Raw genomic sequence first — 72089 nt, forward strand, 5'->3', positions numbered from 1 at the left:
CAAATTGTGACATATCTATAAAATGAAATACTATGCATGCTAAAAGGGAACGTAGTAGTGATATATACAGTGATGTGAATGAATCGCGAAAATGTTATGCTGAGTGGAAACCTGATTCAAAAGAATACTGACCCTAAGACGTTATTTTTATCACGTTCTAGAAAAGCTAAAGCTAATCAGTGTAACAAAAGACACATTAGAGGTTCCTAGGGCTAGAAGTGAGTATAGGAACTAGGGGAGAGGGAAGAGATGGACTACAGAGCAGGACAAAACTTTTGGGGTGATGGAAATAGTCTGTATTTTGATTGTGGTGTTAGTTACACAAGTGTGGACATAGTTCTAAATGCATTTAACTGTACATTTGAAAGGGGTATATTGTATTTATGTAAATTACATCACAGTACAGTTGATTTGAAACAAAGTAGGGCTGCAATAGGAGAAAGAAGGACAAACAAGGACAAACTTGATCCCTTCTAGCCAATCTATTCTCTACATGAGCCAGAGACCTTTGAAAAACATAAAAATTGTTTTATGTTTAAAACCCATCAATGATTCCTCGTTGACTTCAGGATCAAGTTCAAAATTTTTAACACAGAATACAAGGCCCTGGACTACCTGGTCTCCCTCTGTAGCACTCTAGTGTCATTTTTGGAAAATCCACTGATCTCACCCTAATTCTCCAGATTTATTTTCGTTCTTTAAATGCGCTAAGCACTGTTTTACTCCCAAGTCACTGTCCATGTTCTTTTACCCACCCAAACTCCTTTCCCCCTTTCAGGCCAAAGCTGAATATTAGTTTCTTCCCTCTTTGAGCACTGGGTGCCTGACCCACAGTAGGTTCTTAGATATGTTGAATAAATGAAAGTCTAGGTACAGGAATTTGGAGGTTGCTGAAAATGAACAGGCTGATTTTTGTCCCTGCCCCCTAAAAAATTTACTAGAAACATTATAAATTCCTGGCATGATTTTTAGCATGTCAACCTTTGCATTCAACCAGAAATACAGTATTCTGAAAAGTAAAGCCATTAATACTATAATCTCTGTTTTCTATCCAAGGTTTAGGAGCATTTTACAAGTATAATCCTATTTAGTGGGAAAAAGCATCAGAGCCCTGGCTTTTATGAATATCCTCACTTAGATATGAGCGATGCCCCTAGGAACAGACTTGGGATGTTCTTCTACCTGGGGTGGGGGCAGAAGAGCAAGGAGGTTTGCAACAGAATCTAGATAATTTTCAGGGCATTTTATGGTTTATGGAGATCTTTCACAGAGGTATCTTATTCAATAGTTACAAAACAGCATTATTATGTAGCTAGTCAAGCTTTAACCCATTTTTTGGGCAAGAGAACCCAAGGACCCTGGAAGGTTAAACAATTTTCCCTATATACATCCTGAAAGACTTAGCAATGGAATTCTGGTCTCCTGACTTTCCATAATTCCATTTTGCTAAGCATCACAGAGAAGGAATTCTATTAGTAAATTAGGGCAGACTCTTGTGTACTTCATGTGCCTCTGAACCACTTAGCATATAGTTTCTTGGGGAGAGATTGCCCAACTCTATTCTAAAAAAAGTTGAAAAGATAACATGCCCGGAGTGATGTACTCCTTGCTATTCCCTGGCTGGGTTGCCTTGGACAGGTAATTTATACTCCCCAAATAGGAAAAATATTAGCAGAGACGTCATAGAGTCACTGTGAGAATTCACGTGGATAATTCGTGTAAATCAACTATTAAAATACGCATTGCATAGTAACTGCTCAATTCAAGTTAGGTGTTTTCGTTGTAATCGCCTGGCGAGGAAGTCAGTTACAGGTCCCTCTATAGAACAATGGGGGTGAGATGAATCTGTGGAAAATAAGGATCGTTTTTGTTTGTTTTTCACATGAGAGCATTAAGGATATAGTCCTCGAAGCCTTGGCACTAAGTGTGATCAGTAGCTCTACATGATGGAATCTCAGTCAGATCGGGGAGCTGTAATGGAAGAAAGCGGGCCGGAAAATTCCCTCTGGATGCAGGAATGGAGTTCTGAAAAAAATAATCAAAACCCCAAACAATCAGAGCTTTTGCAACTGGCTTTTGCCATCCGTTTGCATATGGCTTCTGTTCCCACTCCTAAATGCCACCAAAGACTGTTGACATTTTATTGTTTTCTCTGTGACACTAGTAATGTATGGTCATTGTAGAAAAAGAAAATACAGGAAATCTCTTATTCTCTCCACCCATGTATAAAAATTAATATTCTTATTCTCTTGCTCACGTATTTCATAAATAGAGATTCCTTGGTGACTTCTTAGTCACTAAACTGCAGGACCTTTCCTTGTTCCTCCTCTCTCTAAAACACTGTGCCTTAGCACTCCCCTCAACCTTGATGCTTGCTCTCCCTTTGATTTAACACCTGGTGGTAAAGCTTCCTGATTCCCCAAACCTAAAACCAGTATGTCTTAAAATGAAATATTCAGCTTTTCTTTCAAAAGCTTTCCCCCGCCCCCCTGCTGTGTCCTTTTCTTCGGTTAAGAGCATCACCTTGTCCTTTTTCCCTTTCCATTGCCTACACCCACTTACCAGGTGTGGAGACATCCCCTACCTCGCCTCTCTTCTCCGTTTCAGTGTCGTTACCTCAGTTGAGGTCCTCCTTGCCAAATCCCCTGACCCTGGTAAGAAGATACTCTTTCTATTTCCAGACTGTCCTTATTCCAATCCAGCCTGAGCACCTCAGCTAAGTTCACCAGGTAAAACACAATTTTGATCACTTAATCTCTGCTTAAAACCTGCGATGGCCAAGGAGAGCCCCAGCTCTCTGGCATGGCGATACCAGGCCCGTACCATCTGGTCTCAGCTGACTTGGCTTCACTGCTTTCCATCAGTTTCCTTCACTTCCTTCACTTTATTCCCCACAAAGACCTGGCTCCAAGATACCACCTACCTGCCCGCCACATGGTCCTACTTTGAGCTTTCTTCTCATGTTTAATTTTTGCATTTAAATATTGGTTTACCCCATATCCACATGTTGAAATACTATCCACCATTCACAGCTCTAAGTACATGACATCTCTTTGAAGGACTCCATGATGCTCTCATTTACAGCACACTATCTTCCTTCTTTGTATTTCCATGGCGTAATCTTGCTAAATATCTATAGAACTTGTCCTTTTCTATGTTTCCTCACAAACAATTATCTACCTGAACACACTGAGGAAAGGGAAATTAGTTTACATGTGAACCTTCTACAATGTACAGTAACTTTTTCATGATCAAGACTCATTCAACGTTTGTTGAATGAATAAATGATCTCAGACAAGCCAATGTGGAGTTAATAAATGAACTATTTTGTGATTTTCATAATCAGAATGTCTTAATCTCTATATGCTTTATAATGAAAAAGGAGAAGTGCACATTTGAATGTTGGCCTTGTCTGCTCTGTCCAATAAGGAAATACATAACAGGTAGCAGAAAAGACGGTTAATACCAAGAGTCATGGGAGAAAAGATCTCTGCTCTATTTCACTGGGGATGCCAGAGGGAAATCATGCAAAGGGTGTATTGATGAGAATCAGTGTTCACAGTCTTATCTCCAAAGTAGTTCTACATCAATCTTGTAGAATTGTGTAAAGACTGTACCAGTTGTACAACCAGAAATGAGTCTCTTTGATAAAATAACATTCTTTACAAAGCATAGCCTGAGATACACTAGAAGGGCATTAGAGTAAAATTTCATTTGGAAGGATTTTTGTGGCCAACATGTTTTCAAATGTGAAGGTTCTGTGCTGTTCATATGTTGTACCCGATTTTCTCGGTTCTGAGTCAGACAAATGACCTCCCCAAAATGTAACCTAAACTTTGGAGTATAGACACATTTACCACAAGGATTATGCAAGCAATAATTAATAATCTCATTTAACACTGAAAAATACAAAAATCTGAAGTCATACTTTTTTTCAAATTTCCAAAGTAGTGAGCTGAGAATATAGAGTAGTAAAATAAGTGTTCTAATATCTGGCAATTCCTCTACCTGATTCCTTTATTACAACAAAGATTGATGAAATAACACATATTCTAACTGTTACTTCACTCCACTTTCCTCAGATCTGCAGGCTTTCTATACTGATGAAGTTGCTATGGAATCAACAGGGGTTCTGTGCATAGAGGACATGTCTGGGCTAGAAGAGGGAGAATTGTCCCAATATATATCACATTAAATAAAAAAATGTTTTTCTTGGGGAACTTTTCTAAGAATTCGATAGAAAAAACTACCATAGTCTAAAGTTAGTTTTGACAGGAATTTCCTTCTCTTTCCGTCCTTTAGTGTCTTTCCCTCATTTATATTACCCCAGGATTCCATATACTTTGATTGTGTCCAAAATGAACTTCTTAATAAAGAATTCCTTTGGCTATATTGGTTGACATTTTCTAAATCCTCATGAAATAGCATTTTAGTCAAACAAAGGTATAATAAACATTTAAATTTCTTTAAAGTTTCAGAATAGAAGTTAAGCATTTGGATTAGAATTATGCTGATAAAATTTTATGTCCTGAAAAAGTTTAAAAGCAAAAGCAATGTTATAAAGTAATCCAATATCTAATAATTTTGTGTCAATTTATTTTCATTTCTAGCAGCTTGGAGATTTGATTTTAATCAAAATGATGTTTATGAATGTTAGGAAAAGACACACAATAACAACACTCTGATATAATCATGATCACTTATATCTCCCAATAGCCCATCTGGCCAGAAAGAAAATAATGGCAGAATCTGTAAGGCAGTATGTAGGGCTGCTCCATGCTAAGCTTAGCACTGGTTGAACCTCTTAAAGGTCATAAGCCAAATAAATACAAAAGCTGATTGAAGACTCTTGTCTCAAACTGATTAAGATCAATCCTGTTAACATGCCAGTTTTTGAATGAATATCTCATAAAAGTTTAAAAGGTTCACATAGTCACTTGTAACCAAGAACATGTAAGGTAGAAGATAATGGTTTATTCACCAATAAGATGAAAAACAGTGAAAAAGAATCAAGATATTAATTTTAGCAAGAGTGTAGAAAGTGATATTCTTGTGTACCTTGGTGGGTGACTAAATTGATATGGCCCATTTGGAATAAAACAGTGTATAAAACAGTTGAAAAGTGTTCTCTGTCAGCAAGAAATTCCATTATCTATAACTTTATCTTATTGAAATGCGTGCTAAAACAATAGGATTAATAATACTTTATATCGATGGAGGGCTCCGTGCCTGTAATGTTCTCATGGCTTCTCTCAGAAGATTTCCATGTATTGGACATGGTCACAGAAGGCTACTCATAACAGCACTATTTGTAGTAGGAAAAAAATGGAACCAAGCTAATAGCTACCAATAGGAAAGTTATTAAAAGAGTTATAGAATATTTCCAACACTTACGCTAAGCTTGTATCAAACTTCCATCTGCAGCAAACCTATAGAAATACTCAAAATACTTAACAGCATTTTTTTTTTCTTTATGTGCCAAGGGTTGGGTTAATTTTAATTTGTCAGTCCTTGGCGCATATTATCATTGGTCCTCACAAGGCACAGTTCTTGTTTTGTTCCTTTGATTTCTTTTTAGTCATTCCGGTTTCTTCTTCCTTCTCAATGTGTCTGTTGTGTAGGCTGTCGTTGGTGTATTCTTGTAGATGAATTGTGTTTGTATGCGTATTTGAATGCACAGGAAAGAACTATGTCATGTGTCTTGTGGTGATTTCTACTTTATCTAGCAGTCTATTTTTAAGATCGATCCAAGTTGCCATGTGTGCATATATAATTAGTCTGTTGCTTCTGCGCATGTACTACATGGGGAACAGCAACATCTCTTCCCATTGACTTCTCTCGTGGTGGATGCTGCATTGGTGGCAATTTTCCGCCAACAAAAAGAGCACCGGGCTGAGCTTTCTTACACCTGTCTTCCTGTGGGTCTACTCAGCCATACACAGGAGTGGAATTGCTGGGTCTCACAAAGTAGGTGAAAACTTGTTGTAACTAAGCCCTGCCAGGCTATTCTGCAGAATGGCAGCACCAGTATTCACCTTTAGCAAAAACACATGAATATTCCTATGGCCCCATGTCCCGCCCACAGCTGGCATTATCAGTGTTCTCATTTTTCTCAGTTGAATAGAAGTGACAAGATACCTCATTATTTTAGTTTCATTCTAAAAATCAACTTAAACATATCCAACTTAAAAAGTAAAAACAGGAAATTGAGTGGTATAAAAACCAAAAATGGAACCCACAGTCAATGATGGCATTCTGTTGGCTCATCGTACATAAATTAGATGCATATGTATACAGTAGGCCCACTCCTGTACGGAGATATGACCTTGACGATCATGAGTTGGAATGGAGTTTCTTCCATAGATATAGAGCTGACACCCTGTGTCCTAGTTTGAATTCTTTAAGAAGCAGAATGTGAGACAAAAATTTAAGTACAATAATGTAAGTAATACTAGTAGGAGAAAGGAAAAGTGATTCAGAAGTGGAAGGTAGGCATTATAGGACGCTCTGTTTAGCTAGCTATTGTGGTGGACAACTGGAGATTAAATCTGCAGGAAAATACCTGTGTTAGAATGATCCCACCCAAAGGGCAGGGGAACTGGGAAACGTGCAGAAACTCCAGGGAATCACTGATTGAGAGCTGCTAATGGGGCGGTTAACTACTCCTCACTCTAGGCCAGCTATGTGACAGACATGGAGGTGCAGATACAGATACTGAAGTCACATAGAGCAAAAGAGCAGAGCTGCACAGAGCCCTGATACAATCTCCTGGCACCACTCTGATTCACTTGACCCAACATCCAGTTTACTCCGTCCTGTCATTACTTCTCCAAGATGCCATTGAGTTTCAATTTCTCAAAATAAATCTACAACAGGTTTAGTGGGAAAAGTTGCAGTTGGTGCTGAAGGCATCACCGATACACAGTATCTGCCTTTTCTTACATTCACTCGAGATTCCCCTAAGCCTTAGCCAGTCAAACTGTATAACCCAGACCTCCTTGCTTGAGTGGTTGAGAACACAGCTACTGTGTTCTTGTCAGGCCATAGTAACTGCAATTGCCCGTTTATGGTTAGTACTGGAAGGGGAAGCCCCAGAGAGAGGTTGAATTCCAGACCCACATTTGCCTTTTTGTTCCTTTTATGAGCAACAGCCATACTTCCTCGTGATTATCCAGGTTGATCACCTCTGCCAGGATGGCAGCTCCTTCCTTTTCCTGTTTGTCTGGTGTGATGAAGAGCCCAAAATGACAGGCAGGAGCTGTAACTTTAGTTTAGTGAAACCTTTACTATATCTTCTGGTACAAACATTCCTCTTCTGGGAACAAAGGCCCCGAGTAGAATGTAAACTTATGGAGAATGGGTAGGAAGCAAGATTCCAAGTGAGCAAGATTGCTTCTATGCCCATCTTTGGTTCCTAGGTCCATGTATTGGTATAGAGAGTAATATATAGTTACCATTGATTAAAAGTATAAACCATATCTTGATAAATTGAAGCTGGTTATACTCTATGACCAGTGATTCTAAGACTAGGTATTAAAAACCCTGGTATATGTTTACAAGGAGACGCAGGATATTCATTGCAGCATGGCTTCTATTAGTGAAAGATTGGAAATAATACGAAGAAAAATTGATGCAGAAGTATCATCACAGACCTTTCTAAACTTGATTTTCAATTTCTTCTTTTATTAGCAATTTCTGCCATAGAAGATTTATGGAAGAATTTGATGTATTGAGTCTCCAATGTGAAATGCCTGGCATAGTGCTTGGAGTACAGCAGGCACTTAATAAATAGCCATTTGTTTGGGTTTTTATTATTACCTAGAATAACAGTATATTCTGTGACTAAAAACAAACAAAAAACAGAGAAGTGAATTTAAAAAAAAATGAAGGAAATCAGAAATGTTATGTTCCTTGTGAGAATCTCTGTCTCCCTCCAGGAATTGTTTTTCTTTTATCATAAATTCAAGTGCAAGAATGAGATACAGGAAAAGCCTTCGATGATTAGATGTCCCCTACTTACTAAGGCTCAGTGTGATATTACATTGTACAGCCTGTGAAATTTAGAGTTGAAACTTATGTGATTGGGTTTGAACTTGGTTGATTATGGGGATGGTCTGGGTGGCTTTCTTTTAAGGCAAAGCTGAGAGAAAGGTTCCCATGTTCCTTCTGTTCACGGAGTCTGGAGTCTCCTGCCAGGAAAAACAGGGCAACACAAACGAGATTTCCAGCTGGTGCCACAAAAACAACCCGCGTGCAGATCCTCAGCAGGAGGCTTTACTGATGACTGAGGAGGGCGTATCTGAGACTGAGAAACGAGGCTCTGGAAACAGAAATTTGGGGAACCTTATTACAGCAGACTGAATCTGTGACTTGGCAGTTGATTGCTGACCTTCCTGGGGTGACTGAAACTGCCCTTTAAACGACCCTGATTTCTAATAAATCCCAAGGCAATTCCTTTTCCACCTCTAATGGCTACCCTGCTTTTAAAACCCCGCTCCTTTAAATCACTTTTCCAATGACCGCATCTCATTTATATTTTACTACAGACCGTATTCAGGATCATTCCTAACTAGCCACTAGTTTTAGTTGGTTAATGGACTCCAAAGTCAATCTGTGACTAAAAATAGCTCTCTCCTCCATGCAAGCTGGAGAAATGTTGAGTCTTTCTTCATTATGATAAGTCTTATAGAGACATTTATTTTTATTACCTCAAAATTGGTCTGTCCTCTCATGACAGTTCTTTAGCCACTGACACTAGCAAGATATAGAGGAAGGTGTTTCTCTGGAAGACGTACCCAAAGCCTGTGCTGTACACAAATAGGCCTGGATTAGAGGGGATGGGAAATACTTTTATTTTGCTTGCTTATCTACATTTCATTAGTTGAGCTCCCCAAAATAGCATTTTGAAAATATTTAAAAGATAAACTGCTTCTTTCCTTCCTAATTTAATTTATTATAAAATAAAGTGCAATCTCATATTTTTAAATGTAACTATTATTTTCAGATCCTACTTGGTTATGTTCAAAAGCAACAAAAGGTGGAATGTATTTCTTCAGCTATTATGTTTAATAGTCCAAATTTCTGACTTCTGGTTTTTCAGATGTGATGTTGATAAACACCAACCACATCTTACTATTTTAGCATGTCCACGATACAACAAAAGCCTGATGGATGCAAAATTTTCCACATAAAAAGATCAAATAATCTGTGAACTATCATTTATAAAACTCCCTTGGTGGTGAAATGTTGCACTGTCTAGTAATTATTTGGGTATTGTAGATATAGATCTATTCCTATGTCTTAGGGGGAAGAAATAGTATATAACAATCTAAGTAGATTACTATTGTTTTAATTTTTGAAGCTACCAATTAATATGGCAGTTTTCACCAACAAAGTGTGATCAAGTCTTCTATATACAATAAAAATTATTTATGGTGTTTTTCTCATGAAAGGACACTTTCGTATCCTGTTGTGACAATTATCTAAGGATATATATATATATATATATACCTGACAAAATAAAAACTACTAAATGGTAATTTTACTTTTCTGTATTTCTTTTTCTTTACCTCTTATTTATTTCCAAATACCCCTATCTTTTTGAAAGAAGAAAATGAAGAAATTTATTATGTTTCAAGGCCCCCAGAGGAGGAAAGCCTTCAATTGAAGCCAGAAAACTCATAGCAAATGTGCTCTAAATTATATGAGAAGGCACACCTACTATAGAGGCCCATGAGTACTCAAACGCAGAACTTGGTTCTCCTTGAGGGCATATCCCCTTGTCTGGAAAGAATTAAGACCTCAGCAATTTTCACCAGCTGCACGACAGTCACCCACGTTAAATTGAGACCCTTTAAATGTCCTCAGTCTGTGAAGCATTCACTACGGTGCCATTTCTACAGACATCCCTTACAAAGTGCATATTGATGGTGACAGTTACATTCGCTTTGTATAACAGCTGCAGACTAACATTAAGGCAACTAAAATGCATAGGTGACATTAGTCTTCGATAATACGATATTTTGTTAGTCACACAAATTATTCCGAGTTCAGAGCCTGCACCCAGGGCTCTTCCCGTAGTAGTGGGATTTGGTTTACATTATCTTTAGTAATTAATCCTAGGAGCACACGAGAGCTGCAATATCCAGGAGTCAAGATGTAAAGCTTTAGCAGCCCCACTGCAGAGACTCCGTCCCCGGTTAACGTTTGCTTTACTTTATTTCCTAGATGATTAATTCACACTATTCCAAGAATTGCTGCTGCAGCTCTAATATCTTCAGATCTATTTTTGATCATCATTTCATTGACTTTTTAACTGAAATGTTCTAAATCCCCATGACTGGGATCATACCATCTTTTCCTTAATCATGTCAATGTCTCATAAAAATTTTAAAAATCTCCCATTGATTGATTTGTCAGAATCATTGAAAATGGAAGGAGAAGAGAATAGAATTGACTCCAAAAGAAAGTGCAGTCTTTAGTGAAACACTAAGAATGGTTGGAATCCAAATCCAGTGCCTCTCCCACTTTGCTGTAAGGAATTAGGTGGGAATTTCATACACCTTGACATTGATGATGAATGAGAGAATCTAGAACTGGAGAGGCTTGTAAAACAGGTCTGTATACACATATACCTGTTGCACCTGCAACTTCCAGTTGCAATATGTGTAAATGGCTTATAAACTACAAAATCCATATAAATTCAAGATATAATCTTCAATACCACCTTCCTTCATATGAGACTGGTCCCAGGAGGAACAGAGAGTTTCTTTTTCTCCAAGTTTGATAAGCAATGATTTGGTCTCTTTTCTTGTGGAAGATGATTTTTAAAGTTGAGGTGCACTCATCACAAAAATTCCTCAGGATAGAAAAAACTTAAACAGGGATTTATTCTTTATGGACTAGCGTGTACATGAACAAAGTTAATATGATTAAAAATGGCAAAATCAGTACAGCTTTGAGTATAAATACCAATAATAATAGAGTTCCTTCTCTTTTGAACTGGTATTTGGTCTGATCTGTCTATCCTTCTCTTCCTGAGCATGTCATTTACAAATGGGTATTTTAAGTCAGGAGGTCAGAATGACTTCGAAAAGTAGAACAGAAAGATTGGAAATGCCTTTTTTTTTCATGTGTAGAAAACACTACAGTTCATAGTAATGGTGGATTCATTGTCTCATTCTGGTATACACAGGACTCTTACTTGTTTCCTTACCCTGTTAACATGCTGCTGTTATAAATGATCCCTCTTTTGTTCTGACAACTTGAAAGCTATTGTACCCATGTAAAGAGTTATGAGTCTTTCAGAGTTGAATTCCAGAGTGATTATAATGCTGCTGTTGTCATTGCCCCATATAAATCCTATGGTCATAAATAAAATCCTAGCATGGCAGCCTCTGGACATAGTCTTTGTCTTGGGGAATTGTTACCACTTAACATAGTTTGCAGGGAGGTTTACAAGATGAAACAGTGATGCTTTCCAACAGCAAAAACTACGCTGCTGTGAAATGCTGTTGTGTCCTTTGGTGCCTGTTAGTGTGTGTCCCGAATACCAGTCAGACCTCGCAGGCACCAGAAGTAAAGAAATCAACATTCATCTTTATTTAAGGATAAACAATAGAAGAATTATCTGCAAACTTCCTTTGCTTAGGCCTAGAGAAGATGGTGAGATCCAAACACACCTGAAGTCAGAAATAAAAATTTCCCAGAAATCCACACCCTCGTTGTAAAGCCATCCTTCATCCTGGTATGCTTCCTTGCCTTGCTCCTCTCCATTCCTAGCCTTTGATCTGATGAATCTTCTCCAATATTCTCTCCTTTATTTCCACAGTTTCTCTCTTAATTTTAGAACTAAAATGTAGATATGGTGGGAAACGGTGGGAGAGCTTGGAAAAGAACTCAAATATTGAGTCTGTAATTTGTGCCAGAACCTGTGCTAAGTGTGTGACACTTTCCATTTTATTTAATATCCAAATCACTTTGAGGTCGTTATCAATCTCACTTTGGACTGGAGGAAACTGAGACTCACAGAACTTTAATCAATGGAGCTATATTGGCAAGTTACAGGCTTTCAGCCCCAAGTCCATGCTCGTCTCCCTCTGACATTGTTGTGTCAGGTGATCCCTTAAAGATTTTTACTGGTGGAGTAAAGGCTCAGTGATTTTTCAAATATGATGTAGCATGGATTAAAAAGCAAGCATTATAAGGGAAAGGAAACACAACACCAGGATCAACAAGCCAGAGACATTGCAAGTCCTATAGTCTCCTCATCGCTCTATAGAGAAGCACGCCAGCTCAGGAAGTCTGCACCATCGAGTATGGGTTTTATTCCAGCAGAGGGACCTGTGGGTTCTGTATTTATACATATGAGAAAAGAACTTCCTTAAGGATGGGGTACAGAGGCTGTGTGGCCCTAGGCACTCTGGATTGTCAGTGTCAGATATTTAGAAGTGTGTTCTGGGGTTACCAACTGCCTCATGTCAAAGACAGTGGGCAGCTGGAGAGTTCCGGTGCTCATGCTTGGGTTGTGGAGTCCTGCTTGGGGAGGAAATCTTCAACGCTATAATAAGTTGATGTTGGGTGACACCCCTCTGTCTGGGAAAAGGGGGGTAATCCAGCACCATGCTAGTGTGTGGTCCAGGCAACCTAGAGTGACCCCTTGTGTTGTTTCCATATGATCCTGGTCCAGAATCATATGGACCAGGTATGTTACCTAAAATACGGGCAATTACATAATCTTCTCTCTCCAAATCCTCTCCTCTCCAAGGATCAGACTCTGATGCTTTAAGATGAATAGCTGCTATTTTGCTTTTGAGAACTGTTTTTTTGTCATTTATTAGCCTGGTGCTAATGACAAGAAGTCATCAAAGAGTTAAAAATGGGTATCTGTAAAATTTCTATTTTCTTTTAAGTGATTATTATTATTATTATTCTTATTATTATTATTATTATTATTATTATTATTATTTTAATGTTGGTGTTGGCTCCTCTTTCGGCCCTTAGCACCCCAGTAAGGGAAATGAGGCTGAGAGCCATGATGCATTTTGCCTGGGGCTTCTGCATCCAAACAGTAATGGCAAGATGAGCACTAGACTAGACTTCTCTAATTTTCCATCCCGGTGCTTATCCTCCTGCCAGGAATGTGACTAGAGTGTTAAATTTAGAAGCACTAATTTAGTGAGGAATTTAAACAGAAGTTCCAACATATCTATGGCAGTTTTAATTTACAGTTTGTTGTTGGCAGTATGTGGATTTGGGGAATTAAAGGATTTGGCATGATATTCACTTTGCCTGCTTCTGCCCCTTCTCACTATATTTCAACACAATGCAACAAATATTTCTTAAGCACCTGTAAACAGGGCCGTGGGCTGAGTACACTGGGAAATAGATGAGTAAGATCATAATTACCACCCAGGAACTTGACCCAGATGCATCTGTCTCATTTTATACCTTGTGCAGTATTGACTGCAAAAGTCTCTGCCCACCTAGGTGTGTGGAGTGATCTTTGTGAGCTGCTGGGAAGAACATGCTGAGCCATTGGTAACAAATGCATGCCTTTTCATGGTGGTGGTGATTTTAACAATGAAAACAAACAGGAAAGCAAATTGGCAAGTCTGCATTAGTCAAGGAATGTGAGTGTTTGCTCATTTTCCAAGGGGAGACTCTCAGTAGTTTCCCCATAGGTCAAGGGAACTTAGAGGTAGACACCTCAAGTTTGTTGCCTTGTTATAAACTCTGCTTCCCAAAAAACTGTCCCTGGAGAAACAAGTAGTTCCCTTTTCCAGAGACTTTTCTGATGACAAATCTATCCTGACTTTTCTGAATGAAGTAGAAAATCCTGTGTCCTCCTGAAAATACTGGAAAAAAATGAAGTAATTATCATTTGATAATTACACCATAGCGGCCCCTACATCTCAAATGCCTATTTTAGGGGCACTCTTTTAATCACACCTTGAATAAGACTTTGATTTCCAATTAATCATAAAAGAGAAAATGGTAAAGCTATTTGGGGTCTTCAACATCTTAAAAAGAGCAAATTATTTATTTCTCCTAACACAAATTAAGGATTTTCAAAAAGAAAAGTCACTGTAGAAAGGGGAAAGCTGCAAATCCAGAAATAAATGGGCCAAGAAATAGAGATCAATGCATGGGAACACAAATCAGAAATACAGACATTTAGTGAGACAGGGAAAAAAAATCTTGTTCATCTCCAGTGCTTAAAAAAAACCCTCAGGTTGAACTGGGCAGCCTAATCACTACAGGATGTGACATGGCTATCAAAAAAGGTCAGTGTAATTTGGGGCTGACTATGCAGAGTCATCACTTCCTAAAGGGAAGAGATAATGCTCTCTGTCTATGGACTAGGCTTCACCCAGAAAATATCTCAGTGGCTATCAAGGTGAATTTGAGGATAGACATTAAGCCACCTTTGACTTGAGCACCGGTAATTAGAGATGTGCAAGGTAACACTACCCTAGGTTTTCACAGCGATGGAGCAGCCCTACCATAGTCAAGTGGCATTAGGTCTTCTGAGAGTTTAGGCCTGATTTAATTTGTCAGCTGCCTGTCTCAAATGAGAAGTTTTAGATCACTCTTTCTGAGTTAACTGTGTACTAAGCACAAAGAGTTCCTTTGAGAGGCTTGAAAATCAATTTAGAAGAGGAGATCTTGAATATTTCAGTTCATGGTGAGAACTAAACTGCTCTTTATGTCTGTGTGGCAGGCAGGACTGCGGCTCCAGTTAGATTTTTGACTCTTTTCAAATTCTGCTGAATAAAAATTAAAATATTACTGGTTTTCTTTTTAAACTTTTAATTTCAGCATAGATGTAGAGTTACAAAAATAGTTGCAAAGATGTACCACGAGTCCCCATGTACCCCACACCTAATATTTTTAATATTTGGGGGAAACATTTCAAGACACTTATTTTATTTGTATATACATTTCTCAGTATACATAAAATACTGTAATTACATTAAACAACAAGTAAGAATTACAACCATGTAGATCCTATCATAGCCTGATTCTTCGTAATCATAAAGATTCCTATACAATCCTGAGAAAAACCTGTCACAAAAACTAAAATTGAAAACTGGTTCCTGAAATGTTTGTGTTATTCCTTTAATTTATAGTTATTTTTATCCTTTTTACTTAAAAACAACAACAACAACAACAACAAATGATTTTCCCTAAGAAGCTGTTTCTTTTTCATTCTGTCCAGAGAGAAAAATGAAACATCCTATGTTTTGTCATTTGGTATGAAAATGAAAAATGAAGAAATGGAAGTTTATTCTCAAATAGCATGTAGGTTAGTTGCATTTTCACTCAAGAAATAAAAAACATAACATTTCAATGGAATTATTTAACAAGTTAATGAAAGTTGGACTGCACAGTGGTCACTGTGCCTGAAAGCTGAAATAATAAATACTATTATGAAATAGAAGATTTGGACTGCTGTTTTTCTGCTCTCATAAGGAAGTTTATAATAATCTCTGCTATTATTCTGTTTATATAATGTATAATAGAGAGAACAAAGCAATAGGGAATGAGCTAGAAAATCACTGACTCTTTCCAATTATGCTAACTGAATTAAAACTCAAATACTTTAGATTTCCTAAGTACAAAATAGTCATCATAGAGTAAAATGATACTTTTCTGAAACAATCAATGCCAAAAGAGGGAAGTAATTTAGAACTTCTCTAAGATCTACATGAATTACAGAGAGAGAGAGAGAGAGAGAGAGAGAGAGAGAGAGAGAGAGAGAGAGAGAGAGAGAGAGAGAGAGAGGACAGAGGAGGTTGAAAACATCAGAAAATAAAAGGAGTGAAAAATTAAGGAGGAGGGAGAGGTTAACGGGAGAGAGACTAGAAAGAAAACAGTTTATTATGCACTGAAAAAAGGGGAAAAAATGAAAGGCAGAAGGTTCAGTTTTAAATATTATTTCCTACAAAGCTCAAATATTTTAAGTAGAAATGTTTGTTATTATTTGTGTTTTCTTTTTTTCCCTAGCTTTATTGAGGTATAATTGACAAATAAAACTGTAAGACATTTAAAGTATATGAAGTTATAATTTGATATATGTATATATTATGAAAGGATTCCCCCCATTGAGTAAATTAACATACCCATCACCTCACATGTTACCTTTATTTCCTTTCATAATGCATGCATATATCAAATCATAACATTTAAGCAAATTTCAATTACACAATAACAGTCACCATGTTATACATTAGATCCTGCAATCACCATGTTATAAATTTGATCTTCAGAAGTTATTCATCTTATAATTTAAAATTTTTACATGTTTACTAACCTTTCTCTATTTCCTCCAACCCCCATCATCTGGCAACCACTTTTCTACTCTGTTTCCATGAATTCAACTTATTAAAAATAGATTCCAGATATAAGTGATACCATGAGGTTATCTGTCTTTCTCTGTTTGGCTTATTTCCCTTAGCATAATGCCCTTCTGTTTCATCCATGTTGTCAGAAATGATAGGATTTCCTTCTTTTTTAAAGTTGAATAATATTCCATATATACAAGTATATCACATTTTCTTTGTCCATTCATCCATTGAAAAACACTTAGGGAGTAAGATGGCAGAATAGGTAAATGCTATGACTGTCACCTCCCAAGATCACATAAAATTACAACTAAATTAAAGAAGAGTCAACCTCGAGAATCATTGGAAAACTAGCTGAGCAGACCCCTGTATCTAAGGATATAAAGAAGAGGCCCATCAAGACTGGGTGACCCCAAAACTACGTGTAGTGGTTGAGCACCAGGAAGGACATCTCAGCAGTGGAGGTCCCCCCTGAAGAGAGAGGGGTCTCAGCCCCACACCAGGCTCCCCAGCCCAGGAATCCTGTGCCAGGAATAGGAGTCCCCACAACATCTGGCAGTGAAAATCAGTGAGGATTCCATCCGTCCATCCACCTGTCCATCTCAGTGAGATGAAAGTAGTTGTAAACCCACATGCTCTTAAAGGCCCATGCATATACTCACTCATTCACGTGCACTCGCCCTGAGCTCCAGCAGAGGGTTGGTGACTCAAGAGGTGCCAGAGACATACAGAGAAAGATGGAGTTGTGTGGCTACAGGTTGAGGGCTAGAGAGACAGCCACCATGACCCCTGTGTGGAGCCTACCTCACATGTAGCCTGCAGGAGGGTGCCATCTTCCCTGTGTTGAACAAATCCCCGTAGGGCCAGATCTGAGAATACATTGGTCTGGTAAAATAAACATGTGCACACATCACCTTGGTGACTCCCTTGGACCTAGTCTAGCTAGTACAACATTGCCTGGGACACCATCAGCTCCTGGGCAGCCAGCCCTGCCCTGAAAGCTGTGGGAGGCTCATACAGCAGCCGACAGCCCATGGTGGCCTGGGAAAATTTTCAGTGATGGGCAGTGAGCCCTAGCTTGTGCTGTAGCCCTTCTTTAGCTGCTCTTGGGGATCTACAGGCCCAAGATGAGTGGTGGTTGGCTACAGTGTTTTTGGTGCGTTTTGTGGAGTAGCCATAGGCTCTGTACTGGTGCAAGAACTGAATCTGAACAAGAACTGAATTAACTTTGTAAAAACCCCTGGCCACACCTCTTGACTCCCTGGGACCTTGTCCCACCCAACTTGGGGAGCATCACCAGGGATGCTGTCAACACTGGGTCAACTAGCCCAGCCCACACATCTAAGGATGTTCTTTCAGGCACTAAGCCTTAAGGGAAGCTGACAGGTGGCAACAGCCCTAGCGGGGCTCTGCGTCTTTTGCTAAGCTTCCTCAGGCCTGATCCTGATGGCAGCTGATCTCAGATTAACAGCAAGGCCACCCCCACACAACTCCAGGTCCAACAAAGACAGCAACAGATTGTGTATAGCTTTGTAGCTGCTACAAGATAGCCCCCAGACCAGTCACAGGCAAGACTAAAATTGCCCCGGATGGGAGCCACTCCTAAGAAGCACAAGAAACAATACATTTAGAGACAAGAAACAATACATTCAGACCACACCAGAACACTACCTGATTACCCCCATAAGCAAAACACCCAAAGGATGTTATCAACAGGCACAAGAGCCCACAGGGGCGAAGCCTCCTCTGAGGGCTCAGCCCACACACAGCAGCTCATATGTTATGGGCATAGCCAGTCATCACAGCCAATCAGCCTGAGAGTCATTACTATCTACTGATGCACCGAAAGCAATCAAGGCTCAACTACAACAGGAGAACACACACAACACACTCAAGGGACGCTCCTGGAACACACACACAGGAGATCAGGGAGATTGCCACTGGACCACACAGGACACATGCTACATAAGGCCACCCAGCGAAGACTGAGATACATATGAGATCTACCTAACACATAGGAAGCAAACACAGACAGGCAGCCAGAATGAGGAAACAAAGAAGCATGTCACAAGTAGAGCAAAAGGAGAAACCTCCAGAAAAATAACTAAATAAAATGGAGGCAACCAACCTACCGGAGATAGAGTTCAAAACACTGATTATAAGGATGCTTAAGGAATTTAGTGAAAACTTCAACAAACAAATAGTAAACATAAAGAAGGACATAGAAACCATAAAATAGAACCAGTCAAAAATACAATAACTGCAATGAAGAATACGCTAGAAGGAATGAATAGCAGATTAGATGAAGCAGAGGTTCGAGTCAGTGATTTAGAAGAAAAGGTAGCAAACAGTAAGATTTTATTCTTTTTAATGGCAGAGTAATTCTCCATTGTATAAATGTGCCACAATTTCTTTATCCAGTCATTTATCGATGGGCATTTCAGTTGTTTCCGTATCTTGGCTATTGTGAATAATGCTGCAGTAAACATGGGAGTGCATATATTTTTTCAAATTACTGTTTTGGATTTCTTTGGATAAATACCCAGGAGTGGGATGGCTGGGTCATAAGATAGTTCTATTTTTAACATTTTAAGGAAACTTCATACTGTTTTCCATAGTGGTTGTACCAGTTTACATTTCCACCAACAGTGTACAAATGTTCCCTTTACTCTATGTCTTTGCCAGCAATTGTTATCTCTTGTCTTTTTTCATAATAGATATTCTAACAAGTGTGATTTTAATTTCCCTGATGATTGGTGATGCTGAGCACCTTTTCTTGTATCTGTTAAGCATTTGTATGTCTTCTTTGGGAAAATATCTATTTAGGTCCTTTGCCCATTTTTAATTGAGTTATTTGTGGGGGTTTTTGCTATTGAGTTGTATGAGTTTCTTGTATATTTTGGATATTAGCCCTTTATCAGATATGTGGTTTGCAAATATTTTCTCCCATTCCATAGGTTTCTATTTTACTTTGTTGATTGTTTCTTTTGCTGTGCAGAGCTTTTTAGTTGTATGTAGTCCCACTTGTTTGAGTGTGGAAATATCCTAGAAAAACATTGAAAGTCATTTTTACACAATATTTGATCAATATGAATGTGATTACATAGTATATATTCTACAAAGCCTGAATGTTTTCTAATACTATTTTAAATCTGTTCGTTGTTGGGAATAAGTCCTTTATTCTTCCTCCTAGATTGTTGTCATGTTTGCAGGAACCTACTTTATATGATAACTTTGAAGTATTCCTTATGAAAAGGGTGCGAGGACAGTCATTATTCTTCTTATAGAGCTCATTCATCAACATTGCCCATCAAAACATTTCAAACACTGCTACTAAAAAGATATTTTGAATTCATAAGTCATGTATAATGCTGATGGAATTTTATTATCTAAATATAGTAAATCACAGACTGAATTTAAAAAGTAACTAAAATCATTTTTCTAAATCACATTTACATTTTCAAATGTATATACATATTTAAATTTTGTAAGTATCTTTTGATCTACACATTATATACCTTGAAATAGCTGCTATTACTTCTTCTTTAAATGGATTAATCACTTAGAGATATTAATGATACAGTTTTCTAAGCATTTTTTATTTAAGTCTTTGGATATTTTTTTCTTTTTGAAGTATTTGGATGCCTGATGGAATTATTTTATTTAGAGACTATGGGGAATTTTATACTGCCATCTAGTGATGTGCAAAGGCAAACTGGTGGAGATTTGGGTGAAAATTTGGGCAATTTATCTAGCCCATCTATAAAACCTGCCAATCAATAAGGAACTATAGGTATTAAATGACACATTAGACAAAATGGACATAATCAACACTTACAGAGCCTTTCATCATAAATTATACGGATTATATGTTCTTCGCTAGTGTACATGGAACATTCTCAAGGATAAGCCATATGTTGGGACATAAAACTAGCCTCAACAAATTTAAGAAGATGGAAATCATACCAAGCCTATTCTCCGACCACAATGCTTTTAAATTGGAAATCAGCTATAAAAAGAAAGCAAGAAGAAAACCACAAATATGTGGAGATTAAATAACATCCTACTAAAGAATGACTGGGTCAAAGAAGAAATAAAAGGAGAGATCAAAAGATACATAGAAACAAATAAGAATAACAATACAACATATCAAAACTTTTGTGATACAGCAAAAGTGGTTATAGGACGGAAGTTTATATCATTGCAGAACTATCGCAAGAAACAAGAAAAATGCCAAATAAGTAACCTAACATTACATCTTAAAGAACTAGAAAAAGAAGAAAAAATGAAGCCCAAAATCAGCAGAAGGAAGGAAATAATAAAAGTTAGAGCACAATTCAATGAAAGAGAGAACAAAAAGACAATTGAAAAATTACTGCAACAAGGAGCTGGTTCTTTGAAAATATTAATTAAATTGACAAACCTCTGGCTAGACACACTAAGGAAAAAAAAGGGAAGACTCAAACAAAATCAGAAATGAGAAAAGAAGTTTCAAGGAATACCATAGAAATACAAAGGACCATACAAGATTGCTATGAAAGACTATTGCCACCAAATTCAATAACCTAGAAGAAATGGACAAGTTCTTACCATGTTTCCCCGAAAATAAGACCTAGCCCGACCATCAACTCTAATGTGTTTTTTGGAGCAAAAATTAATATAAGACTCAGTCTTATTTTATTATAAGACCGGATCTTACAATATAGTATAATATAATATAATATAATATAATATAATATAATATAATATAATATAATACCAGATCCTATATTAATTTTTGCTCCAATAGATGCATTAGAGCTGATTGTCCAGCTAGGTCTTAGTTTCAGGGAAACAGGATACTTACTAACTCATTTTATGAGGCCAACATTATCTTGATACTAAAACCCTGTAAGAATAACACAAAAAAGAAAACTACAGCCCAATATCTCTGATGACTACAGATGCGAAAGTCCTAAACAAAATAAAAATACCAGCAAATCGGATACAACAATACTTTAAAAAGGTATTATATTATACAACTGGGGTTCATTCCAGGCACGCAAAGATGATTCAACATACACGAATCAATCAATGTGATACACCACATTAACAAAATAAAGTATAAAAGTTATACAATTAGATCAACAGATATAGAAAAAGTATTCGACAAGATACAACATCCATTCATGATTAAAACAATAAAATGGATATAAAAGGAATGTACCTCAACATGATTAAGTTCATAAATGGCAAACCCTCAGCTGATATAATACTCAATGGTGAAAAATGGAAAGCTCTCCCCCTAAGATCAGAAACAGGAAAAGGATGCTCACTTCCACCACTATTATTTAGCGAGAACTGGAATCCTCGCCAGAGCAATCAGGCAAGAGAAAGAAATAAAAGGCATTCAAATTGGGAATGAAGTAAAATTGTCTCTTTTTTGCAGATGACATGATTCTTAATATAGAAAATCCTAAAGACTCTGCCAAAAACTATTAGAAACGATAAACAAATATAGTAACATTGCATGATACAAAATCAATGTACAAAAATCCATTGCATCCCTATATATTAACAATGAAATTTCAGAAAAAGAAATGAAAAAAAATTTATTTTGTAATTGCAAAAAAAATTAAATACCTAGGAATAAACTTAACGAAGGATATGAAGGAACTATACATTGAAAACTATAAGACATTATTAAAAGAAATTGAAGAAGATACGAAGAAATGAAAATATATTCTGTGTTCATGGATTGGAATAATCACCATAGTTAAAATGGCCGTGTTACCCAAAGCAATATACACATTTAATGCAATCTCCATCAAATTACCAATGGCAATTATTTAAAAAATAGAGCAAGAAATCATCAGATTTGTATGGAATTACAAAAGACCCCAAATAGCCAAAGCAATCCTGAGAAAAAAGAACACGGCTGGAGGTATCACACCCCCTGACTTCAATTTATACTACAAAGTGACAATAATCAAAACAGCATGGTTTTGGCAGAAAACAGACACAGAGACCAATGGAATAGAATGGGCAGCCCAGAAATAAACCTACATATATATGGGCCGATAATTTTTGACAAAGGAGCCAAAAACATACAATAGAGAAAAGAGAACCTTTTCAATAAATGGTGCTGGGAAAATTGGAAAGCCACGTGCAAAAGAATGAAACTAGACTGCTCTCTGTCTCTATAAACCAAAAATAACTCAAAATGGATTAAAGACCTAAACATAAGACCTGAAATAATAAATTCCATAGAGGAAAACATAGGTACTAAACTTATGGACTGTGGGTTCAAAGAGGCTTTTATGAATTTGACTGCAAAGGCAAAGTAAGTAAAAGCAAAAATAAATGAATGGGATTATATCAAACTAAAAAGCTTCTGCACTGAAAAACAAAACAAACAAACAAAAAAAATCAACAAAACAAAAAGGCAACCAACCAAATGGGAGAAGATGTTTGCAAACAACACCCCTGATAATGGGCTAATATCCAAAATATATAAAGAACTGGTACGATTCAACATCCAAAAGAACAAACACTCTAAATGAAAAATGGCCAGAGGACCTGAAGAGACACTTCTTTCAAGAAGACACACAAACGGCCAACAGATAAATGAAAAAATGCTCAACTTCACTAGCTATTGGGTGCATATATAGTACCTACTTAATAAATGATAGCGATTATTTTTATCCCTAGCTATTTATAATGATTACTATTTTGAAAAACATACTAGTTAATAAGTATATATTTAATTGGAATTTTGATATACCAGGAAAATCATTTTATCAATTGGAGAATTCTTGTTAACCCACTACTTTTACCCATCTTCTTTCAGTTAGGATATTTCAGTATGTCCCCATACATTTGTGCTCCCATAATTAGATTCTCTCTCTCTCTCTCTCTCTCTCTCTCTCTCTCTCTCTCTCTCTCTCTTTCTCTCTCTCTCTCTCTCTCTTTCTCTCTCTCTCAGAGCAGAAGAGTAGATCTCTTTAATATCATCTTAACAAAGAGATTAACATGTGTTTTGCTGAGAACTCACAATACTCCTATATTAGTAGTGCTTTTTGCTTAGGTTTAGTGGCATCTAATAACCCTGTTAATATGAGATCTTTTAAGCATAGGATTTAGAGTCAGAAAGGCTAACTAGAAAACCTAAGTTTGAGTACTGATTCTGAAACCACCGTGAAATTTTAGATAAGTCTATTTAATGCCTTAAGCCTCAACATTATCATCTAAAAAAGCTAAAAATAATAACAAATAACTTAGAAAATGCCTAGGAAAGAGTCAAATAATATAATGCAGGTAAAAATACTGTTGCAAGGTAAATAACATTAATAATGTGCTATTAAACACTTTTTACTATAAATATAGATGTAAAGGAGAATTATGCAAGACAGCAAAAAACAAACACTGAGATAGATATCAATGCAAAGGGAAAATTTGTAAGTCCTGTAAATGGAAAATTGATACTTTGAATGAAATATTTTCAAATTATTAATACATGAGGCAATATTTTCTGGGAACTTGGGATCTTGGTTCGAGAGGTAGCTTCTGATGGTGGTGGAAACTCTAGCATATTTGTAACCATGGATTGAGATGTTCTCAGACATACAAGGAACCATGATGACCTTGTTCCGAAACCAACCAGCAAAATTAATGGAAAGGCACAGTGCTCCATTTCTGTGTTTTTTTTTCATATTAGATGATGAAGGTGAAATGTACTTTGCCCTTGCTCCACCTTGGGAATATTTGTCACAAGGCATGAACTTAATTCTTCTTATGACCTGTGACAATAATAATCAGCAACCTTCACTTTTCTGTCCCCTCTAACTTTAAAACTGAATGTTAATGGCCCTGATGTTGGAAAAGTAAGCTTCTTTTTGGCTCCCTGAGTCCCAGGGGCTGCCAGCAACACAGGAAGGACCTCTCGGTTCTGAGTCATGATGATCACATTCTCTGACAGGGACAGCGATGGGTCACCAAAACCCATTTCCCATTTTTCCTGAGAGCACTACAGGACTGTATTTGAAAGAGTCTGATAACTGTTGTGCCATGAGACTGTATTCAGCCAATTCAATGTAGGAGGAAGTGCCCTGGCCTATAACAACCTATTGTATAATTTCTCTCCTGTCTGCTGGATGCAGACCTTCAATGGAGGACCTCAGAGCCGCAGGTAAGGAAGAAACAAAATGAAAGGAGCCCGGTCCTTGAATTGCCAAAAAAGAAGTCTGCCTGCCAGATACCGGCAGGAGACTCTTATATGAGCAACAAACAAATTCGTATTTGTTTTATGCCACTAGATTTTTAGTTTTGTTTGCTATAGCATATAATTTACCCTAATATATTCCGTCAAAGATCACATTGTCCAAAAGGTACAATAGTTTTGGCTAAAGCTTAAACAGCGTCTTAGGGTCCTGCAGTGAATTTGTGGGAAGAAATTAAGTCCAATTAGTCAATGATTCGGGAAATGAACTATGCTTATTGAGAAATTGCTACATGAAAGGCTTCCAAGAATTATTCGTGAATTGCACAGTGAGGAAAGATGAAGGAAATCCAGGCACATTTCTTGTACTCAAGGAAGGAAGAGGGATTAATAAAACCAAAACAAATGAAAATACACAATACTAATTTATAGTCTGTTTGATGTGTAATGCCCAACAGCCTGGAGTGTCTATGTCTGGGAGGAGCTGCTGGGTCATGAAGGCTGTTGAAAAGCAGGTGGAAGCTCATATTTAAGGGATCTAAATAGTGTGAAGAAGCAGGAGCGCTGAGTTACAGCTTCCTCAGCCCTGGGATACCTGTGAATGCTGAAAAGAAAAAGGAGTGACTCCAGGAAGAGAAAGTATAGGCAAGAGCTCTTTTGTAATAGAGTCCTTTGTAAGTCGTCCAAGGGCCTAGAATGTAAAGATTCGAATTCTGCCCTTGCCGTTTCTAAAACATTTTTGTCGGTAAGATTGCCAGAAAGCAGGATAGGATGGACAAAGAGGAACGTGCGTCGACACCAGCCCTGTGCCAAGGGTATGTTTGAGGAATTCTTAGCCACAGTCTTAAAATGGAAGAAATCTTGTATTGGGAGACATGTGTGAAATTCATGGTTGACCTGAAAAAGTAGAATGAAAATGAACTGAGTGAAAAAGTAGGAATTGAAGGTCCATGATGGAGAAGGTAAATAGAGAAAACGATTCAAGAATGTCTAAAAGTTGTCCACCCAGGGGTTGGAAATGTTTCATTTTGGAGTCCTTGTTCCTGGTTACCTTATTTCTTGTAGCGCATGGGCTGCTGGAGAGTGATAGAGGACAGATGGCTGGTTTCAGGAAGAGTCTGAGACAGCTGGTGAGATCACTGAACCTGGGAGGCAGGAAGGGAGGCCGGGAGGAAGCTCCCAGCAAGGCAACGGTCAGAGCTGCAGCACCAGGGCTTTCAAGGGCGAGTCAGCATGGTTCCAGGCTCCCAGGCTTCATGCTTTTTTAGAGGCTTTTTATGCAAAAATGAAAGCAAGCAAGTCTTCAAGCCAAGTCTCTCTCTCTCTCTCTCTCTCTCTCTCTCTCTCTCTCAAAACAGTGTTACCTTTGAAACTTTTTCTTATGTATTACAGTTAGGTTGTTACCAAAAGCGTATTCCTCAAAGCTACAGGGTATTGTTTGTAAAGCCTTGCTGTCTGTGTTCTTTATAAAGGCTACCATGTTACCAGGTTCTGTATCTAAAATACTTCGTGCCCAGTAAGGGATGTCCTTGAATGGAATAAACTGTCCTTTCCATGGAGCTAGATGTTATACTATTCAAAGAAAACTTTTAGGGAAAAAAAACAACGTAAATGTTTGAGACGAATTTTGTGTGCTGTGATAAAATAAATCCTTCTTTTAAGAGGTTTGGCTTTGCCGGTTGAATTGGCTCTTGGTGAGTAACTATTCAATCCTTCCATCTATCATTTTTATTGTATTTTATAGATACAGGCATCTATTTGAATAATTGTAACTATATTAGATATAAATACATACAGATATAGATGTACTGTTTAAATATGTATATACATACTCATACCATATTTCCCCGAAAATAAGGCCTAGCCAGATCATCAGCTATACTATGTTTTTTGGAGCAAAAATTAATATAAGACCTGGTATTATATTATATTATATTAGACCTGGTATTATATTGTATTGTATTATATTATACTATATTATATCATACCCGATCTTATATTATGTTAAAATAAGATTGGGTCTTATATTAATTTTTGCTCCAAAAGATGCATTAGAGCTGATGGTCTGGCTAGGTCTTATTTTCAGGGAAACACGGTATAGTATATATACACAGGAACTGACTATGGTGTGGCCTGCGGGCCATATAAAATGTTGGCCTTGGTGAATACTGCTGTATCTGCATGGAAGCAGGGGTCATGTAAAAGCATTCCCAGAAGTCTCCTGCAAAGCACACTCAGACATCATTTGTTTTCCTCTTTCCATGATGGCAGCATTTGTGGGCATCATGCTGTATGAGATTGTCAGTGATCTGCAGACCATATTCCACTCATGAGGCAATGTCTACAGCGAATGCCCACAGTTCACTTCATTAGCACTCAGAAGACTGGAAGGAGAACGCATGGTATCTGTGTGGGGAAAAACGGGGTCTCGTGCCCGTGCAGCGTATGGCTCAAGGTGTGGTTTGTTTTCTTTAGCATTCACATTGGCATATTACCAATTATTTTCATTTGAAATATGTGAAATTCCATTTCCAAAATTTGTGATCATTTTAATCAGCGAAGAATATGTATTGATTCTTAATGTTCTACAGCTCTGGTTTGAGGTCTAGGGGAGGTTATTCTATTCTTTTCAATAATGTTGTAGGATTACTATCCACCCGGAATCTCAATATTCAGATATATATTTGGACACTTAACCAATTTAGTTCATACTTGTATGCAGTATGAACATACGTGTATATGCTGAAAAAAAGACATGCAAGAGCTTCAACTTACAAAGCAGAGTAATAATAGGGTGAATTCAATCTATATAGCACACAACTCACATTTTTCAATTCTTTATTACCTGGTTGGAACTTACCAATAAGACATTAATGAGCCATATGGTACTTTAGAAATCTCCTCAACTATGTGGCAACACCCTAATTATAGGAAATGATAAGGACCATTTAATACATGCAAATTGTCCATAGCGCCAGGGAATTAAGAGGGTAGACTATCCAGTAACACTCTGCTGTAAAAGATGGGCCAGCAGCAGCAAGATTTATCATTCTGTCCTATTTTAGTATTTGCCACGTACAGGCCTACCTCACTCCATTACCTATGGACAAATGCAAAAAATCTATTACTTAACTGATGAGACGGCAAACCCATATTAATATGCAAAGAAAACAAACAATAAAAGCCTATGGTTAAATTGTGTAGAGAATGTGATCTCTATGCCATTACTAGATCAATATAGACTGACACCAAAAGAAAGAAAAAAAAAAACCATTTCCTATACCAACATGGCTACAGTTTCTCTAAAGACAAGCATAAAATAGCTGCTTTTAAAAAACGATTCTATCTTGCCAATAAAAACTGACAGAAACTTTATCTTTTCGTACAAGTATAAATTTAATATAAAGCATAAATAATGTAGGAAGGTTCTTAAGAGCTAACATCTGTGGATGACAGCCCAGAACCTCTTATTCTCTCTCCTGTATTTATGAGTGAGTTTCCTCTTTGTCTTGAATACGTCATAAATGCTGCAGTGTAGACACCTCAAGTGGTACCAGCTATAAGGGAGGCTTGTGAAAGAATGGGCATCCTCAGAAAGACTGGGTTTTTTTCCCCTAGAGTTACGGAGTCTTTTGCAGAATTTTCCTTGGCATAACTATCTCATGGAAAATAACATGCATATTAACGTTGACAGAGGACAACAACAATTGGGAAATTCTAAATAGTGAATCAAGAAAGATATTATTCCTGCGTTACTGTTATTGATTCCCTTTAATCTACTAAATCATGAAGGTCCTTGAATGTAGAGCTTATGTTTCCTTATCTTTCGATTTTCTGGGGACCCAAACAGAATGCTTCATTTAGGTAAGTGTCCAATATACCTCATATATTTAGCAAATAGTAATAGACTAAAATTTCACGATTCTTGGATTTTAAAGAATTATACCAAAAGGTTACTTAAATCAACACATTTATATACTAAAACTTCTGCTCCAAGTTATCAAAAAAACTTATTTCATATGTTGTTGTTTATTTTTCCTACTGAAAGAAATTAATATGGATTTGAGTTTTCAAGAGTTGGAAACATTCACTGCTCTAGGGACTTTCAAACAGTTATACAATATTGGCATGCCCTGGAGGTATTTCAGGGACTGATGGGGAAGGTACCAGAGGTTCCTGCATTTCCTAGAGCAGCTGTGCTTTCATCTGTTTTACATATTGCAAACTCTTGTTTGAAAATATGTGAAAACCTAGTCTAAAGCATACATTTCTGAGAATTCTTTTCACATAATTTGAGGTAAGGCCAATAACAGTTTCTAAGTGGCTTATGCCAATTGTGACGAAGTGAATGCTACAACTGTTTGTATAATTATATGAATTTATTACAACTTCTTTCACTGACAAACTTTTATTAAGTGACTGGGAAGCACGGCTGACAGTCAGTTGTAATACTCGTGTGCACATGAACTTATTGGTCAGTGCTCAAGCTAAACCAATTGCTCAATAGTTTAATACATCCACTGCTGCTATGTACTATAGCATCTTAATTCAATTTTATAGATTTTTCCCTACTTGTAGATATGCTGATGAGCTTTAAAAATAAAAATCACTAAAAATGGAAAATAAGAAAAAGCAAGAAGGATATAAAGGGAAGAGAAAAGTTAAAAACAAGACCACAGTCTAGAGGTCCCCACCCGTTCCCTTGAGGGAAATCTGATTTGGTCAAAGTGAAACTCACTATTCCCGTGACAGACCATTTTCTCCAACTAACAGAGACTTTGATTCATTATAAGGTTTGAACTCATCAGAAATAGCTGCTCTTTAAAAAAATATTGGGGACATCATGTTTAGATAATTAAAAAGGAATAGTCATCTCTAAACCCAATTCCAGAATCCAACTGCAGTTTTCAGTCTAATATATTTATTCTACCTGGGGGGCAAAGTGGAAAAGGGGTGGTTGGAATGTCAATTGCCTATTTTAAAACAGAAGATATGAATACTGAATAAGCCCATACAGTCTCTGTAAGTACATAGATGGCAAGGCAATTTTCTGGTTGTATCTGCCTTACTAATATGGGTGAATAATAATAGTTCCCAGTTTTAAAGAGGCCAGTTTAAAGGGACAACAAGACTGGTGCTTGAATGGATTAAGTAAACATATTAGGAAAAACTTGAGTGGGGGATTATGGAGGGTTTGTTCGAATAAATATAATATTACTGTGGAAGGTTATTGGCTTTTCATATGCATTAGCTTATATGGTCCTTTTTGAAAATCCTTTGTGAGAGGGCAGTTCTTCTTTACTGATGCAAAACAATGATTCCAAAAGTTGGTATATTTTCTCCGGTCATATAGTCAGTACATGAAGCAGAGACAAACTCAAACCTGTTCTTGTAGCTTCAGTGCGGTCTTCACGTCATCATTATAGTTTCAATACCATCCTCGACGCAGAGAACGGTATTACTGATCGATTACTGTAGTTATGTTTTCTCTTGCTTTCCCTTATGAAGATGAAAACAACCTTTAGTATAAAATGGGCTTCTCCCTGCTTTTAGATAGTGGCAATTGAGACTACTCATGTAAGTTATGCAAAAAAAAAAAAAATATATATATATATATATATATATGTATATATAAATAAAATCTCCCTGACCTAATGACCGTGATGAACTCACTAATCAAGTTAACCTGGGTAACGGCAAGACAATATCTTTGATCTGAGATACGGTGAACACAGACTGACAAACGTAACCAATAATAAATTAAATCCTTAATTTGACTTTTTCTCGTTCTTGTATTATATGAGATCAAAACAGACAGCCTTGCTTATTTAAATGTGGTCCGTAAACCAGCACTGGGAACCAGGGAAAACTTCTGTTACCATTGATGGCTCATTCCCCAATTGTCATAAATACCTAACCAGTTTTAAATCATTCTCTCCTTCTAAACTCAGCAATCGCAGACAGTGAGAAATATGTTTGTTGTTGAATGGCTGTTGAAAGCCATAACTGCAAGTACTTTTAATGGACTCCTTCCATAAAAAGTTTCATCATTCATATTAAATCTTTCCTTTAAAAGAGAGAGAACGAACAGTTATTCGTCTTAAACTGCTATTATTTTTTTTCTCAGAGGAATTCAAGAAAATAGTTCATTAGATTTTTATTATTATTAACAAAAGATAAGGTTCTCTCTCAGAGTCTTAGGCACTAATTTAAATTGCCCATCGTTGAAAAAAAGTGATAATAAATGCAGGAAAAGTGGTTTTCTTTTAGAGAACTGTAAAGGAAATATGAATGATAAATAAGGGAACAACATTAATGAAAAGATAAGTGTGAGAAACACATAACACTGTCAAATTACACTGCATGGGGTCAACAAATTCAGTGAATCATTTTCTGACTGACAAAGTACTTAACCAAAGTAAAAATGTGAAAACGAACAAAGGAAATATATTTTAAAGGGCTACAAGGATTGCAGTGACAGTTGGAGAGATGAAATATACTCGGAAGTGAAGGAATTGTATGTTTGAGGAAGTCATGTGTCAAATCTGCAAGGGACTGAATGCCATTCAGATTCTGGAAGATAGAGACCTATTGCCAAAAGAATAACATCCAAAATGAAATGACTGAGGTATCTAAAATGTTAAAAAAGCTAAAGTTATGGAATTTTCACCGAAAGTCAGCTTTATAGGAAAGGATATTGGGTAATGTTCACCAAAAAGCATGTGCCCAATCTTACATGAAAACAAAGCGAAAAAAAAAAAAAAGTAAAGCCCAATCTAATATGAAAGTTTGCTGTTGAGCCTATGTAAATACAAGCATAGTAAAATGGAGAGGTATTTATTTCTCAAGATACCCTAACCTCGCCTGCCAAAAATCCTGAAAAGATAAATTGAAGTTTGCACCCAAAGAAGGTTGTGAATCATTTATTTGAAAACGTATTAAGTAAATAGGTTATTATAATTTAATATGAAACGTCACACGTTCAGCTTAGCCACTCGCAAAGAATTATGAGGAAGAAACAATGCATAAAAGCCATGACAGTGAAATCTTTTTTAAGTATCAAGTTCTTTTCATTACTGATATATTTGGTATTACAAGGACGGGGGGCAGGGGGGGGGGAGCGGAAACTGCTCGTTGCTCCATTGGCTGAGCTGAACCAATTTTAAACACCATATCCGGATGAAGAGTGTGAGAAATGCTTGATGTATCTTTTGTTAGAGAAAAGATTAAACTATATTAAAACTAATGCAGTGATCTCGACATGAGTTCCATCAGGAATAAATCTCATCATTTTAATACATGGGTACAGAAATTAATGGAACTAGTAATCAAGGGAGGAGTAAATCTTCAAGAACTTGGTAACAGTGAGGAGTTCACTTTAAATGATCACCCCAACCAGAGAATTGCTTGTCTTGGGTTCAGTTACTTACTCTTCTAAAAAAAAGTAGTTTCTCTTATTAACACGTAGCTGGAATATAAACTCTGTCCAATCCACTGCCCAACAGTTGCCTAAGGCAATGTATGTCTTAGGTGTCATCTTGGACTCCTTTCCCTCCTTAATATCTCTTGAAACCTCGTTCATTGATTTTCATCTCCGCTGTCAACACCGTATTCCTCCTGAATTCTGCTAACAGCCTCTGCACTGACCACTCTGCCTCCTGCCCTGCCCTGCCCATTGCGGGCGTCACACTGCAGTGAAGGGGGCTGGACAGTTAGAGCACTGTTTTGTTTTTGCCTCGTACTTTGTGTCACCCAGACTAGACTATATGTTTTTGAGGAGCAGAAATAGTCTTTCCAACACTATTAAATCTCTAATACTGGCACTTAAGAAACATTAGCACAATATTTTTTAATGAATAGATGATTGGATAGATGCTGGGAAAGTCCTACACCTATGGGAGCAAAATTATAAATAATTAGCACACAGAAATGTTACTTCTAGAACTCCATTTAGGCACATCGTGAAGCAGATGCAATTTCGCTGTTAGCCATAACTATCTTCTGTAATTTGTAGCGTTGCCCTTATGGGCAAATTTATTCCAAATATCAAATAACTGAATAATCCCACAGACCTTTACAACACATGGCAGTCATAAGGATAGCGCTTGTTATGTTTAAATAAATAGCATCTATTAACACCAGTAAGGTCTGTGAAAATTACGAAATACACAAGGTAAGGGGAAACAGAGTCTTTTCTATCCTGAAGTTGGAATGCAATGTCAGGCAAGTAGAAATACAATGATTAATGTAGGATCTGGGAAAATGGATGGGGTACCCAAGCAAATAATCACAGATATAGATTGTACTGTCTCCAGTTCTAGTTTGACAAGTGAGATGTGCCATCTGACAATGGAAATCTTTGCAAGTACTCTTTTTAAATCCCCTACTTTTTTTTTTTTTTTTTTTTTGGTCCATCTTAACTGGCAGGCTATAAATAAATGTTGACACGGCATTACTGTGTGTCTGTTCCACCTCATCAATTTTTGGAATTTTTTTTTTTTAATTTCCCTAGAAAAACAGTACAGGAGAGCACAGGAAAAGGTAGCAGGAAGATTTTTCTTTTCTTTTTTACTTTCTTGAGAGCTTGGTTACTGACTGGGATGCTCCTCTGGAAAAGATAAATAATAACTGGAATGACTTAGGACTGTCTTTAATTTCTTTATCAATATAATTATAGGGAAGAAGAGCTAGCCCTAAAACATTGTGTTTCCTCATTGTATTTCTTTAGATTTTGTTAAAATTGTCAAAGTCTAGAAGTGAAGATGATCCTTTACAATCTTCTAATGTCCAGTGAAGTTTCTAACACCCTCAGTCACATATTCTCTTGAGAAAAACTCAGTAACTAATTCATTTAAGGGGCTTGTTGGATTGAACAGGACACTCCTAAAAAGGATGGATGTATGTGAGAGTAGTACTAGCTAACATTATACAAAATTACCAGCTAATAACACTCACTGCTAATTATTAACCTCATTTTACAACACCCCAAAATATTATAATTCTTTCAACAATTGTAAAAATTTCCCAAAAAGAGTAATATTAATTTGTTCTTACTTAAAGACTATATGGTATTCTGAAGTTTTTGGAAACTAAAGGTATGAAATGAGGTAAAACTCCAGGATGGATGAAAAAAAAGATCAAATCAAATAAAGGTAAATAGCTACAGTTCAAAAAAAAAGATGGAATATCACTTGTCCACTACAAGAAAACACTCATAGAAACACATCAGGAGTAATTTTGATAAAAGCAATTGTCAGAGACCGTCTCCATGGCATTAAGTTAAACAGGATTTGGGAAGCATCAAACATTCAGTTGTGAGGCCGTAGAGATAATTTGTAACAAATAGTTTGAACCAATTTTTGTATTCCAAACATTGTACTCCAAACATTCATCTAACGAATGCCAGTACAAAAAAGGAACCAACTTTGATTATTTAATAAATAATTTTCAAAAGCAATTGTACTGATATAAGCTCAATATCAGGTAATATCTAGTCCTAAAGAATTTTTAACCACTTCACTAAAAACTGTTTAGAAAAGAAGATTCAATTTTCATTATTTTAAGACTTCAAGACACTATGTAGACAGAGTATACAAAAATACACTGCTTATTTACACTACACATATTTTCAAGGGACTATGGAAAATCCCTAACGAATCTAGATTATTGGATTTCATCAGCTGTTATGTGAAATTTCTTTCCCTCAAAATTCTTTCCCTCAAAATAATTAAAAAATAATTAAAAAAAACAAGTAGTAAATGAATCCCATGGGGTATTTTCCTGAACATATCAGCATTCTAGTGTATTTTGTATAAGTATACTAATCTCTATTTTATAGAATATGCCTACATGGTGAATTCAATGCTAGAGCTTTGGGACCTATCAGGCCATAGTTTACATGAAGTATGTACCAAAAAATTAAAATAATTTAGCTCCAAAAGCATATAGGCAGAATTTATAGTCTCCAAATAAAGAATTGTGTAATCTTGAACAACTAAATCCTTCACAGATGATGGAGAAATGATGTCTCCATGATCCTTTGAGTGTTGTAGCGTACTATAATTGTTAATCTATTAATTCTGCATAGATTTATTGGCCATCTGTTTTGTGCAAAACACCATGTTGTCTCTTTGTTTGCTCATTTGGGTGTTTTATTTTCAGTACATATTTTGAAGAGAGAAAGGATATAATTTAATATCACCATTTCTTCATCTATCCGTTGGGCATGTATAGGATCCCATTTACCACATCCCTCTAAAACAGAGGGGCCCCTATTGTACCTTAAAAACTTCTAGTTACAAGTTGCCCACAACCTCATTAAATACCCCCCTTTTAAAATGGAAACATTCTAATTCTAAGGAATATTTTCCTCACACTGAACAGAAATATGCCCCCTTAATAGAAACAGAGAATGAGAGAGGGAGGGAGGGAAAGAAAGCAAGAGAGAGAGAAATAGAGTGAGAGAGAGAGAGATTATAAGGAGTTGGTTCACAAGGTTATGGAGGCTGGGAAGTCTCAGGTTTGCAGTCAACAAGCCTGGACCTCAGGAGAGCCAATGGTATAGTTCCAGTCCGATTCCAATGGTCTGGGGACCAGGAAAGCCAATGGTATAAGTTCTACTCTGAGTCCAAGTCCAAAGGCAGGAGAACCTATGTTCTGGCTCAAAAACAGTCAGGCAAAGAGAGAGTGAATCCTCCCTTACTCAGTCTTTTGTTCTATTCAGGCCTTTGAAGGATTGAATGAGGCCCACCACGTTAGGGTGCTCTGCTTTACTAGGTCTACCCATTCAAATGCTAATCTCATCAAAAAAAAAAAGAAAGAAAGAAAGAAGGAAGGAAGGAAGGAAGGAAGGAAGGAAGGAAGGAAGGACGGAAGGAAGGAAGGAAGGAAGGAAAGAAAGAAAGAAAACACCTCTCACAGAAACATCCAGAATAATGTGTAACCAAAAATAACGGACATCCCATGGCCCAGTAGAGTTAACACAGAAAATGAACCATCACATTTAAGGTGCTTCCTGGACCAATGTATGCTTCTGAATGTGAAATGGACATGATATTCAAACACTTTAGCTCCTCTATTTAGCATTACTTTAAGTGCTCACCCCCAAAAACATTGCTAAACTTCAAATGTAGTTATAAATGTATAGCAATAAGTCGTATATTACTTATCCAATGATTGCCTGGGCGAAGATGGTACCAGCAAACATGGTAAAAAGCGTTTGGTTCCAGACGTTTAATGGCAGAGGTGATAGGACTTTTCTTGTAGATGGGAATGTGGTATAGAGAGAGTAAGGTAGAGAATGGTGCCATATTTGGCCTGGACAACTAAAAGAGTGGAGTTACTAGTGCTGAGGCAGGAAAGATCATGGGAGCTGCTGGTTGGAGGGTGGAGTTGGGTGATTTGGAAACTCAATTTTAGTAACAGTAATTTTGAGAAGCCTGTTCAAAATATAAATAGAGCTATTACTTCTGGAGAAATAATTTCGATAAGGCTGGAGAAAAAATTTGAGGCAATCGTAGATGACCTTTTTAAGTCATGAAACTGATGAAACCACCAAAGAAGTAAAGAAAAATAGACAAGTTTAAAAAAAATGTGTTTAAATATCAAAGTTATCTATGGTCATTGAAAACAAATCCTATGCGGTAGAGAACATTATGATATTGTTCTACCTTTCAACAAATGCCTTCATAAATAAATCAAAGAGAAACTCATCTAACTCTAAGATACCTAAATTAACCTAACCTGCTCCTGAAATCTTTTGGAACTAAAAATAATTTAGCTCATTACTGTGAAAATTGAGCAGAATGTGATTATCCTGAATCCCCAAGTGGAGGGGTAGGAAACAATGAAATGACCTTAATATAGGGACAGAATCATTTCTGAAAGAAATCTGTAGTGCTGGGCTCACAAACTACATCCAAGCATGAGATTTTAATAATGTTGCCACATCAGAGTTATCTATTCCCTGTTGCTTTATAATAAGTATGTTTAATTTTTTAATAACCAAATGAGACAGGGCATTTGGAGTGAAAGGTCAAGATAATAAATCTGCTCATATGAATTCAGTCTTTCTAGACATTATTGATTTTGTTTTCTGTATCTGTTCCAAACATTTCCTGTAACAACTTTAAATCTCATCAATCAAACTTATCCTATACATAAAACATGTACAGGGCAAAGTGAATAGGAAACACTTATTCTTTTCAGCATTTACAGTCTTGCCTACTTAGCAGCATTTTGTAATCTAACGTATTTCTCATATGATTGATAGTACTCTATTTGGAAAATGATCATTCTGAGTCTGGTCATACAATTTTGATCATTCTATCTTCATTGTTGAGCTGGTTCTACCCATGAAATAATAGTGTGAGTTATTTCCATGGATTACATTAAATATTAAAATATTTTACTAATGACCTTAAACACGTTAGACACAAAAAGCAAAACTTCTAAGCAGAAACATTTGATCTATTCAATTATATCATTTTGAAAATCTTCCAAATGAAACCCAAAACAAAACTAAAACTAAGCACTAAAAATATTTGAAACATGTGTAGCAGACAAAAAACAATATCTAAAACATATTATATGTGTATATGCAACATATAGTATATGTAATATATAAATATATAATATAGTTATAAGAAAGAGAAAATTGATCCATGAGAAAATAATATGACTCAGAAATTCAAAAAAGATGATGTAAGAATGATCAATAAAAAAAAATAAGAAGTCCAACTTCACTGATAATCAGGGAAATACAAATGAAAAGAGTGAAATATAATGGCAAATGTATCTATCAAATTGGCAAATGTAATAGTCTGAAAATCCCAAGTGTAGACAAAGGTATAGGCAAATGGGTATTCCTAAACTTTGCTGGTTGGAGTGGAAATTGATACAACCTTTTTGAAGAGAAATTTTGCAATAGTTAATCAGGGAATAGAAAACACCCATACTTTATAACTCAGAAACTGTTATTCTAAGCATGTACCCTTGAATGTATGTACATGTGTTCAAGGAGATGTATTCACAAACATGCATTGTGACACTGTTGGAATTTTAAAAACTGAAGTAACCAAAATATTATTGACAGATAAATGGATGATTAAATCATGGCATAGCCATGTGGTGGAATAAAACTCTAAAGTATAATGAAAAGAAGCTAGCTTTATATTGGAAGGTAAAGGTAATATTATTTTGATAATAATATGATGAAATTTTTATAAAATTTTAAAACTCACAAAATAATATTAAATGCTTTCATGGATATATACCTATGCTAACATGTATACAGAGCATGACTATAAAGAATAAATCAACTTCATGATAGAAGTTACCTCTAGAAAAGAAGGAAAAGGAATGGCAAAATATACATAGGGACATTGTTGAGTTTTCTTACTTAAAAAATGATCTGAAGCAAATGTTGTAAAACGTTAACATTTATTAATTTCAGATGGTAATATATGTAAGTATATCATATTTCTCTCTATATTTTCCAATTAGGTTAATTTGTCACAATTAAATATTTTCTTCACAACGGAAATTATAGTTAAGTATGTACATTAAACATTAATTTAGGAATTGCTTGTTTTATTACAATACATTCATAATCATGTGTATTTTTTGTTGGTATGATATGCCTATTTTTAAAAGGTTGTAGGAGAACTGACCCTTTACTGATCATGTTTTGAAGCCAGCACCAATAGTTTCTAGCTGAAATGCATTTTCTCTAAATTCTCCATGTTCCTAATCATTTGCCCCACTTCTCACCTACTCACCATTTTTGAGTGCCACACACTCACCTTTTCCCCCTACACATACCCAACATTTGCTGCTTCTCTATCCCTTTCTGTCTACCTGACCATAAGGACTCCCTCATCACCATATTTACCCTCGTTTACCTTGTTAGCTTAATAAGCCAGAGAGAGAAGCTGAGGCACCCTGCCTGGTTGTCTCACATACCCAGAAATCCTTCTTCTGGACTCATCTCGCATCTTTCCCAGCTCTTGAAATCCATTCTGAAAGGGAACCTCTGGAACTCACCATCAGTTGTTGGCAAATTTCTCTATAACCTCTAACAGTTCTCTGAAAGTTCTCTTCCTCTTCCTTCAATTAAATCTAGCCCTCCCCTGACACTATGCTGGTGGCAGAGGATTTTTCAAATGGTGGCTGTCTCACACAGGCCACATTCTGCAGTTCTTTCTGGCTTTGCATCTCTATCCTTAGACAGTTATTCTCTTCTGTATTCTGCATGTGTTATTTATTGTTGATTTAAAAAAGAAAGTCATTGAAAAGAATTTGGAATACTGAGAAAAACTAAAATCACTCGTCATCCAACTACCCAGAAATAAACACTATTAACATTTTGGTGTTTTTAATTTCTTGTATTCTATAAATTATTTTTACATCACTATACACTTTTTATTTCCCAAAATTGTACCATGCTGTACTTTTTATTTTATATCTGTCTCTGCATTTGATTATGTTATCATATTTTTAAATTCATGCCATCATTTTATTTAGTTTCCTATCTATATTAATGATGGAGATAAATCTGATGTGTGTGTGCGGTGTGTGTGTGTGTACACAAATGCATGTTTCTGTGCAGCAGAGTGCAGGAACTGGCTTATGCCAGCTTGTGAGAACCGCTTATATGCATGTCTTCCCAAATTTTCTCAGTGAAATCATGAGGTAGTTTGAAATGAGCCATGGCAGGTATACTAACACCTTGCATACACAAGTAGACATTTGCTATAAATCAGGGCTTTTTTTTTTCCTCCTAAATTCCAGGGAGCTAGTTTACCAGCACATTCCTGGTCTTAGATGTACAGAGTATGCTAACTTCAAAATAAAAGAAGATTCCCGTATTATAATGTTCTGGAAACTTTTCTATAGCACTGGAAACTTTTTCTATAGCATTATCTATTTCCTGATATAGAGAAACTGGATCTCCCATACATTGCTGGGGGGGAATGTAAAGTAGTACAACCACTCTGGAAGACAATATAGCATGTACAAAAGTAAAAATATCACCAACAATGAGTTGATTTTACTGAATCATACATCCAGCAGCAGCAAGCATTTAGATATAATACCTAAGGCTTTAACAGAGAGCAAAATAAAAATACAAAATAGGCATTAGATAATTTTTGAGAAAAACACCCATTAGCATGAAGTTGGAACCATCTATCCATTATACAAATTGTACTTTTAAAAACTATTGGTATTTTTCTCTTGATATTTACCATTGGTAGGTATGACCATCTCTATTTGAAATTAGAAGTGTTCCTACATATGAAGAAATTATAGAAGCATTATTATATTAGGAATACATATGCAAAGAAATGGTCTGTGATCTAGAACACACAGTTCCATTCTTACTCCAAATAGTGATTCTACGAAAACCTGCAACCCTGTGGTTAATAACTGTAACAAATTTAAGGTCAAACTAAACAAAAGATTCCCAAGAGTCAAATGTCTTACATTGTCATCAAATATCAGTTTGAATATGGGGCAGCACTAGAAGCTGTGCCTGGAGATTAATAAGCCGTTTGTGGTCAGTGCTCTAATTGTTCTTGTTTCAGAAACAATGACATATTTAAAAATGAGCAGAGTTTTTCTCTCTCTCTCTCTCTCTCTCTCTCTCTCTCTCTCTCTCTCTCTCTCCCTCTCTCCCCCTATCTCTCTCTCTGACCCATAGTATTAGCTTTTTTTTTCTTTCCTTTATCTTAGATTATTACAAGCAAAGAATTAACTTTTGATTTTTCCAGTGTTTTTCTTCTATTTGTCAATCTACTTAGCAGTGTAGGTTTAAAGCATACAGATTCTAGGATGAGAATCGTGTCAAAACCATTTGGCATTTAACTAATTTATCAAATACTTTTTTAACTGCAAAATATGTATAGATCTCGCTAAACTGACACTGGGAAAGGAAGCAAGGAAAAAAACACATTTTTAAGATAGGTGAAGCAATAAGGAATCTGTGTTTTTGAATATATCAAACAGTGTTTTCACAAACATTTTCATTCAAATAGAAGATAATCTTCACATCCTGCAATTCTAAAAAAAGTTGAGTGTGAGGGTTCTCAAATGTTGTCTAATTTAAATTCAACCTAATGATATCAATTGAAAAAAAAATTTTGTTTTTCCTTTAGATCTTTCCATTATCGAACAAGAACCGTCATACATCTACTCTTTACCACTGAGCAAGTGGTTCCTATTCGGCTGAAGTAGGAAAGTGTAAATATGGAGGTGTTAAAAATCCATAAATGGGTTTGTTCATACCAGTTTATAGATCTTATAGGTCTGTTAAAAGACAACTGTGGTAGACTAAATATCTTAAGAGTTTATTTGAGCAAATACCCATTCCAAATGTTCACTCCAAACCGGAAGCAGACAGGAGCCAGAAGAAAGACTTACAAAGAAGTGCACAAGCAAGGAAAGGAAATTATGTGATTAGCTATTTGTCCTTAGCTTTTGATTTCGTAACCTTAAGGCATTTACAGGCTTCGATTTTGGTTTGTTTAGGCAGGCTGCCCCACTTTAGAGCCGTCTCAGTCTAATTAATTGGAGAGACTTACTTATATTTCAATAAGTGAACCCCGAATTTCTGAAAGGAAGTTTCCTTCCTCCCATCACGTCTTCAGCTTCTAAATTCCAGACATCACTGCTACCCCATCAGCTGGCACAGTTGGGTTTAGATGGTTGTTTCCTTTTCTGGGTATTGGGCAAGAAAATTATATATAAATAGAGATTATTTCACAGACCACATCATAATGCTGTATAGAGCTTATATTTTTATTTAAGAAATTTATTTTTAAATATATTTATATATGTACTTTGTATCACAAAGTAACCAAATATAGTAACACTATGCCACTGTACTGTAAAATCCTTGCATTTTATTAAATATACACATGAGCTCATGTTTCAAATATTGCCAATATACCACAACTGTCTGCCAGCAGTTAGTTCAACTGCTAAATGTACTCATGAAGCTTTCTCTTTGGTCCTTGCAGTTGCTTAATAATTAAAGATTTGATTACTTTTGTTCATTTTACAAGTAAAACACAGACTATGAAATTACTCTTCATTTTATAAAACCGAAACATCAATTGCTTTGAGAGGCCCATACTCTTCTAATGTATTAGCAACTGTTTCATTAATAACCCACTTTTATAGAGTCTTCACAAAGCATTTCACTTAGCTTTCTAGGACTAGAAGGAAACAACTGACCCTTGCTATTCATGTAACACCTTTTGTGGTAGAAGTGCCACGCAGTAGAAGTGCCCATTGCAGTAGGCAATGTTCTTTACCTAGAAAACATAGAACATCATTAGTTTGGTTTGTGCGTTAAGAAGTGGTGGGTAAAAGTTTCTATCGCAAGCCTCCAAGGTACTGTCATATGGATTAAATGCCATCGTAGGTTTGCCAGAATAGTTTTGGTACGGAGACAATTCATAACTATGGTCCTTAATTCTTAGGCCTTTGTATTTGTTTGTGAAAGCATCACAACAACTGCATAAGTTTAATTTATAGCGTACCATTGTACAGACAAGGAAACTGAGTCTTAGGCTAAGAGGTAATTTGCCTCCATTTTTGGACTATTGCATATAAATAAACTTTTAAAAAAATTATTTAGGTAACATTGGTTAATAACATTATATAAATTTCAGGTATACAACTTTATAATACAACATCTGTATACTCCATTGTGTGCTCAGCACCCAAAGTCTAGTCTCCTTCCATCACCATATATGAGTACTTGACCCCTCTATGTCCTCCCACCCTCCGCCTCACCCTCTGGTAACCATCATTCTGTTGTCTGTATCTATGAGTTTGTTTGTTGTTTTTTGTTTTATATCTCACATAAGAATGAAATTATATAATTCTTGACCGTTTGCATCTGACTTATTTTACTTAATATGATACTCTTGAGAGCCAACCGTATTGTCACAAATGGCAATATTTCATCTTTTTTTTGGATGAGTACGATTCCTTTGTATATATGTACCATATCTTCTTTATCCAATTATCCAATAAAGGAGGTTGAGGTTGTTCCCATGTCTTGGCTATTATGAATATTGCTGCAATGAACAAAGAGGTACACATATCTTTATACATAGTGTTTTCAAATTTCTAGCAGTGAAATTGTTGAGTCACATGGTAGCTCTATTTTTAATTTTTGGGGGGAAATTTCATTCTGTTTTCTATAGTGGCTGTACCAGTTTACATTCCCACCAGCAGTATTCAAGGTTTCCTTTTTTCTCCACAGCCTCTCCAATACTTGTTATTTCTTGCCTTCATGATAATAACCATTCTAACAGGTGTGAGGTAGTATCTCATTGTGGTTTTGATTTGCATTTTCCTTATAAGTACCTCTTAAATATTTGAAAGTATATAAGCCTGTGTCTACATAAATATGCTTCAACTGTATTGAAGTCACATTTTAAAAGGTTGCAAGTCACACAAACAACCAATCTGGAAGTATATATGAGCTCTAGATACACAAAAAGAAAATAATTTGAATTTTTAATTTTCCAGCTGTTATCTTGCCATCAGGTAGATTTAGGGATGTGGTTTTCATTTGTCTTTTACTTTTGTGCATTTATATCTGAAAGAAATCATTTGCTGAACTTTTAGTTAGAAGATAATTTGATGAAAAGGTTTATGTAATCAATGGCTTTTATTTTTAGGATGCTGGTCTAATCTCTGCTCTCCGTTCAGTATACGTAGATACATACAGAATGAAATGGATTAACCAAAATTCTCAGCTAATAGATATTTTTGATAATTTCTCATTATACAGAGGGTGACAAAAAATGTACACACATTTTAAGAAAGGAAAAGAACTGTTTTAAAATTGTAATACTCAATATATACAGATAACAAAAGATGAATACAAGTCATGTGTATACATTTTTTTGGCACCCTCGGTATATAGCATATGCTTTTAAAATTCTGATTACTAAAATATAGTTCTTATTAATCCATTAACTTTTCCTTATATGTAGCTAATTAAGCATAAAAGTAAAATTTCTTAGAAATTATTTTCCTATTATTTGGAACTACTTAGGCATAACTCGAGGCATGCTGTTTACTAATCACAAGCTATAAAATGATTTTAAAAGCTAGTTAATTTAAAAATAGTTTATAGTTTTATAAATTTCCTCTTTTATAAAAAAGTTAGTTCGGAAAAAATACTATATTTTATGTATCTATTTTATTACCCGACATCACAAGCATGCATCACGTATATGACTTAATGTCCTGGTTTGTGACAGCCTTTAAGACAATCAGGTAATTGATTTTTAAATGAATTGGAAGCCCTTTTTGATAGTTATAGAATTCAATAATGCTAACATTATTTAAAACAAAAAACTGAATTTAAATCTCATTTTAATCAGAATGAAAAGCCCAATAGCTTAATGAAAATAAACTTGGATGCAAGTTTTAGCTTTCTGGTGGAAATCTGCCAAAAAAGCTTTCACTAGATAACAATCACTGTAATTATAATAGCAACTGACAATGGCTCACACATGACCCCCACACCCATCCTTTTAGGAATCACAATGCTCTTAAACAATGGCATGGTCAGTGACAGGGTTGTGGGGACGCGTGTGGAAAGCCAGGGTGGCAAGAATGAGGAACGCAGGTGGTCCATAGAAAGACAAGATCACCAAACCTGCTGGGATAATATAGATAATTAGTTTTGTCCTTGACTTGACAAAGTTGTTTTAAATCGGACATATTTGCCACCCTTTTTACTTTACTTATAATTTTAGAAAGCTTTTCCATGAGTTGATGTACTCGACTTGAAACTGGGGCATTAATGATGTTTTGATATGTGGCCACTTCCTTTATATTCCTTTGGTTTACATTATTCCAAACTAGCAATCAGCTGAAGTATTTTAAGGGAAAGTTTACAGTATCAGTAACAGATGTTTTATTAACCTGATATTAGGTTGGTGCAAAAGTAATTGCAGTTTTTGCGATTATTTTTAACCTTTTAAACCGCAATTACTTTTGCACCAACCTAATATATAGGTGTAAGTTATTTTTGTTACTAAATTTAACTCATATTCACTATATATGCATGCATACACATATAGAGTATATGCATATATGTGTGAGAGTGTATCATACATATATACACATATAGAAATGTACATACATGAATTTATATATACATACAAATACGAAGCTAGGACACTTAAGTTAACGAACTTTCCACCATGTAAGTGCACAGTGCAAAGCTTGCAAACTTAATTGTCTGACTTTTCACACATGTGTATGTGTACATATACATATACACACACACATACATACATACACTATTAGTATAGCCAAATATTTATTTTACTTGGGAACTTGAATAAGTGTAGGAAGTGAATAACTGGACATAAAAAATGTAAATTAGCAGGAACACAAATTTTGGCCCATAACAAGAATTTTAACAGTTAGCTGTGTAAGTGTTGGTTAGTCATACAAGACTTCAAAATTGAATTATTGGTATTTCTGAGAACAAACAGTTTTGCGTGCTGTAGAACTGTGTCCTGAATTGTGCTTCAACAATCTGATAAAACCTGCTATTTCTCAAAAAATCGCTAGAGGAATAGATATGTCCCAAATGTTGCTGTGAAATAGGAAACTAGAGTGTAAAAGTCAAGATTGAGATCAATGCCCTCAGTTAAGAAGTCAAATCACTCAAAAAAGTCTAGTTAATATGATCAAGAATCTGGGTGTTGGATGTTCTGATAAAATAAATTTAAAAATCACAGTAAGGGTAAACTCAACCTTATTAAAAGAAGATATAATTGAATTCCACCTCCTCTTTAGACTTTAGTAATTAAAGCATTTTTTTCCTTCTACAACTGTGTAACCTCATTAACTGTTTTATACCTTTGTTTTTTCATGTTCTATGAGCTCTCTTCAAATACAACCTTATGCTTTCTGACATTCTATACTTATAAATTTAGTATTAGAATCTCCTACACAAAAATGTTTCTCCAATTAATTTTACACCATTCTGATCACTCATTTCATTTAGCACTTTCATTCCATATTATTTTACATTTACAAATATTATTTCTTTACTCGTTCTTAACAAAATTAGGGAATTTCTTGGATTATTGAAGAATTGTTCTATTATTTTCTATAATTTAAAACATGTGTTTATTTATAGTCATTTAGTTTTATAAAATAAAGACACTGTATTTACAAGCAAAATACTTTTTTCTCCTTAGAAATATTAGGGAATACATTCTCTTGTAGCCGTTAGAAAACTTTGATGATGGTCAGCTTTTAGAGAATTTAAGGATAATCATTTTCAATGGAGAAGTCACCCAATTTCAAAACAAGAAAGAACCGATTCTGAAAATTGAATTTGAACAGACTAAAATGGGAGTACAAATGCTTCAGATGGCTAATTTTTTTTCCGGGAACATCTCAAACAACTTTCTGTTACTATCGATATGTTTATATACTATTGCCTGTGAAGCAAAACTTAAAGAGTTTACATAATCCTTTCTAGTTGTAATGAATTTAGGCTAATTTTAAGTAAAAAAATTCTCAACAAAGGTAGTACCGCCCCCTAGGGGTTATTTTGGAAATTTGTGGGTGTGTTTGTAGTTGTCACCCACAACAATTGGGGTGGCAACACTTAGAATTAAATGGAAGGGTGCTAAAGGTGCTAGATATCCTGCAGAGAATGATACAGTAAAAGAAAACAGAAAAAAGGTGTTTTGTTTTTGTTTTTTAATCATACACCAATACATATTTAGAATATCCCACTGAACATTAATCTAGATGAAAAACCTGTTCATAATTGTGTCCACTAAGAACCTATCTCCATTTTCCATAAAAATATAAAGATTTTCTACAAAATTTTAATTAACACTAAATTGTCTAGGAATGGGAACTACCATTTAACTTTATGAAAGATTGTATTGTATTCTGTTTGGAAATTTATCAGGAGTCAGTAAACATTTTAGAAAATCACATTACCAACCACACTAGCTCTATAGCTGAGTTGCAATAAAAAACACCTGTATCGGTCTACCTTTGTGGCCAGCACATTCTAATAATTCCATATATCCCTGTAAGCATCTAACCCCTTCACTGTGTCATCTAGTGTTGTCATACCTGCACATTAACAACATGCATACATGATTTTATTACAGATAATTGCCCTTATGCTTCCCCCTTTATGTTACCCCAGTACAATTTAGTTAATTATGCATGTATGCAGGTGATATTGGCTACAAGTTTCATTTCAGGAGAGTAAAGCAAGCACTACAAAATATTTGTTATGGTAGCAGGACATGGGATCAAATAAGGTCGAGAATCACCAGATACAATGGGAATGGCAGGGTTGAGCCTCCCTCGGAGCTTACAAGGTCAGTGTTTTGCCGGCTCGGGTATTCCTTTTCTAATAAAGGAATAATCTGGAAAGTTTGGGATTCATGTGGTGGCTAAAGTGAACAGGAAAATAAGGCATGATATAGTTAGACCTGATGGTTTCTATGGGGGATGTGGATATAAGCACAAATTAGAGACTTATGGGGTTTGCAATGGTAGGTTTGCTAGTATTGGGGAAAGACGGCCTGTGTAGATAGGAACACAACAAACTCTCTGGGTTTCCTATGTTGACCTTTTAAGGCAGGGACGAATAAAATGAAAGGGTCATACAATGATATCTCTTCTGTCATTTTCTGGATGCTTTACATTTCCTGTGATATCCCATTACAGACTGTTTATTGTTCTTTGTGTATTATGCATCAAACTGGCTAGATAGGTAGTATTGCTATTACCTTTTCCAGCAATGTTCTCAATAGAAAATCTTTTTCTAGTTACATTAGTCACATTTCAAGATCTTCATTTTGGTGTTACATGACTGGAACAAGTCTTCAAAAACCTTTTAAAAAGAACATGTGGTTTCTACGTTCTCACAGCCTCTTTATATCAAAGACTATCTGTTTCTTTTACTCATGAAAGACAACTTGGGTAGGTACAAAATTCTTAACATACAAATTTCGTAGATGTATGTAGGTGCATTTCCATTGATTTAAGACATGGATTTTGGGGAAAGAGAATAGTGTGTGTGTTTTCTTATTGATGGATTGTTCGATTTTTTTTTTTTTTTGGCCTGAAAATTAAACATTTTTGATAAGATGTACCAGGATGCTTTTGGGTGAGATTTTCTAAACTGTGCTTGAACTTTTTGATATACAGTTTTTTCACTTAAGAAAAATGTGATTGAATTGTACTTTTTATTGTTCCTTTTCTATTGCTCAGAAACTCTTTTTTGTGCCTATCGGTAATGCTTACAATGCATTTCCATTTTCTGTTTTACTCACCTATTATGCTTCCTCTTTATTAATTTTATCTTTTGAACTTTTCCCTCTGCATTCTAGGCGTGTACCTCAGTCTTACTGTGACTCTATACTGTCAATTTTAACCTTTTTGCCTCTGATATAGGCTTTTAAATTCTGCTGCTGTGATTTTATTTATCTTGTAGTTCTTCCTCATGTCCCTAACATACCTTTATATCTCATTTTCTTTTCCTTTTATATCAGCCTTCCCCTTGGGGATTTCTGCTCTGTTTTAATAAAACCATCATTCGTTTTTCATTGATGAGGATCCATAAATTTTCTACATTTTATTTTGAATTTTGAGAAAATTATTTCCTATATATTTTTCTTTCTCTAGTGTTTGATGATGTTTTTACCTCCTTGTTTTAGTGACATTTTCCTTCTCCCTTTTTCTTTTCCTATTGCTTTTCATTTTTTTTTTTTTTTTTTGCCTCCACTGGAGTCCCTGCAGCGTTCTTTGGATCCCTGTTTAGATATACAAATGCATAGATATAGTAAGCAGTTCTGTTTCAATTCCCAGCATCCACAAGGCGCTCATTAAATACTTCAGATCACTCCCTGTATTGGTGCCCTGGTGCTGTGACGCTACAGAAGGCACAATCCATGAAAAGCTCATCTCTTCAGAGCCACCTCTTGGGCAGCAGTGTGCCAGTTCAATTACCACATGATTCCTGCCCACTCATTTTCTAGAAAGAGAAAGAGAGATGTTCAAATGATGAACAACCCTCTAACTGCCCACAAAAACCTCCATCGTGCAACAGAAGAATGGCGGCCAAGTTTCCTATTCAGAATAATCCTTCTTCTTATTCAAGAGCCAGACAGTGGCAAAGGGATGGGGCACTTACATGGCCAAGTTTTCTTTGTTCTCAATGTAAACTGTCGGGGGAAACAGAGTGAATAGTTCATTCCTATCCAATCAAGTTGTAATTAGTAAAAAATCCTGCCACATTTTGACAATAACGTTAATGTCAGTCTTCATTTGCAGTGTAACGAATTTTCATGTTCTATGTTTGCATAGGAAAGATGTGCTGTTGACAGTGAGAAGAGAATATTGTAGTATCACATGCCAGAAATCCTGGGGGTTTGGGTTTGGGCCATGGCTGCACATATTCTATCATCGAAGATGGGAGGTAATGATTTAGATTTTCACACACAAGCTCTGAGGCCTTGTGAGACAACCATGGGAAAGATATTTATCAGGCAGTTTGATCTATGGGACAGCACCAGAAGAAATGCTGACATTGAAGTTGTGGAGTTGGAAGTCTTAGTGAATATATGTGACAGGAAACTCTAGGGCTAAGGACAAAAGTCTTTGATATACAAATCTTTAATTCATTGAGAAGCAATTGCAAAGAGAAGCAAGAGTAACTTATGTGATAAACTCTAACACAAAAGAGAGCAGTCAACATATTTTCAACAAAGTCAAAAGCTGAAGAGAGGTTAAACAGGATGAACCCAAGAGGTTTGATCTTTTAGAAATCCCAGGAATTCTTTAGAGAAGAGTATAAAAGAAATCATGGATGCTAAAACCGTAATGCAGTGAATTGATGAGGGAATGAAAAGTGTGGTCATGACAGTTACATATGCTTGCAACAAATTTGTCTTTGAAAGAGGAGGCAAATAGGATAAATGTTTAGAGAGGTCATTAAAAAACAATAACAATAACAACAAAAAAACCTCACAGCACAGAGAGTCTCAGTCTACACTTGAACTCACTCAAAAACTTGAAAAGTGAAAGAACTAATTATATTATTCTTAAAGCGCCTTGTTCCTATCAGAGGAAACAAGACATTTGGCAGAATTAATTCATTGTACTGAGCCTCTGCAATGTTTCTGTTATTTATCACTTTAAGTTAAGAATTGCATAACTGAGTAAAGGTGTACTTGGCAACACAGCAAAGTAGTTAAGAGCATGGACTCTTAACTGCCTGCATTCGAATCCTGGCTCTGCCACATACGGTACTAGCTGTGTGACTTTGGGGGAAGTTACTTAAACCTCTCTTAACCTCTCCGTGTTGTAATTGCTCATCTGTGAAATAAAAAAAATAGTTATACTTATCCATTTGTAGGTAGATTAAATGAGTGAATGCTAGAACTGTAGACCAAAGTAAATGTGCTTATTAAATAAATAAAAATCAAATATCAATTACACCTATACTTAACCTATTGGGTCGGCTTAATTAGTTAATTGGCTTTAATAATTTTTACTAAATTCAAGATTTTCAAGATGATTATTTACTTTGATGGTCAATAACAGGCATATCCTTGATATTTAAACCATGAATTATATTTACCAAACCCAAAACTCCTGAAAGATTTTTGGAAAGCAAAGACAGTTTTCTTGTGGTCGATATAGTGTTTTAAAGGTTTTGTTTTGAAATAATTTCAAACCAACAAGAATGTAGCTTGCAAGAAGAGTATAAATTTTTTTCCTGAATCTTTGAGAGTAATTTGCCAATGTCATATCCAATTGATCTTGGATACATTGGTGCAGTTTCCCCATAAATAAGAACATTCTGCTACATAAATATCTATCAAAATAGGAAGATTAACATTGAAATAGTACACTTATATTTCTACCATTCTTTCTACGTCTATCTGTTGGCATTCAGAAGGGCTATTTCTTCTCACATATTTGTTCATTTGTTTTATTTTCATTTAGTATGGACTCACGGATTCCTATACTATTCAGTAGGTTATAAATAGTTACTACTAGTATATATTTTAATGTTCAAAATTTACCCGATTTGGCCAGAGCGGGGGGGTTTGGAGGGGCCCTTCAAGCTGGCTTTGTCTTCTTTAAACATATGTCCATCATTCTTAGGTGACTATCTTACTTTCCAGCACAGTAAATTCAAAGTTCATTTTGTATCAACCATTTCTTCAGGAAGCTATTTCTCCAAGAGGCTCTAGTTTCTTTTAGTGGAGAATGATATTTAGAAGTCATGATCTGACCATGTGTGCTCATTGAGATTGGGGTATCAGAGCTACCAGGCCCTTTCAGTGGACCGAGCTAGGAAAACACATATGCATGCACGCATGCACACACATGCACGCATGTACACATTTTTCTTCTGTATTTACATACTGAAAATTATGTCTTCCCCCAACACCTCCAATTCTAATGTAGCACAACACGTTTATTCTACTTTCCATCTTTCTAACTTCTCTGGCAGTAAGAAACCTAGCTCACATTGTTCAAACTGTTTACCTTTTTAATCAATATCCTTTATGTACCTATTCTCTTGACCCACACCCCAGCCCCCATGCCACCACCCCAGATGACCACTTTTCTCACTGAGGCTTTAACTTCTTTCCTTGCTTAGGCTCTAAACAGATACGAGTGCCACCCACTGTTGCACCTGGAAACCTTTTCCTCATCCTCTGGCTTTTAGACAAAATTATTCAGAAAGGAAAAAGGAAGAAGGGGGAAGAATGAAAGAGAGAGTAGAAAGACAAGCAGGAAGCACAATCAATATACTTTCAGTGTGGACTTCAAATTTCAACAATTAAAATGGCAAGACTGTGTCCACCTTTAAGAAATTACGTTACCAAAGCTAAAAAATACTCTTACTGGATGCAATAGTCAAAATGCCAGGGCATACAAAATCTCAAAAGTGCACTTCTTAACAGTATGCGTCTGGTTTTAGATAAAGAATCCATTGCCTATATAATTCATAGTGATAAATGTCTGCGGTAACACTATTCTTGTTATGTTTGGTATTTTCACTAAAATGACTGGGTCAAATACCTGGATAATCAGTTACTGTGAAGTTAGTAAAGAGATATATTAAGATATAGAGAGAGGATTGGCATGAGATAACTATTACTAGCATTCTCTTAGTATCCTTTTCTAAATCATCCGGGGACCATGAAAGAAATTTCTTTGATCGACCTTACCTAGCTCTGAACTCACTATAAATAAATTATTGAGCCTTTCCATCTCCGTAAAGTACCAAAGAGCTCTTGGTTGTGATACATTTTTAAAATTTCAAAAAAAAAACCACCAAATTCAATTTCTTTTCATGACAGGTTACTAATAGCTTCCACCCTTCCTTTTCAGATGCGTTCACAGGAAGTGAGAGGAAAATTGACAGAATGGTGCCAGGTCAATGGGTATTTTTATGCTCGCTTGAATAAGCAATTTTAAAAACATCGTTCCCTTCTCCTTTTCCTTTTGTGCTATGTGTGCTTCAGATATGTGGTAGCGACACACAGTGTCCAATGAGACACTTCAGAGATTTTCAGTAAGATAGCCTAGGAAGTGCTTTCTAAAGTTAGTTAAGTGTGATCTTGATTAATCCTCTTTATAAGTAATTTCATTAAGCTTTGTTATTCTTTAGTTTTCTAAAGCCAAGAATTCTTTATTTATAGCATTATCATTTGCCCACCTTATTAGAAAGTTTTTGATAGCTCAGGAACTTTATTAAAATAAATGTGATAAATCTACAGCTATCAATCGGAGCCTTATCAGTTTTAAATACACTTTTGGCCTATTTTCTCTTAAAACATGTTTTAAAACAATGTTTAAAGAAGATTATCAACATATTTTCCCTTATGTAGTCATAGCAGCACCCTTACTTTATAACATGAAAGCTTAAATGAATATATTCTAAACTCTGCCCACCAGCCTGCTTCTCTGCTACCAGCTGTTTCAGCACTTCACTGCGGCTGCTTTGATTTCTGACTACACACAGATCTCAGATTCCTTGGTCCTCCCCCTCCTCAATATACCCGTGGCCACACTTCCTTCCCTACCCAGTCTAGACTCCATGATTGATCGTGTAAAGAGAGACTCCCAGTCTCCCCTGCGCACGTGGCCTACATACCCCCAATGAAAAATGATAGGTACCTCCTATCCTTATCCCAGTGTGCTTAAGTGCGGTACGAGAAAAAGTCATACAAGCTCACGTTGGTGCCAATACCGGCGCATGTTTTCTAGCTTCATTTGGTCTTTCAACACGGTTCATTCTCTTACGTTATTTCTATTACATCATCTCCCATTCTCCCAAAATATTCCAAACTGTTGAGGCTGCCCTTATCAACATTAGGACATTTTTTTCCACCTAAAATTCATATCAAACAAAGGGAGGGCTATTTGGTATTAAGATTGGGAAAACTCAATTAAATCATTGTCTATTCTCTAAAGAAAATGACTTTACCTTGATTAGTTTCCTCCTTTCTATGCCAAACATAACGAGACAAATCAATGGCAGTTTCTTGTTTTTTATTTGTAGCTGAGAAAACAGTTACCAGAAAGAAAATGCTCTCAGCTTCAAATGGAACTTCATCATGGACATCCTATTATTCCTCCTTTCCTCCACTCTCAAAAGACAATTTAGAGCTTCCTCCATCCAAAACTCATCCCCTTGCCATGCCAATTGCATGTCTCCTGTCTCCTCCAACGCAGTGCTCGGGTTACACCTGCAGAGAGACTTAAGTTTCTATTCTCTTGAAAACAAACGAACAGGCAAACAAACAAAACTACCATCAACCTCTCTGATTGAATTGTCCTGCTTAAATATTGCCTCCGGTTTTTGGGAGGTTATTTTTTTTCTCTCTCTGCTAAACTTCTTGAAATAAAACGCTGAACATTTAATTTACTCCATTTTAGTCTAATGGCCTCCCTTCATTTACTCCACCAAAACTTCCCTGGAAAAATGCCATCAGTGTCCTTTTGTTTCCAAATCCAATGGACAAAGCTGAGGCTTCATCATGCTAGACATTGTGAGGCTTTTGAGGCTTGTGATATTGTCTCCGATATTTTAACTCTATTTTGTTATCCAGCGTGATACTGTCCTTTCTGTAACTTCTCTTCCTCCCCTCATGACCATTAATTTTCAAATTCCTATATTAGAGTCTCTTTCTCTAAACACCCTTTCTATTCTGTTGTGTCCAGTGACCTTAGATGAGTAGCTTTAATCTATGCTTGGCAGAGCCCTAAAGGTTAACAAAGCTGCCACAGGGCAATGTTTACAGATGGTGTTTACACTTTAAAATAACACATGAAACTGTTCATTATATAATTATGCATTTTTCTGAGTGTGTTGCCATGCAAATGCTTTTTTGTTTTTTTGTTTTTAAGCAGGGAAGAGCAATAAAACACAAAATTCAGCGTAGTAATTACTTCAGATGGAAAGACAAAGTAAAATCATAGAAGAAATATACTGGTATATGCAAATATAGCAAAAAGTAACATTATAGAAAATATGTAATTACTTAGGAAGAAGTTAAATATTTTTTAAGTTAAAAAAATTAAAAAGCACTATGCATGGAAGGATTCCATTTTTGTAATTATACACATAATTTATATATAATAGAATAGTCATCAGAATGTTATTTTTCTCTCGTGTAAAGAAATAATGGCATCTTAGTTTCTAATTTTTGTTTGCATGGTTTTTAAAAAATTATTTTACAAGAAATATTATTTAATAAGGAAAAAGCATTATTTACAAAAATCCCACAAATGATTGGAAACGTATTTTTAATGTTGATATAAGAGTAGATATGTTGGAAAGCATGTGAGTTTAATTTTTAGAATTATCCCTCCCACCCAAATTCTTGTAAATGTCACCTGTGAAGACATTATGTAAAACAGTACACCATACTGAGAAATTCTCCAGATTCAAAACAAAATCAACAAATTATCATTCATCAATGTGGCAAAGAAAAGTGTTCTGATTTTTACTTCAAAATTAAAATTGGGTAAAGAAAGCACAGTTGTCAAAAAGGAATATTTCCAGCTTTCCATTCATGCTACTTCTAAAACAAAAAAATTCATCAGTTATTTCTTTCCCTGTTCTAAAATTCATATCAAACAAAGGGAGGGCTATTTGGTATTAAGATTGGGAAAACTCAATTAAATCATTGTCTATTCTCTAAAGAAAATGACTTTACCTTGATTAGTTTCCTCCTTTCTATGCCAAACATAACGAGACAAATCAATGGCAGTTTCTTGTTTTTTATTTGTAGCTGAGTGGCATAATAAAAGTGATATATTTGAAGTTGTTCTGAAACAATGAAGTCTTAGGCAGATAAGATATTTTACTGAGGCTGTTTCCTCATCTATAATATGACTGTAATGGCTACTCCCTCTAGGATTGTTTAAAGGCTAAATTAAATATTGTGGGAGAAAAAAAGCCATTGTTAAATAATTTAAAATACTGGAATTTGTTTGCTATAATTATTCAAGTCCTGGCAGTCTGGGATTCAATAAAATAATTACTTCTGAATCAAAAAAAAATTATATGTATACTGAGAACTCTGAATATAATCATTTGTTCCCCACACTTTTCTGGCTTTTTGTCTGACCTTTAGTATAAATGGGAAAGTTGATGGCTTCCAGAGAAAGATAGCAAAGAGAAAAGTAAACTTAGATGAACAGAGGCAGACTCTAAACTCTTGCGTCTGCTCTGATCTGGTGGAATCAGGAAAATCTTTGTATAAAAATTGTAGCTATAATAATCCTTCATGTTTATAGATTAAAAAAACTATGGCCTGAAGAGATAGAGTGACCAAGACAACTTTACATTCTTGGCAAGTGACTGATTTTCTGTCCCCTAAACTGAGAACCTGGGAGGTAAAAGACCAGAATAGAAAAAAAGTAAGTGGAAATGTCAAATGGCACAGTTACCTAACTGCAGAGTCAGAAATTTTTATCTCTGAATCAGGAATAGTAATACTATAGCAAAACGTTGCTGACATAATTAAATAAAATTATTTAAGTATAATCACTTACTGCTTCATTTATAGAAGTTTCTCAATAACTATTCCTTACCTAATTACATACATGAGTAGTGTCAGTGCTACAAATATAATCTTAACTCATCTTAGCAAAAATAAGCTTCATCTACAAGGATTCATTAATCTGCAAGGATTAATGAATATTACTTTCCTGTTTTTTTGCCCACTAAACAACAAAATCTTTAAATAATATTTAAGAAAGTCTACCCAAATATGGCATCCTTTTAACACTTTTGAGTTCTTTATCTCAAAATTTGATGAAAAGGATTAAATAATTTGCTAAAAATAGCTGAAACTGTAATCTGGAATTTGAAAACATCTTCTAACAAACCCAAGCTGTGCTTTTCTGAGCATTTTGATATTAGCTTTTAACTGCTTTTCACTAAGGAGTCCTTGATATTTTTAGCCAATGTATTTCACTACTCCATTTTACAAATATTTATTGTAAACTACTTTGTAAGTGATATTTTTCACAGCACTTGGGCTCTATCAGTAGATAAACTGATAAAGATCACTGCCTTTGTAAAGCTTGGGTACTCCACATTAGAGCAAAAGGTGGGAAGTACTGTGGGACAAAGAGAATAGAGAGCAAATTAGGAGAATTGGAAGTGCTAGAAATCAGGTAGAGATTACACCTTCAGCTCAGATGGTCCTAAGGTGAACAAAGATTTGAACCTGAGAGAGATGACTTTGCAGATTAGCTAAAAGAAAGCTTCCCAGAAGGTGCGAAAGCCTAAAGTAGGAGCATGACTGTTATATATAAAACGTGGAGAATGCCTAAAAAAAGAGAGAGTGACAGAGATAAGGGGAGAGAAGTAAAAGGATTCTAGAGCACGAAAGGCTTGGTAGGACAAATAAAAACTTGAACTTTGAGTAAAATGAGCAGAGGAGTGACATGATTTCAGGGTTTATGAGAATCACTCTGATTGCTGTATTGAAAATAGGCCATGGAGGGAATGGAGCCAAAGGCAGAAAGAGAGAGACCAGTTAGAAAACCACTATAGTAGTTCAGGTAGTAGATGATGTGTCCTGGATCAGGGTAGTAAAAATAGTGAAATTAGTTGAATTCTGGATATATTCTGAAGGAAGTACCGAGAAGATTTGCACAGATTGAACATGGAATGTGAAAGAAAGAGAGAACTCAGGGATGACCATAGTGATGTTGGCCTGAGAAATTAGAAGGATGAATTTGCCATCAGTTGAGATGAGGGAGGTTGAAAGTGAGTAGGTTTGGGAGAAAGACCAAAAATTGAGATTTGGACATGTTGAGGTTTAGATGTTCATTAGAAATTCAAGTACAGGTGTTGAGCAGACAATTGTATACTAAAGTTGATTTGGGAAATAAGTCTGGAGTCAAGAAATACATTTTGGAGTCATTGTGATTGAAATGACATTTAGAAGCATATGACTGAATGAAATAATAAATATAATAAATGTAGATTGAGTGATGAGAACCATAGATAGAAGTCTGAACTACTTCAGCAGGTCACGTACAAAGGGAGGGGCCAGAATAGGAAATTAGAAGGACCAAGCAGTGAGATAAAAGGAAATGTCATGTAAGCTCTAGGAAGAGAGTGGCCATTTGTCTGTTTGCCCACAATACTATCAGTGTGTGACGGTTACCCCAATCTCATTCTTAGTATCAAGTCATATTCAAGTTTGGTAAGTCTAGGATTTCTACTTTAATCACTAGGACAAGTAATGGGGAAAAAAGTTAAAGAATATTAACTAACAAGGCAACAGACGACAGGAGTATATAGATGATAAACAATACAAATTAATCCAAAAGCAGCCAGGGAAAGGAAGACAACCCAGAAACATAACAAGAATCTATAAAGAATTCTAGATGGAGATGGTTAATAGGTAGAGCAGAACTAGTAGTCCAGAGTAATATAAGACCAAAGTGTCTCTGGGAGGGCATCAAAAGTATTTTGTACAAGGACTAGTTGGAAGGCAAAATTGTGCAGTCACTTTGGAAGACAGTTTGGCAGTTTCTTACAAAACATACTCTTTCCATGTGATTCAGCAACTGTCCTCCTTGCTATTTACCCAAAAGAATTGAAAACTTATGTCCACACAAAAAACCTGCACATGGATGGTTACAGCAGCTTGAGTCATAATTGCCAAAACTTGGAAGCAACCAAGGTGTCCTTCAGTAAATGAATGCATAAACTCTGGTACACCCAGACAATGGAATATTATTTGGCACTAAAAAGAAATGAGTTGACAAGCCACGAAAAGGCATGGTGAAAGATAAGACAAATGTAATTAGAATCATAGAAAAGGAGAGGAAGAAAAGGATCAAGACAATATTTAAAAAAAATAATGACAGAGAATTTAAAGAACTTTCTCAAAAACAATGTAAGAAATTGTGCCACAGATTCAAGAAATGTGTTAAATCCAACAAGATAATTAGGAAGGAAAAGGAGGTGGAAGCATACTTAGGCATCATCAAAGTGACATAATTTATTAAAGACCACAAACAACAAGAATATCTTGAAGTAGCCAGAGAGGATAGGGAGGATAAATTATCTCCAAAGGGGACACCAAAATTCTGACAGCTGACTTTCAATAAAAACAATGGGAAACAGAATGCTGGAACAAAATGCTCAAAGTGCTGATTGAAAATGACTACCAACCTAGATGTTTATATCCAGAGAAAATATTTTTATAAGTGAAAGTGAAGTAAAACCATACTTACAGAAAAAAAAAAAGTTACGTAAAATTTTAGCCAGCAGAATTGCACTGACTGAAGAAAAAATCTGATACACAGAAGAAAAATGCTTCCAAAAGGAAGGACAGCAGTGTATAAATGAATAAAAGGTAAAGGAGAGTGTATATATGTGAACAAATCTAAAAGAATGAGACTTTATAAAGCAACAATAATCATAGCATCTTATGGGGCTAAAATATATTTAGAAATAGAGTGATATCATTAAAAAGTAGGAGAGGTTCTAAAAAGTCCTAGAATTATTACGAAATGATAAATAGTATGAATGTATGTTAGACTTTGAGTCAAGGAAGTATGTTATAATCAATAGGGGTGGAAGTTTGTTATAATCAAATACTAAAATGATATGTAATTAATAACCTAAAGGAGGAGAATAATGAAATAAAAATAACTAATTCAAAAGAAAAAATAGAGATAAATATACAAAATAATAGAAAACCTATAAGATGACGAACTTAAATGCAAATAAATTAGTAATTATCTTAAGTCTTCACATTCTAAATATAAACAAACTAAATAAGTCTGCTAGGGGTTCCATAACAAAGTACCACCGACTGGGTAGTTTAAACAACAGAAACTTACGTCTCCACAGTTCTGGAAGCTAGAGGATTTGAGAGGGGTGCTCCCGGAAATCAGGGAAAGATTCAGGAAGTGATTCCTGATGTGAGTTCTAAAGGACAACTTAGAACCGTGAAAAGGGTAGAGAACAGAACTTCCGGATGAATGAAATAGTGTGTTCAAAGGTCCAGGGGTGAGTGAGAGCAAATCTGAAGGTCTGGAGACACATGTACCTGCAGGTACCATTGTTTTTACATACGTATCTAACAGCAGCTTTCCTCCTCTCTACTATGCTTATTAAATGTTGTATTTTTATTTTTTGTTGAGCTGTAAATAGGAAGGGCTCTGGTCCTTAATAGCCTGTCTGCTCCCTCCAGCCTGTATTCTCTTGGACATCTGATTTTTTTTTTCATGTGGCATATGGTGAAAAAGGAGACAGATTTATTTCTATTTTCCTCTTTTGCATAAAAAGTCATTTTCTTTTTGAGTCCAAACTGAAAATATTACATAATGGCACCTCCTACTTATGTAAAAACGCCCTTTCTTCATCCTCGATTGCCCCCACTTCCAAGCTCCATAAGTTGAACTACTTAAAGATGCCTATCTCTTGGGGTGCACAAGAATTCAGGTCTCTGATTTTCCTCTCTAAAGAAATGTACTCATTAAGTCACAGCTTTACATTCATTAATTTACATGGCTATTGACTCTTATGTGACAAACAGGAGACCACAAATATGAATCAGGCAGTTCTTTACCTGGAAGAACTTCTCCTCATGGTCTTACAGTCCTCAGTGTCTTCTCTCCCTCCAGCAATGAGTTGTATTTAGAAAGAATGCCCAGGCAATTTAGTTAACGCATAAAGGCAATGTGGTGTTAGAGTATGTGCAATGTTCAGAAAGATGGTCAAATTTTCTAAAAACTAATAAAGAAGCAAAACTCATCATTTCAATGATTTTTCTGCCTCTGCTAAAAAGTTTAGAGTCTGAGCAATTCTGTCATTGCTCTTATTAGAACATGAAGGTATGTCTCTACCCATGTTGACACGTGGGCAAAACACATTTATGTTATGCAAGTCATTCCTGTAATTTAATCGATCTTTCCAATTTTGCTACATTGGCCTTGGGTTGTTAGTCAGAAAAATTACCCTGAAACTTACATTGCCCTATCAAATGTAAGACCTTGCAGATGACCTAATGATACAATAGAGATTGACAGTAGTATAGCCGACATGTAAAAGAGTATGAATGAAAGGAAAATCTGCCTGGTCTCCTCTTACCACCTTTTACTGAGAACCCTATTTGTCATAGCTTGTCATCTTGTGACAGAGTAATTCAGCCTGTGATCAAATAAGCCTGGAAGTCATTTTTATCTATGTATGAAATGGTAAAATGTGGCTGTCTTAGTGGATAGAGGAATGAAAAATCATAAATTTTAGCTGGTGGTCTTTAAGAAACCTGTTCTTGTATATACCCAATCTTTTACCTTATTCTTATCTTCAGATAATTTTCAGAGTCTTGAGTACCAGCAGGTAATTTTTCTGCCTTCTTTCTAAATCATCTGCCTCTATCTTTAACTCAGCTGTGTTTGGGGAGTCCTTCTCCTTATTTTCCTCTGTCAATGTGTCTGGGGGGAAAGCCAGAGCCAAAAATAAACCCAAGAATGTAGAGGGAAGAAAATACATGGCTTCTCAGAACTGGCCTTTGCTTTTCTGTCAGTTTTATCACTGACCTTTTAGCTATACTCTCAAAGAGAAATGAAGTCTTCTCCTTGATAATTAAATGCTGATGTGTTTATTATTAAACTTCCTTTTAGATAGCATTGGTATCCTATGACTACTTGAAAGAGAAAAAAAATGTTTGGGCCCAAAATCATGCCATTAAAATAAACAAAGCAAGTTAAAAGCCTAAGAACAGTATTTCCTTGTAGAAAGAACAGCCTGTTCCTATACTCTGTACATATAAAAAATAAACATTTAACAATATTTATCAAGAAATAAAATAGGAAAATATTCCAGGCAAACACAAAGATTTTCCCATACAATAGATTCTATAACACTTTCAAACACTGACATTTTTTCCCAGCATAAATAATGAGCTTTTGATATAATAAGCTAATTCAATAAGGTTTCTCTTATTCTGTCACTAAGAAGGCACACGATCAGAAAATAGAATAGTGCCATGGCTCATTCTGCACAAGCATTCACTTCTGCTCTGAGAAGAAAGAAATGCCCTTCCTTGGATTCCAGGAACAAATTGTGAAAGAAATTAAAGGGGGGTTGGGGGTCTTCTACAAAGAGTCCTGCTTCGGCAACATGCTAGTAAACTCTGGCACCTTCTAGAATCCAGTCACTTTGCATTATACATAGCATATGTTCAAGTTCGACACCAGTCAGGAAGTTTGCAAGCTCAGAGATGCCTGCAAAAAAAGATTTTATGCACAGAAATTTGAGGTCTACAGGGGTGCAATCAGCCTGATTTCAGAAGGGCGGGCAAATCCTTCACAAGCGTACTCATATATGGCTGCATGCTAAAATGTAGGCGATTAATATGCTAACTAGGAAAACCTGAGCTGTCAGTTGCCCGTGTTTGTTTGACAGAACCTTGAAATTAGGTCATGGCCGTCAGGGAAAATTCCTTCTCAGATGGCAGGCTGCATGAACATGTTAACAGACTCAGACAGGAAGAAACACCACTTGAAATACTCTAAATGTACTTGGAATTTTTCCCAACAAGTGATATACACTAGAAAAATTACATGAACTTGCGATTCCAGGATCTTGCAATATGGAACCAAAAAACATAGCTCTGAACTTTGCACCTCACTTTCCACGCTACCCTTGAAAGAAAACAGAGGAACAAACCTCCTTTCCAGCTGTTTCATCAACCTTCTTGAATATTTCACATTCTAATTACAAAATTTCTTTTAATGAGCACCACTCCTGATAGTTTTAAAATATACTAAATTGTAAGATTTCATCTTTATATGAGGGTGACACTCCTGAAAGATAAATTCATACATACATACATACATACATGCATACATAAATTTATTTTTTGTAAGGAATTGCTTAGTTACAAACATTCATTAGGGAATATTTATAATGCCTGTGCTTTATTGTCTTCAAAATAATGGTTATATTATTAAGTGGTAAAACTGAAAACTTATTACAATGTTTTGCTAAAATTTCATAGACATTAATGATTAAAGTAAGCCTTTTGTTCCTAAGTTAATAATAATGGAGAGCTTGAGGCTGGGAAATAGCTCCAGTTTTTTTAAAACAAGAGAATCAGTGTGTAGTAGTAGAAAGACAACGAGTAAAAAGTTCCAGAATAACAAGTTAAGATCTGCTTTTATTATTAATTTACTTTTTGACCTTATGCCTCAGTTCACTTAGCTGCAAAATAATTAGCTAGAAATAGATGATTTAAACCACTTCTACCTGTAAAATAGCATGATCAGTTTATTTGAGTTATAAACGTTTATGAAGAAAAAATATGAAATATTTCTAGTATTGGGATGCACTATTTATTCATAAGCAGTTACAAAATAATCATTTGTATTATGTATAAGAAGGGATAACAACAACAGCAATAACGAAATATTCAGATCTAATTGAACTTAAGCTTTCAACACCCTCCCTTTGGCCACAATAATTTAATAAACCTGTTTCTTACGCACAGCAACAAAGCCAACTGTCATAGAGGGGAACAGACTTCTCTGACTCTGCTAAGAGTCTTTGTATCCACCAGAGATGAGGAACTAGTAAGTACATGGGTATTTACAGTAATTAGGACTTCACATTGTAAATCTGAAAATTATCATAATGAATATATCAAAGCATAAAATTCTGATCGAGGGTCCTGGATGACTGTAGTTTCATAATACGACAGGTTTTAGTTTAAGAAGCCCAAGTTATGCAGAACTGTAGCAACAACCGAAACCTAATTATTCCAAATGCCAGCCCGCTATACAATTTTATTGAAGTCAGAGCACAACAGCTGTCAATACTCCAAAGAATCCTTTAGAGTCTTTAGGGTCAATAATATATACTCTGAAAAACACATTTTAAAGCTTAGTTTTATTTACTGCACACCAGTAAAGACTCAGAAAAGAGTCAGCAACCTGATCACATGGGAAATAATTGAGCTACAAACGGAGGTCTGAAGTCTGGGACCATCTCTCAGCCTGGAGAGAATTCCCAAACGTCCCTAAATAGATTTTGTATTTTATTATTCTTTGGATTTTTCTCCAAGAAAATTGAAAAATGTCAACTATGGTTGATGTGGTGCTTTCATATTCTTCCAAACCCTCTTCATAAAATTGGAATACAAAGAGTGAGAGCCTATCATATCGTATTTCCCCAAAAAATAAGACCTAGCCGGACAATCAGCTCTAATGTGTCTTTTGGAGCAAAAATTCATATAAGACCCGGTATTTATATTATATTATATTGTATTATATTGTATTATATTGTATTATATTGTATTATATTGTTTATATTATATTATATTATATTATATTATATTATATTATATTATATTATATTATATTATATTATGACCGGTCTTATATTATAGTAAAATAAAACTGGGTCTTATATGAATTTTTGCTCCAAAAGACTCATCAGAGCTGATTGTCCGGCTAGGTCTTATTTGCGGGGAAACACGGTAGTTCCACTGGGACATCTAAATGTAAAGCTGTTACCCAATAATCCTAGCATTTTCACATTGTGTTTATTCCAAAACAGCTACTGTGAAAGAGCCATGTTGTGTGATTTTCTAATTTGTCACTCTTTTGGGGTTCTGAGCCCCACTTCAGTGTGTGTGTGTGGGGGGGGGGTTAGTTCCCACACCAACAACAAGCAATTCTCACACACTAGCGGAGTGACCAAGAATTCCACTCAAGTCTGACACTGTCTACATGGAGACAGCATTGGAGTCCACAGGTTGAGTGCTCAGTTCTAAAAGACTAAGCCCACTTCAGACGCCAGTCACAAACCCAAGGTTGTTATCTGCACTGCCAACCAACTAGCTATAAATCAGAGGTTCCCAAGACCCCCTCATCGGGTTTGATTAATTTGCTGGAGGGGCTCACAGAACTCAGAGAAACACTTCACTTACGAAATCAGCAGTTTTTTATAAAAGAATGTAATTCAGAAGGAGCCGATTGGAAGAGATGCATGGGCAAGGTATGTGGAAAGGGGCATGGAGCTTCCATTCACTCTCCAGTCATGGCACCGTAGCAGCACCTCCACATGTCCATCAACCCAGAAGCCCTCAGAACCCCCTCTTTTTGGGTTTTTAAGGAGGCTTCATGACACATGCAGAAGTGACTAAATCATTGGCCACTGGCGATCAGTTCAACCTCCAGGCCCTCTTCTCTCCACAGAAGTCAAGTGATGGGACTGAAAGTTCCATCCTCCAATCACAGTGTCAGTTCCCCGAGCAACCAGCCCCAACCCTTGGGTGCCAAAAGCCACCTCATTATCATAACAAAAGACACCTTTATCTCTCTCACCACCACTTCAAAAATTCTAAGGCTTTAGAAATTGTGCTAGAAACGCAGAAAAGACCAACTATATATTTCTTATAATAAATTACAGTTATCACAGTCGCCTTCTAGAAAGTGTCAGCAGAGTCTTTAATAGACACATCTTTTTTTCCCTGTAATTGATAAGCTTCCACATCCTGTAATTTTTCTAGAGTCTGATCACCAATGCAAAGATTTATTTGTGCCGTGTCCAGGGCCTAACATGCCTGGGACGATGATGCAGAGGGAGTGAATATAGTTATTATTAATTGATTTGTGAACATCTCTCATGATGGATTTAAAGACAAAATAGAGAAATCAATAGTAGATCATAGTATAATTACTCAGATTCGTAACTGCAGGAATGGCCGTGAGCTAAGACTGCTGGTTAGTGGCTTGATGCCATTTATCCACTTATTCTCCATGTTCTGTACTAGACTCTGCTGTCGCTCTCATCTAGTGACTTACTGAAGTCCATGACCTACCAAAACTGGTGCAAACAACTCACCTGTGAAATGGCAGAATTAAGACATAAAAAAAGAAATGTTCACAGGCTGATTTAATTGAACAGAATAAATGCAATAGGGATAAATATAAATTTTATATTTAAATACAAAAGTTGTTGTCAAAATTGCCAGATTAAAACATATATAACATAGAACAGTGCATATTTTCAAAAATGGATATTTCAGCTAATTCTCAGTCAGAATATTTGTGGCTTCCCTAAAGAAAGTACTTTATGTCTGTATTACCTCTGTGACTTTAGTCCTCTACTCAAAATTGTGCTAAGCACTGAATGGTTAAGACAAAAAAATGTTCCCAAGTGATTATAGAGTGAATCTTCTACAAGAGTTCTCCCTTTAAAACTAAAAATATCCTTGGTCACTTCAAAGGGTTCAAGAATCAGAAAGAGCGAATAGAGGCAGTTTCTGTGCAATTTGAGAGAGAATATCCCATCTCAGTCAGTTAAGACTTTATATAATTAACTCTGCTTGGTATCTGATAAACCAAATAAAATAATACTGATGTACATTCTGAGAGTTCCATGGTACTGGGAGCCACAGCAATATATGAAACGAAGAAATGCAACTCTTTCTCTTCCCTCTCTCTTTTATTATTTTTAAAAATATTTTTCTTTTTGTCCTCTCCTCTTTCAACTCCCTCCCCCCCACACACACACAATGGAATTATTATTATTCAGTCATAAAAAAAGGACCAAATCTTGCCATTTGCTCCAACATTGGACTGAGGGTGTTATGCTAAGTGAAATAAGGCAGAAAGAGAAAGACAAATGCGTATGACATCACTTACACGTGGAATCTAAAAAACAAAGGAAAAAAATAAACTCATAGATACAGGGAACAGATTGATTGGTGGTTACCAGCAGAGGCAGCGGTAAGGAATGGGTGAAATGGGTGAAAGGAATCAAAAAGTACAAACTTCCAGTTATAAAATAAGTAAGTGACAGGCATGTCGTTATAGCATGGTGACTGTAGTTAATAATACTGTACTGCATATTTTAAAATTGCTAAGAAAGTAGATCTTCAAAGTCCTCATCATAAGAAAACAATTCTGTAACTATGTGTAGTGATGGATGTTAACTAGACTTATTGTGGTCATTTCTCAATGCCTACAAATATAAAATCATTATGTTGTATACCTGTAATTAATATAGTGTTGTATATCAATTATACCTCTATATAAAAAAAAAGAAATACATGGCAAAATTAGTGCCATGAATTATGTAACACTTTCAAAAATAGTTTTTATCAACTTCACTGTGAACTGAAAGATGAAAACAATCCAGAGAAGAGCATTCTGGGATAAGGAACTGAAAGTGTAAATATTCTTTTGTGCCCAAAGTTTTGCAACAGAGCTCTAATTAAATCATCTGTAAATTAAACACCTCAGAGAGAAGCTATAGATATCGAAAAGCTTTACTTAAATAGCTAATTAATTGAAAGCAAACCAATTTTCCTGGGATCACAACTTGAGTTCAATACGCCCAGGACAATCCCAGTTTATGTCTATTTCCCTGCATCATAATTAATGAAGGCCCCTTTTCATGCCCCAAAGTCCCAGTTTGGGTGATAAGTATTATGATTATCCTTGTTCATACACTCTAAGAACTAAACAAACAAACAAACAAGCAAGCAAGTCTTCCCAGGGAGGAGACGACTTGGTTGTGCCATTGACACACAGTCCATCCTAAAACACTTTAACTGTGTTTCTTTTTAAGGTTCTGAACATTGAATAGGTCCCCTCCCCATTTTGTTGCTCATTGCGTTATTTACTAACTCCTACAAGGAAGTTCATTGTAACCCAACTGGAATTTCTACTGTTACATTTTATATTCATCCTTTTATCTTGGTGAGTAAATATGACCACTGTACTATCTGCAAGAGTTCCGTATGTGTGTCAGCGCTCTAACAGCCATAAATCTGGTTATTGTTACTTTGTAGCTAGAAAGAAAAGAAAAAACAACATTAAAAACAGGATGAAAAATAATCATCTGAAAGAATCCAGTATAAAAGAATAGACAAAGAGACTTGTTCAAAGACTTTACAGTGGAGTTCTCTGAGTCTACCCCAACATAACATCAAAATACTAAACAGCTACGTACCTGGGGTGGGTTGCTTTAGGAGCATGCAATTGCCTTGACACAACTGTCATTCAACCTTTTTTTCTTGACTTTGATTCAAGGTCAATATTAGGAATGGATATATGAACATGGCTATATGACGGCCTCTATATCTTCTGTAAAATTAGGGTTAAAAGTACTTTCTTCGTATGAAGACCATGATATCTCTCTTAGATATCAGAATCAGCAAAAAATTTAGCCGTCTGAGTGAGTTGTCATGCTTTCTTTTATTATCTAACAAGATTATTATAAGTCAGTGTTGTTTCTCTTTTAATTTGACAAATACAAATTCAGAGAAAAGTTTTGGTTTCAGTTGCAGAGGCTTTCCCAGGTCAGTGTGTTTGACTATTACTCCCTTCTTTCCTCTGCTATTTCCCACCCTCTTCATTACTTGTCTCTGAATATTGCTGCATCTGTCATTAAAATCCTTCCTGTAAATAATCAGGTATGTAATTTTGAAATGAAAAATTAATTCTAATATCCCCTTTTTATGTACTAATGATGACTGAAATGGGAATATGTTTAGGATATTGTTATTAAATACACAATAAAGACACGTTTTGTTAGATTAAAAACTACTAAGACGTAATTATAAATATACATATAGGTAACTGTAGGTAAACTTTTGGATATCAAACTATCACATTGTAAGTTAATATATATATATAATATATATATATTTGAAATTGGCATATTACTGAGACAACAAACAAATGCCACAGAAATTCAGTTTAATAAAATACTTCATGTATTTCTTTTTACATATAAAGCAACACATGATGCTTTGCAATCTAATGAAAACTTTAGTGCACTGACTGACCACTTATGAGCAGGAATTTTTTACAAGAAATATCCTTGACAAGCTTGCCTGTTAATTTGTACAGTGCCATCAGGAGGAAATAAGCATATACCAGTTGTTTTGTCTATTTAGAGCACTTAAATTGTGCTGAGACTAAATGACCTGTGCCAGAGGTTAGGATACAAAATAATTCTGTGTAAATGAAGCACTGGTAAGGTAGCGACTGTGAGTAAATTGCAGGGATTAGAAGCAGTTGTTATCGGTGATCTTTTCCTCATTTGATGAGACCAAGTGGGAGAAGTCACTTTTGCAGGGGTCACCAGAAATGGCTCCAAAGCAGACAATTAGAACAGAAAAAAATAATCGTGCAAAAAAAATTCTCATTTAGGACACCAGTTCAAGTGGGTACTTAAAGGAAAGGAGACGCCAAAGCAGCATTCAGGGTCTGAGTTTCTCTACTCTGACCTTGAAGCAATCTTACTACAAAGAGCCTGGTTCTGAACCTCAGCCCACGAGGGAATTCACAGGCATGAAAACAATTGTCTTCTTAGCCTAGGTAAAGAAAACCAAAGAGTTATCTTAAGTAGAAAGCAACATTTGCACTTTAGTCAAAGAAATTACTGAGATATCAGTATTACTTTAAATCTTATTTCAAGGCAGTGGGTCCCCAATTTTTCTGTACCTTGGGATGACAGTATAGTTTAAAAAGATGCTGATGCCTGGCTCCTACCCTCAGATGTTCTCATTTAATTAGTCTAAGACCTGGGTATTAGCGCTCCAATGAATATAGGAGTGCTAATACCTCTTCAGAATCTTGAATTCAGTTATTTTGGATTAATACCCAGGAGGGGGGGTTACTGGATCATATGGTAGTTCTATTTTTCATTTTTTGAGGCTTCTTCATACTGTTTCCCATAGCAACAACACCATTTTGCATGCCCACCAACAGTGTACAAGGGTTCTGATTTCTCCACATCCTATCTAACACTTATCTTTTGGGGATATATATATATATATATATATATATATATATATATATATATATATATCATATATATGTATGTCATCTTGACACGTGTGACGTGATATTGTAGTTTTGATTTGCACTTCCCTGATGATTAGTGGCATCAGCCATTTTTATGTCTTCTTTGGAGAAATGTCTATTCAAGTCCTTAACCTATTTCTTAACTCGTTATTAGTTTTTGTGTGTGTTTGTTTGTTTTTTAATATTGAGTTTTAGGAGTTACTTTTATTTTTGGATACTCACCTCTATCAGATATATGGCTTGCAAATATTTTCTCCCATTCTATAGGTTGCCTTTTCACTCTGTTGATTGTTTCCTTTGCTGTGCAGAAATTTTTAATCTGATGTATTTCCACTTGTCTGATTTTGCTTTTGTTGCCTGTACTTTTAGTGTCATAACCATAAAATCATTGCCAAGAACAATGTCATGAAATGTTCCCCTTCTGTTTTCTTCTAGGAGTTTTATAGTTTCAGTTCTTAGTTTAAGTTTTTAACCCATTTTGAATTGTTTTTAGTGTGTGGTATAAGGTAAGGGTCCAATTTTATTCTTTTGAATGCTAATATTCAGTTTTACCAACACCACTTGTTGAAGAGACTATCTTTTCCATATTACATATTTCTTGAGATTCTTGTCAAAGGACAGTTGACCCTATATGTATGAAATTTTTCTGTGTGCTCTAATATTTTCCATTGAATGTATGTCTTTATACCAATACCATACTGTTTTGATTACTGTAGCTTTGTAATATAGTTTGAAATTCCTCCACCTTTGTTCTTCTTATTCAAGATTGATTTTCTTACTCAAGGCTATGCATGGTCTTTTGTGGTTCCATGTGAATTTTAGAGTTGCTTTTTCTATTTTGTAAAACCTAAATGTCCATTGACAGATGAATGGGCAAAGAAAATGTGACATATACATACAGTGGAATACTCTTCCTCCTTTAAAAAAAGATAGAAACATTGCAATGTGTGACGACATGGATGAGCCTTAAGGACATTATGTTAAATGAAATAAGCCAGTTACAGAAAGATAAATACTGTATGATTCCACTTGTATAGAATCAAAGAGTTTCAATGGTATTTTCCAGGGTCTGAAGTGAAGGGGAATTGGGATATACTAATTGATGGGCATAAAGGTTCAGTCAAGCAAGATGAATAAGCTCTAGAAATCTGCTGTGCAACGTTGGACCTCGAGTCAATAATAATGCATTGAACTTTTACATATTTGTCAAGAGGGTAGACCTTATGTTAAATATCCTTACCACAGTAAAATAAAATAAGAATCATCTAACAAAAATGTCAGTTAAATGAAGTTACGTAGTGTTACTGGGCATTATCTATATTAAAAATACTTTGTTTTCATGAAGCTCCAATACAAATATACTTGAAGAAAAAAAATACCCTTAGGTTTATAATCAGATGTTAGTACTCAAGTGCTGTAGCCCAAAGGAATAGATCTCTAACTGTCCAGGTCAAAAAAGTCTGAAAAAACATTGAATTGAGCAACGTTGCAAAAGTTTGTCTATTGAAAGACTTATTAGAGTTAATGTTGTTAATTTTTCTTATTCTTTAGCAAGATAATTAACAAATTGCTCTGAAAGAAATATATACCACCAAGAACAACAACAAAAAAGTTTACTGTCATTGCAATCAACGAAGCTGTTTAATAATTTAAGGTATCATGTTCTTCAATCAATGTGGATCCACAATTTCCTGCATAATTTCTTAATATACAGTTAATGGAAGCTATCTCTTTGTCAGCCAAGTGTGTCAAATACTACTGTGATATTACGTCAATCTGGTCCACTCTTCTTATCACATAGCTAAATTATTCCCCATGTCTAGCCATCCTTTCACTCAGATCACCTAAAGCACTTAGGACAGTCCTACAGAGAACTTTGTCTATTGCCTCATCCCCTATGACATAGAGAAAATGTGATATCACTATATACCATGCAGCTTCTTCTTTTCTGTGAAGATCAACAGCCTGCACCACGAACTCACTCAACTTCTCTCCTTTCCATCTAACTTTTACGTGTCTTCTCTCTTCAACCCCTTTCATCTTATATCAGCAGTAACTCCTTCTTTCGAGGATAAAATCTTGACTCCTTTCTTTTGATTCCCTATATTCTTTTTCTAGGTCTTGATAACTTTAACTTTTTTTAAAAAAGTCATTTAACTTATTTTTTTCCTTTCTGGAATATGCAGTCCCTTCTTCTCTACTCACTCACCTTTATCGACACAATGCTATGTCTACCCTGGCCTAAAACTTTCCCTTTGTAAACTTTTGCACTACCATCACATCACTTAGGTTCTCATTCTTTCCACTGATAATTTTCTCACTCTCTCAATTTACTGCCAAGCCATTCTTTGCCCCTTACAATATAGATTCTGTCCTTAATTGTTGTGTATTTAACCATCATCAACTCTCATCTTAAAACCACCTTCACACTGGATTTTGTGACACAAACAATTGGAGTCTTCTCATCACTGACACCTCCTCCTTTTTACAGAGTTAGCTGCATTTGCTCCTTGAGCTCCCTAAACAAGAAAACCTTCTCCAAAGCATTTATTTGCTCTCTTTTCTCCAGATCCCATCTTCCTTTCGTATTTCATTAACCTCTAAAGATTTGACTATTGCTTCTTGACAAATGATTTTCCGATCTGAATCTCTAACACCTTCCTGCCATTCAATTTGATTCTCCACCTCCCTGTGTGCTTCTGCCCTTCTGTGTTCTGTTGGCATCATAAATGAAATATCTTTTCTTCTCCCTTCAAACAAGCCCCTCCTTCTGACTTTAATGTTACTGATAATGGCAAAATTTCTAACTTTAATCAGGTTTGAAAGTTAAATTATTTTTTCCTTTCCTTTTTTACTTTGCTATCTATATGCTATTGGTTACTAAATCCTAACAATTCTATCTCCATTGTATATGCTCATATATATCCTCATTTCTTGTTACCGCCACTTTAGTTCAGGCCCTTATTAATTCTTGCCACAAGCAGTGCAATTTCTCATGAGTTTCTTTTACCTTCAGTCTGTCCTCTGTATTTCTATCAGATTAATTTTTCCAAAGGATATTTAGTCCTCTCACTCTCCTGCTCAAAAACCTCCCTAGCTCCCAATTTCCTAGTGAATAATAGGTAAAG

This window comes from Rhinolophus ferrumequinum, chromosome 26 (genome assembly GCF_004115265.2).
Source record: "Rhinolophus ferrumequinum isolate MPI-CBG mRhiFer1 chromosome 26, mRhiFer1_v1.p, whole genome shotgun sequence".
Lineage (NCBI taxonomy): Eukaryota > Metazoa > Chordata > Mammalia > Chiroptera > Rhinolophidae > Rhinolophus > Rhinolophus ferrumequinum.